Source organism: Colossoma macropomum, unplaced genomic scaffold (genome assembly GCF_904425465.1).
Source record: "Colossoma macropomum unplaced genomic scaffold, Colossoma_macropomum, whole genome shotgun sequence".
In the NCBI taxonomy this organism is placed as follows: Eukaryota; Metazoa; Chordata; class Actinopteri; order Characiformes; family Serrasalmidae; genus Colossoma; species Colossoma macropomum.
Window position 1 is genome coordinate 55,726,405 of NW_023494792.1, and position 62,510 is coordinate 55,788,914.

General features: G+C 38.9%; 4 protein-coding genes across 7 annotated transcripts; 2 read left to right on the forward strand and 2 right to left on the reverse strand.

Annotated features, from left to right (window-relative positions):
* The first annotated feature begins 7,077 nt into the window (after window positions 1-7,077).
* LOC118812542 (thymidine phosphorylase) lies at window positions 7,078-28,127 on the forward strand. Of its 3 annotated transcripts, XM_036577616.1 has the most exons (11): window positions 7,078-7,325; window positions 9,047-9,099; window positions 12,851-13,009; window positions 14,700-14,902; window positions 16,003-16,101; window positions 16,237-16,366; window positions 18,443-18,561; window positions 18,643-18,805; window positions 23,700-23,927; window positions 25,335-25,475; window positions 25,557-28,127. In XM_036577616.1, the coding sequence occupies exons 3-11, from the start codon at window positions 12,874-12,876 to the stop codon at window positions 25,727-25,729; spliced, it is 1,392 nt and encodes a 463-aa protein (XP_036433509.1). In that variant the 5' UTR covers window positions 7,078-7,325; window positions 9,047-9,099; window positions 12,851-12,873; the 3' UTR covers window positions 25,730-28,127. The 3 variants fall into 3 exon arrangements, with proteins under 3 accessions (XP_036433509.1, XP_036433507.1, XP_036433508.1); XM_036577614.1 differs by lacking the exon at window positions 9,047-9,099 and having other exon boundaries at window positions 7,081-7,325; XM_036577615.1 differs by lacking the exons at window positions 7,078-7,325; window positions 9,047-9,099 and adding an exon at window positions 11,826-12,646.
* A 2,035-nt stretch (window positions 28,128-30,162) lies between these two features.
* lsm8 (LSM8 homolog, U6 small nuclear RNA associated) lies at window positions 30,163-35,462 on the reverse strand. The gene is made up of 4 exons (XM_036577617.1): window positions 35,319-35,462; window positions 33,353-33,393; window positions 32,196-32,323; window positions 30,163-30,504 (listed from the first exon to the last, which is right to left on the reverse strand). The coding sequence occupies exons 1-4, from the start codon at window positions 35,347-35,349 to the stop codon at window positions 30,414-30,416; spliced, it is 291 nt and encodes a 96-aa protein (XP_036433510.1). The 5' UTR covers window positions 35,350-35,462; the 3' UTR covers window positions 30,163-30,413.
* A 3,104-nt stretch (window positions 35,463-38,566) lies between these two features.
* On the forward strand, window positions 38,567-47,072 carry si:ch73-139j3.4 (CD82 antigen). The gene is made up of 9 exons (XM_036577618.1): window positions 38,567-38,728; window positions 38,818-38,924; window positions 39,255-39,333; window positions 40,812-40,927; window positions 42,370-42,444; window positions 42,703-42,804; window positions 43,018-43,203; window positions 44,209-44,292; window positions 44,999-47,072. Exons 2-9 carry the CDS (start codon window positions 38,859-38,861, stop codon window positions 45,557-45,559), a joined length of 1,269 nt encoding a protein of 422 aa, XP_036433511.1. The 5' UTR covers window positions 38,567-38,728; window positions 38,818-38,858; the 3' UTR covers window positions 45,560-47,072.
* Window positions 47,073-50,117: 3,045 nt separating this feature from the next.
* kitlgb (kit ligand b) lies at window positions 50,118-59,828 on the reverse strand. Of its 2 annotated transcripts, XM_036577621.1 has the most exons (8): window positions 59,660-59,828; window positions 54,873-54,980; window positions 54,698-54,754; window positions 54,301-54,459; window positions 52,770-52,932; window positions 52,456-52,556; window positions 52,180-52,337; window positions 50,118-52,049 (listed from the first exon to the last, which is right to left on the reverse strand). In XM_036577621.1, exons 1-8 carry the CDS (start codon window positions 59,681-59,683, stop codon window positions 52,007-52,009), a joined length of 813 nt encoding a protein of 270 aa, XP_036433514.1. In that variant the 5' UTR covers window positions 59,684-59,828; the 3' UTR covers window positions 50,118-52,006. The 2 variants fall into 2 exon arrangements, with proteins under 2 accessions (XP_036433514.1, XP_036433512.1); XM_036577619.1 differs by having other exon boundaries at window positions 51,983-52,337.
* Window positions 59,829-62,510: the final 2,682 nt, after the last annotated feature.

Genomic DNA, 62,510 nt, shown 5'->3' on the forward strand with positions numbered 1-62,510 from the left:
TTATCGGCCAGCCCTAAGAAGACGACCAATTTCTTGATTAAGGCGTTCAACTTGACCATTAGCTGGTTATCTGTGACCTGAGATAAGACTGACCGAAACCCCCAATTTATCCATGAATGCCTTCCATACCTGTGATGTAAACTGTGGATTCATAATGGCCCAGAAAAAACTGGGCTGGAAGGGCTTTCAGTGGTGGTGGAAGCTACTCTTAGGAAGGCGTCACGCAAAACAGTCTTTGGCCCAGCTTGTGATGTCCTTTTCCTTCCATGAAACGTTAGGGTTGTGCTTTGTGAGCCATGGCAAACCCAAAATAATTGGGTGTGAAGATAAACAGAGCACATAAAATGATAGGAGCTCACTGTGGATGGACCCAAATGTCACTTTAAGAGGCTCTGTGATGTGTGACTACACCCTCTCCAATGGGTTGCTCATTGAAGGCATGGATCTTTCGCGGAGTGTCTAGTTTGTGGATGGGGAGATCCATTTTCTGAACTATGGCTTGGTCAGTGAAGTTCCCCGCTGCTCCTGAATCCACAAGGGCTGAAACGAAAAAGGCTTAAGGTATTGCAAAGTTGCAGGAACAGTGAACATGTTTAAGGAGACAGGAGGATCAGGCACACTCACCGTGTCAGCACAGGAGTCGGAACTCGTGCGCTGGGTCACGTAGCCTGGCGGTTTACGAGGACGAATGGGACAGCTGATTCTGACACGACCCTCCTTCCCACAGTAAATACACAGCCCTTCATTCAGGCGGCGTCGGCGTTAGACTCGAGCCCTAAAGGGGCGAGAACTGGGGGCGGGAGTCTGTCAATCATTTTTTGCATTAACCAATTAAATAACTACTCTTGGCCGTCAGTCACATTTTGCATTGGCCAACCGCAGATTAGAACCAGCTGTCCGTCATTTCTTGCATTAGTAAAACCTAAGGGTCTGTCTGCAGACCTGCACTCTCAGCCTGACCTGCACCGCCAGCCGTCAGCGCCGCTCTGACACAACAGTGTTTTTGTCGGTTTCATGAGGAAAAATCAACTATTTGTATCTGCAGCCCGGAGAACCAGTGGGCGTAACGAATGGGCGGAGACACTGTCAATCACTTCTTGCATCGGCCAATCATATAACAGATATGGACTGCCAATGAAAACTTGCATTGGCCAATCACAAGTGTGAATTACCTGTCTCTCATTTTATGCATCAGCCAATGGTTTGAAGGAAAGTGCGAAAAGGCGTTACATGCTGTTCAGGCACGCAGAAGTGGGAAGACAGTTTGAAGTTGCCTTAAATGTCACCTAATTTCTTATTTCAGATCAATACATTATTATAACTATTGTTTAAGCAGGACGGAGTTCATGCAAACACTGACTGACCATCACACATAAAAGCATTAGTGAGCTGAGAGAACATGTTCCTCCTGACTTTGTGGGTAAATACATGAACACAATATAGAAGTATGTGCGCACGTGCAACCATCAGGCCAGTTCCCATAGTAAACCATCAGGTTTTATTCCTAACGATTCTAATCGTCTTCAGCACGGCTGTGATGAGTTTGAGCAGTACTGTGTTTGTTTTTCTGCGAATGAACAGCTGGTTCTAATCTGCGGTTGGCCAATGCAAAATGTGACTGACGACCAAGAGTAGTTATTTAATTGGTTGATGCAAAAAATGACTCCCGCCCCTAGTTTCTTCCCCTTTAGGGCTCCGGTCTGCAGCACTCCCCTTCTCGGAAAAACAGTGAAACACGAACTGTTGGGCAACAAGAGCTCCAGTGAAAGTAAAACCACGACGATAAAACATAATGTCGGGTTCATTCGCAGAAAAACAAACACAGTACTGCTCAAACTCATCACAGCCGTGCTAAAGACGATTAGAACCGTTAGGAATAAAACCTGATGGTTTACTACGGGAATTGGCTTGATGGTTGCCATTAGAGACCATTAGGAAACGAACAACTGTATATGGAATCAGTCCCAGAACACCTAATTAAATGATTTCAACCCCTTACACTGTGATATCAACCCAGAACACCATCAGAGACCGCTGAAAACCACCAGGAACCGACAGACAGTTTTAATGGGTTCTATGACTTTTCAGCAGGGAGGAATTAGATGTCTCTCTATCCCTGTTATGGACGGGAAATGGATTCAGTGATGCAGTCACAAAGCAGAAGCAGCCAAACGTTGCTGAGCAATCCGGATGTTGTGAGAAGGGGACATTCTGCAGACCAGAGACCTAAAATGATCATAAGCACGAAACACTGAAAGCAAACAGTTCCCATTAGGAACCAAGTGGCTATGAAATAACTTTTTGAGAACAAGCAAAGTTTAGGTGGAAACAGTGTTTGTATAAATGACACACGCCAGTCAGAACTGCACGTGCGCACATATTTCTATATTGTGTTCATGTATTTACCCACAAAGTCAGGAGGAACATGTTCTCTCAGCTCACTAATGCTTTTATGTGTGATGGTCAGTCAGTGTTTGCATGAACTCCGTCCTGCTTAAACAAAAGTTATAACTAGAAAAGCGCATTTCCTAAAGGAAACGCGGAATGGTTGCGCCGCGGTTACTATGGAATTCTATAGGAGGAATGAGGGATGAAAATAGTACTCATAGAGGAGTGTTGGTCAGTATGGCTGTGGATTAGAGATGGAGACCTGGTCTGAAAGAGTACATGTACGTTGGTGGCTGTTGAGAAAAAGACAGATTAGGACTTTGTTGTGAAAGAAAATAAATGGGACTCTATGGGACGAACGAGGGATGAAAAAACGACAAATAGATGAGTGTGGGTCAGTGTGGCTGTGGATTAGAGCTTGAGAATGTGCCCATGAATTTTAGTGTCTGTTGCACAATGGAAAAAACAGGGCTATGGTTTGGCCAAAAATAAATGGAATTCTAAGGGAGGAACGAGGGATGAAAAAAATCAGAAACAGAGGAGTGCAGGTCAGTATGGCTGTGGATAAGTGCTTGGAGCGATGCCCTGAGTGAGTACATGCATTTTGGTGGGTTTTGGAGAAAGAAGTAATAGAGTTTGAGTGGTGGTAAAATGAATGGGACTCTACGGGAGGAACGAAGGATGAAAAAATGACAAATAGTCAGTATGGCTGTGGATTAGAACTTGGTGATCTTCCCCGAGTGAGTACATGCATTTTGGTGGCTGTCGGGCAAAGAAGTAATACAGTTTGAGTGGTGGCGAAAATGGATGAGACTCAGTGAGAGGAACGAGGGATGAAAAAATGACACAAAGAGGAGTGCGGGTCAGTATGGTGGCGGATTAGACCTTGGGGACCTGCCCTGAGTGAGTATATGCATTTTGGTGACTCTCGGGCAAAGAAGTAATAGAGTTTGAGTGGTGGCAAAATTTATGGGAGGAACGAGGGATGTAAAAACGACAAATAGATGAGTGCAGGTCAGTGTGGCTGTGGATTAGAGTTTGGATTAGAGCTTGGGGACCTGCCCTGAATGAGTACATGCATTTTGGTGGCTGTCGGGCAAAGAAGTGATAGAGTTTGAGTGGTGGCGAAAATTAATGGGACTATATGGGAGGAACAAGGGATGAAAAAATGACAAATAGAGGAGTGCGGGTCATTATGGTTGTGAATTAGAGCTTGGGGACCTGCCCTGAGTGAGTACGTGCATTTTGGTGACTGTGAGGCAAAGAAGTAAGAGTTTGAGTGGTGCCGAAAATTAATGGGACTCTACGGGAGGAACGAGGGATGAAAAAACGACACAAAGAGGAGTGCAGGTCAGTATGGCCATGGATTAGTTCTTGTGCTAGCTAAGTGCAATTCCACCTTAAAAGCAGTTCCGCCTTAAAAAAAATCATTGTGTGCTGCCACTGCTGAGCATTAAGCTGGGAGCGGGTGAGACGTTGGGCTCCGTGCGTGAGTTTGGATGGATGTGTGAGTTAACGGCCCATTGTGACATCATGTCTGGCATGCTGCCAACAGTCCGCTCAATGTAAGTCTATGGGAGATAGGAAAGATGGAATAAAACGACAAACGGATGAGTGCGGGTCAGAACGACAGCGGATTCACGCTTCGGGGCCTGCCCTGAGATTGTGTATGAAAAACGGTGTTGTTCGGACAAGCAGAAGTACCTTCAAACCATTGGCTGATGCATAAAATGAGAGACAGGTCATTCACACTTGTGATTGGCCAATGCAAGTTTTGATTGACAGTGTCTCCGCCCATTCGTTACGCCCACTGGTTCTCCAGGCTGCAGATACAAATAGTTGGTTTTTCCTCATAAAACCGACAAAAACACTGTCGTGTCAGAGGGCGCTGACGGCTGGCGGTTCAGGTCAGGCTGAGAGTGCAGGTCTGCAGACATGTATATGGGAGGCAAATCCAGCCAAAGAAGAAATTAAAATTAAAACCATAAAATGAAAATGCAAACCTCTTTTTGCCATTTCTTTTTCCAAACATCTGCGCAAATATCCTGCCAAAATTGAAAATGAAATGAAATACCTACATTTGCAATTTCATTTTTCACATGAGCACGAGCCATTTGTGACAAAAATAAAAATAAATGCAAAACAGCTATTTTTCATTTCATTTTAGTAGTAATTCTGGTATTCATGGCCAAATCTAAAATGAAAAAGCTAATAGAGAAAAGAAAATCCAAGCTTCACTTTGGCTTCGGCTTTTCTCCATGAAATGCAGAATACGAGTCAAAACCAAAATGCAGTGTTTATGTTCTTATTTCTTTTTCACAGCAATCGGCTGCAGATCTGACAAAATGAAAATGAAAATGCAAAACTGATAAATCAACAGCAAAATGACAGTTTGTGATTCAGTTTTCGGCGCGGACGCGCTTTAGGTGTCAGAATGAAAAGGCAAATGCAAACGAACATCAGCGCCACCTGCTGGACATTTACTTTACATTTTCCACTTTTCGATTTCGTTTTCAAACTGACCAACATGCAAATATATGTTAATTAGCATTGGGTGGGGCTACGAGGTACATATTAGGACATCCTCAGACCTCTGAGTCAGAACGGCATCATTCCTCAAGCTGAACGACTTTGAGTCTCGAGAAAAACCATCGTGATGACTCAGATCTGGTGAAACTGAACGTCAGCACAAATACCGTCAGAAAAAAACGGCCTCAGAGAAAAGGTATCAGACCAAACGCAGGCCTGGTCGAGCACATACTGGTTCGTATAACTTAGAAAACTATTATGTATCTCGATATAAATGCCAGTATAACATTTCCAGTTTAGCCCCGCCTAGTGCTAATTAACATATATTTGCATGTTGGTCAGTTTGAAAGCGAAAAGTGGAAAATGTAAAGTAAATGTCCAGCAGGTGGCGCTGATGTTCGTTTGCATTTGCCTGAAAGCTGAATCACAAACTGTCACTTTGCTGTTGATTTATCAGTTTTGCATTTTCATTTTCATTTTGTCAGATCTGCAGCCGATTGCTGTGAAAAAGAAATAAGAACATAAACACTGCATTTTGGTTTTGACTCGTATTCTGCATTTCATGGAGAAAAGCCAAAGCCAAAGTGAAGCTTGGATTTTCTTTTCTCTATTAGCTTTTTCATTTTAGATTTGGCCATGAAAACCCAGAATTACTACTAAAATGAAATGAAAAATAGCTGTTTTGCATTTATTTTTATTTTTGTCACAAATGGCTCGTGCTCATGTGAAAAATGAAATTGCAATTTTCAATTTTGGCAGGATATTTGCGCAGATGTTTGGAAAAAGAAATGGCAAAAAGAGGTTTGCATTTTCATTTTATGGTTTTAATTTTAATTTCTTTTTTGGCTGGATTTGCCTCCCATACCAGACAGACCCTTAGATTGGCTAATGCAAGAAATGACGGACAGCTGGTTCTAATCTGCGGTTGGCCAATGCAAAATGTGACTGACGACCAAGAGTAGTTATTTAATTGGTTGATGCAAAAAATTATTGACAGACTCCCGCCCCCAGTTTCTTCCCCTTTAGGGCTCCGGTCTGCAGCACTCCCCTTCTCGGAAAAACAGTGAAACACGAACTGTTGGGCAACAAGAGCTCCAGTGAAAGTAAAACCACGACGATAAAACATAATGTCGGGTTCATTCGCAGAAAAACAAACACAGTACTGCTGAAACTCATCACAGCCGTGCTAAAGACGATTAGAACCGTTAGGAATAAAACCTGATGGTTTACTACGGGAATTGGCTTGATGGTTGCCATTAGAGACCATTAGGAAACGGACAACTGTAAATGGAATCAGTCCCAGAACACCTAATTAAATGATTTCAACCCCTTACACTGTGATATCAACCCAGAACACCATCAGAGACCGCTGAAAACCACCAGGAACCGACAGACAGTTTTAATGGGTTCTATGACTTTTTTCAGCAGGGAGGAATTAGATGTCTCTCTATCCCTGTTATGGACGGGAAATGGATTAAGTGATGCAATCACAAAGCAGAAGCAGCCGAACGTTGCTGAGCAATCTAGATGTTGTGAGAAGGGGAAATTCTGCAGACCAGAGACCTAAAATGATCATAAGCACGAAACACTGAAAGCAAACAGTTCCCATTAGGAGCCAAGTGGCTATGAAATAACTTTTTTAAGAACAAGCAAAGTTTAGGTGGAAACAGTGTTTGTATAAAAGACACACGCCAGTCAGAACTGCACGTGCGCACATATTTCTATATTGTGTTCATGTATTTACCCACAAAGTCAGGAGGAACATGTTCTCTCAGCTCACTAATGCTTTTATGTGTGATGGTCAGTCAGTGTTTGCATGAACTCCGTCCTGCTTAAACAATAGTTATAATAATGTATTGATCTGAAATAAGAAATTAGGTGACATTTAAGGCAACTTCAAACTGTCTTCCCACTTCCACGTGCCTGAACAGCATGTAACGCCTTTTCGCACGTTCCTTCATTCTTGCGTGCATAAAATTACTTGATTCATAAAATGAGAGACAGGTCATTCACACCTGTGATTGGCCAATAGTTTTGGTTGACAGTCCATCTCTGTTATATGATTGACCGATGCGAGAAATGATTCACCGTGTCTCCGCCCATTCGTTACGCCCACTGGTTCTCCGGGCTGCAGATAGAAATATTTGGGCGTTCGGCTGTACTGAGTTGGGTGGTTTCAATTTGCGTAGGTTCCTCCTGTGCCAATGGAACGGGGCTTGGAATGATTCGCGGACGTGGGTCATGTGTTGTGTGACGCCGGCTTCGCAGCAAAACGGCCAGGCGAGGACTTCCAAAGACAGTGATCCCGGTGAGCTAGTTCGGTCTGGATATCAGCTGAAAGCCCTTGGCGGAAAGCGGTGATAAGGGAAGCTCCATTCCACCCACTTTGTGCAGCGAAGGTGTGAAAGGTAAGAGCATGATCACTGGCGGTACCACGGCCTCGTGTCAGTCCCGTTAATTGCTCTCCCGCTTCCCTTCTGCCTTAAGGAGGACCAAAAACTGTTCTGACACTTGTTCATAATTGTTACTTATAGCCGGATTTTGAGACCATAGGGCAGTAACCCACTTCAGTGCTCCACCAGTAAGTAGTGAGGTGATAAACATGACTTCAGCATGCTCAGTGGGCGAGGAGGAAGGTGCTGAGAGAAAGATAGATTAGCACATTGAAGTAAAACTCCTCACACACCAGGGTGAAGTTAGTTTTATTTTCGATATTCGTCTGTTCGGCGCTAATAACATTTGATCGGACTACGGTAGTCAGTAAAGACTTACATGTTCATGACAGTCCGACCACAGAGAGTGATGCACACCTGTTCTTTTGCAGTTTGGGTGACATTTAAGGTGCTATTACTTATTAATAATTAATAAGTAATTTTTGCAATGCATTCAAAATTCAAAGGTTGTGTATGATTGCTGACACCTCACTGCACCATACACAATTGTTTGTAGTGTTGGGTGTAATACAGCTGAAATATTATTGAAATTTAAAATACACAAAAATTAATAAAAAGTAGTTACAGCAATATATCTAAAATCCAAAGGCTGTGCATCATTGCTGACACCTCACTGCACCATACACAGCTGTTTTTAATGTTGTAAATAATGCAACTAAAATATTGAAATTCAAAATACACAGAAATTAATAAAAAGTAGTTACAGCAATATATCCAAAATCTAAAAGCTGTGCATCATTGCTGACACCTTGGTGCACCATACACAGCTGTTTTTTGTGTTGTAAATAATGCAGCTGAAATATTATTGAAATTCAAAATACACAAAAATTAATAAAAAGTAGTTACAGCAATATATCCAAAATGTAAAGGATGTGCATCATTGACACCTCACTGCACCATACACAGCTGTTTTAATGTTGTATATAATTTAGCTGAAATAGCTTTATACTTTATATTAATGTTTATGTATTTTGAATTTCAATAGCATTTCAACCACATTACATACATCACTAAAACCATTGTATATGGTTCAGCAAGATGTCAGCAATCATACACAACTTTTGTATTTTGGATTTAATGCAATAAATGCTTTGTATACATTTTTACTTATTTTGAACTTCAATAATATTTTAGCCTCATTACATACAACACCAAAAATAACTGTATATGGTGCAGCTAGGTATCACCAATCATACACATTTTTGGATTTTGGATCTAATGCAACATCTCATTTAAATAATTTTTTATACATTTTGAATTTCAATTAAATTTCAGTCACATTACATACAGCACTACAAAGAATTATGTACAGTGCAGTGAAGTGTCAGCAGTCATACACACCTTTTGGATTTTGGATATAATGCAATAAATACGTTATATATTTTTTAATTTAATTTGAACTTCAATAGTATTTTGCCCATCTTACATACAACAATAAAAACTACTGTGTATGGTGCAGTGAGGTGTCAGCAATGATGCATAGCCTTTAAAGTTTGGACATATTGCTGTAACTACTTTTTATTAATTTTTATGTATTTTGAATTTCAATAATATTTCAGCTGCATTATTTACAACTTTAAAAACAGCTGTGTATGGTGCAGTGAGGTGTCAGCAATGATGCACAGCCTTTGGATTTTGGATATATTGCTTTAACTTTTATCAATTTTGAATTTCAGTAGCATTTCAGCTGTGTTACACCCAACGCTACAAACAATTGTGTATCGTGCAGGTAAGTTTCAGCAATCATACACAACTTTTGAGTTTTGAATGTGCTGCAATAATTACTTTATATTAATATTTGTATTTTAACCTTCAAAAGCATTTCAGCTGCATTAATTGCAGTGAATGCTGCATTTTGAAAATAAGCAGTATTTTAGCTACATTATATCCTCAGGTAAAATTCAAAGTTTGTGTCATTACTGAAACGTATCTGCACCAAACACTGCTGATTTAAATGTTCAATGTCTAAAATGTTATCGAAATTCAAAATGAAAAAATTGTACAATATTTAAAACTTATATCTGACTCACTTAGTGTTTGATGGATTTTAAAAACTTTTGATTTGCAATTTGATCCACTAAGACGTTTTTCTTCTACACTCATTTTTTAAACTAATATTTTAGATGGTTAAGCATCTATTGAACCTTCAGGACTGCTAATGTCTGACGATTACTGAACCTCTGTCATCAAGCTAACTAGCTATATCAGTATACAGGTAATATCAGTTTTTACAGGTAAGGTATGCTCAGTACTGTTAGGACAAGTATTGGCAAGTACATTTTAGTTACAGGTTAATTCAAAGTCCTTTTTCTAAATTAAAGTGGTGTGTATTTCTAACCATAATTTAGAGCAAATAACACAAATAATCGAATGTGCATGGCCACAGTGTTTATGGAGCTATTGATGGGAGAAGCTGATCTGGAGAAGCTGATCTCTGAATGAAGGAACGGCCAGTAGGTGTGACAAATAATGCACAATTATAATCTTTCATGTCTTCGTTGTGTGCACCAACGCACAATACACATAAGCAAAAACATTCGCAGTGCTGGTGAAAAAAGGAAGTGAATCCTTGGATTGAATAATGAGTCGAACCTCCTTTAGCAGCGATAACCTCAAGCTGTGGATCAGACCTGAGGAATATATAAGAGGAATATCGGACTATTCTTCTTCAGCTCATTCATGTTCTTTGGATGTCTGGTGTGCAGCTCTCTTGAGGTCATTCCCTAGCATCTCTATAGGGTTATGGTCTGCGTTCAGACTAGGCCACTCCAAAAGGTAGATTTTGTTTATTTGAAGCCATTCTGTGGAAGATTTACTTCAATGTTTAGGGTCATTGTCCCGCTTAGTGACATACTGAGCTTCATCGAGCACACAGCCACCCTGACATGATCCTGTATAATACCTTGATAAAAATGGGGAATTTATTTTTCCCTTGATGAGGCAGTCAGTCCAGGCCCAGAGGCAGCAAATCAGTCCCAATTATGATGCTCCCTCCATCATACTTCACCATTGGGATTTTGTTTTTTTAATGTTGGATTGCATTGTCCTTTTTTACCCCATATATAGTGCTGTGTCCACCAAACACAGAGCGGCAGCTTCCTCCATGGTGTCCTGCTGTCCTGCCATGGACACCATGCTTGTTTTTCGTATGGTAGACTCGAAATAACAACTTCCAATGATTCCTTTGAGCCTTTAGCTGTTCCTTGGGATCTTTTTCACTTAATTGTGTGTTCTGCACTGCACCTTTGGAGTGATCTTGGCTGGGCACCCACTTCTAGTAGGGGGAAGAAACAACACCAAATCATCACCATTTATCATCAGCAGATGCTTTTTGTGACTAGCGAACTCAAAATACTTGTAGTTAAAAGAGCTCTAATCCATTTCGCCAATCTCATTTCATTGATCTCCATTTAACAGGTTTAAGTCCTGATTCCAAATAGCTTTTGTTGACTCATTAGCCTAGAGCAGGGGTCGGCAACCCAAATGTTAAGAAGAGCCATTTTGTTCTTTCCATAAAAATCAAACCACCTTGGGAGCCACAACATTTTATGTCCGTTTTACCATCTTGGCTGTAAATATGTCTCAGTATGTACAAATGTACTAGTATACTATTGTACTAGTATAATATAAACGAAAAACACAGACTTACTTTGCTCTGCTTTAAGCTTTAGCTCAGCTATAGCTGCTTTTCTCACATCTCCAGCAGGAACCCTTTCCTCTAAAGTAGAATAGTTTCTTGTAAAATGTCTCTCAACATTTGATTTTTATGAGGCTGAAGTCGCTTCTCATTCGCTGGTTAGTTAGTTGTTAGCTAGTTGTTAAAATTTTCCCGTTCCACCTTAAGTGATGCCTGAGGTGCCGGAATGTAACTGCTGCACCATTTAAGTTGGAACTGGAAAGTTTGAACGAGAAGCTGAGCTTCGTGACTTTTTAGCGATTGACAGTTTCTGGCTGCAGATTCAACATATAAGCAAACCAGCTGGAGTGATTATAAAGGTCCATTCATCATCAAATTATCCATGTTCATCTTAAATCTTTCTCTTTGCCTTTTTGTTAGCTACTAACCAGGTGAGATTGTTATCTGCGTTGCTATGGTGACCAACAGTCTGCGTGCCAACCTTCAGGGTTAAAGGGTGAATTAGCAGTTATACATTAACTCCAGTGTTTCAGACCGTTTAATGTTAAACTGTGTTGAACGACCAGCTGAGCTTTATTTTACTGCAAAGGAGGATTATTTTATTATTACCTACAAATCTAATTCTGCTGTGAAGCCACAACAGGACAGTAAAAGAACCGTATGTTGCCGACCCCTGGCCTAGGGGTTCACATGCTTTTTCCAGCCTACACTGTGAATGTTTGAATAATGTATTCAATACGGACAAGAAAAAAACATTATTTTTTTGTGTAATTAGTCTAAACTGATTGTGTTTGTTCTTTATTGTATCTTGATGAAGATGAAGACTAGACCATATTTTAAGATGACTGTACATAAAAGGAGTTAATACTGTTTTTGCCCTCTCCTGTAAGCTTACCACTTTGGAGATATCTCAATGATATCTGAGATACTTTAACTATTAGTCACTAAAAGTTAGGCTACATATCACATTCAAGTCTGTTTATAACTGCTATAGTGCCAACTTGCTTGACCAATGTTGCATATTTATGATCGCTGGCAAGTCAGCAAGGTTGTGATTATTTGAAAATAATTGCCTTCAGGGCGGGGCCGCATCACGCCACCCTGTCGTGGATTAGTATCCAATAATCATACACAGTCCTGCTTCAGCCCTTACTTGATTTCATTACGTTGAGGAAACAGTGACCCCTGAAAAGCTAATAGCAACATGGATGAAGTCCTTATTCCAAAATAAGCACCATGTATTTTGGAAGATTTACATTTTAATCGTGAAATATTACTATTTGGTCTGAATTTTTTAGCCTTACATGGATGTTTGGGTCCAAAGTTCAGTGACTGCAGAAAGCATGGTACATGTAAATGTCTACACATCAGTTAGGTCATAACAGGAAGCCCGTAACTGTGATCGATCGAGCCATGCATGTGACCTCAGAGAGCAGAGCAGTGGTTGTTATGGTTAATGTGTGACTGACAGGTGGACCTGAGAGCGACAAGTGATTGGATGACAAGCCACTAGGGTTAGCCTATGGTCCTGAACTTGACATTTTACAATACCGTAGTACACATTTCTTGCTGCCTCTCAACACATCTAAAGCTCTTTTGGGTTACTCACTAAGTCCTGGTTCCCCTCAAGAAATCTAAGGTAAGTCTTCCTGCCTTTCAATAAATCTGAAGCTCTTCTAAATTAGCCTAATGTTCCTGACCAGCTTAAATACTGCAGCTGTCACAGCTTTGGTGTTGAGACCTAAGCACATGCTTATTTACTGCTCCTGATTGGTCCTGTAGTCAATATGTAAAATGTTTGGACTGTTTGGGAATACTGAATCTTGCTCTGTGTCATGCACAGCTGACCGATTCGTAAGTGTAAGCATGTCTCGGATGGAGAGTGCCGTCAACTTCCAGGAGATGATCAGGCAGAAACGGGATGGTGGTCAGCTCAGCTCAGAAGAGATCTGTGCTTTCATACAAGGAGTCAAGTCGGCCAACATACAGGAATGTCAAATAGGTGAGTTCATGCTGGGTAGTGTTTTACTTTTACACCTTCCTAGTCTCATTGCAACAGAAACTGCATGGTAAAAGAGCATGATCAGTACTGTGCAAAACTCTTAGGACACCTAATAAAATAAACAAAGTAGTTCAGGGTGGTTTGATGTGAAATGCTCCATTCTAGAAAAACTTGCCAGGAAAAGAATATTTACAGTAGTGTTCATGGGAACCAGACGTCTGAAGAGTTTATTACCTCTGAAATCTCCCTCACAGAAAGTTATTACACAAAATGGTTATGAATACATTGCCTGATGCCCGAGACACTGTTTTACAATAATTTTGAGATAAGATTTTTTGAAAAAAAAACATTTTTTAAATCCATTAATGGCAGAGAGGTATAGTAGGTATAGTCAGGGCATTGTAAGGAAAAATACTACACAAAGAAAACTTATTTTTACAGATTTACCACTATTTCAACCTTTCAACAATATATATATATATATATATATATATATATATATATATATATATATATATATATATATATATATAAACTCAGAAGACGTGTAGGTTTTGGATAGTAAATAAATTGGCTATATTTGCATTGTAGACATCGCAATCCCTGGTTCACCATCACTGTCAGGGCCAATTCAAGCCTTCTGGGGGCCTTAAGCAGGGGTCCCTCATCTTGCTAGCTGACGTATTGTAAGATTGAAGGCTAACTAATAGCACTGACTACCACAGTCTGTCTAAATTATGTACATCTAAACTGGCTAATTTGTGTATTGCTGATGATTGGATGCTTGTTTGGAATTTGATAAGTAACAGTTGGATTTACAGATAACCTCCTCAGCATTCTGGATCCACGGCTCTGTCTCATATTGCAGTATTTCTTGCTTACTCAGCTAACTTTAAGCTTAGTGAGCTCTAACCCTGGTGGTGACAGGTTGTTTTACCACTATAAATGCTTTACTGTCTACATATTTAGGTTATATGATTTCTTTCATGTGCAGGTGAGCTAGGATTAATCACGGTCTGACTATCTAAACCTGAGTTAACAGAAGTTTGGAAGGCAAACCCCAGATCCACTACTTCTATTTGCCTAATTATAAACCAAAACAAATGGCATAATGATAACATCACAACAAAAACTAAACATTCTTTTAGAGTCAAGCTTCTATTTTTCTTTTCTGTTTTTTGGCTCCAGATGTGTAAAATTGTTTTTGAGACATGATTAACCAATAAACCAGAAGTTGTTAGGGCGCCCCCTGGAGGCCCTGGGGCCCTAAGCAGCTGCTTATGTCGCTTATTAGTTAGAGCCAGCACTGACCATTGTAAATAAACCATTTCACATTAAACCACTCTGAATTACGCAGAACATTTTTTAACATTTGGTGGAATTCCCATTTCAAGCTTTTATCTGGGCTGAAAATGTCAGAATGATATCTCTGTGAGGCACTCCAGAGTTTGTAGTGTCCTAAGAGAGTGACCTAAGAGACAGATACGGTGGAATCACACATGAAGGACACAAAGAGATATGATAGGAGACAAGGCTGTGATAAAAGAGAATAGAAAGACCAAGATGGAAAAGAAATGGAGTAAGAAGTCTTGAAGGAAGACGATTGAGGTGGTTGTGCTGTAGAATCGTGAGTATGAAGTGCGTACCATGTTTTCCTGTGAGGGAAGGTGTTCTATGCTGTATTTTATAGGTGCCATGCTCATGGCCATCTGGCAGAAAGGTATGGTGGACGAGGAAACTATGGCATTAACAAAGGAAATGATGATATCAGGGGATGTTTTCCACTGGCCTGAGGAGTGGGCAGAGCTTGTGGTGGACAAACATTCTACTGGTGGAGTTGGAGACAAGATCAGCCTGCCATTAACTCCTGCTTTGGCTGCCTGTGGGTGCAAAGTGAGTAGAGTGGTTTCTTATAAATGTATTGTAGGAAATATCATACCTGGCTTACGAAGGGGCGCAACTGTCTGAGCGACTTCAGTCCCCGGCGATGCCACAGTCATCTGTGGTTGGGAGTCCAAGTTGGTAGGATGGTCCTCCCTTTCCCTCCATTACTCAGCACAATGCAGGTGTTTGTTAGCTGACCCAACAAAACTGGCAGTAATGGCAGAGAACTTGTAGAGAGGAGAATTAGCACTCTGCAGTCTCTTCCGGGGTTCTCTAACGCTAGAGGGCGCTCCCAAGCGATTCCAAAATGAATGGGTTACAATGAGGCATTTGAGCAAAATCATAAAGTTTTAAAATGCTTATACATTTACAATATATTACATTCATTTCCAGAACACTGAACAGCATAAAACATTTTAACACTGCTGTTATATTTTTAAGAGCTTTTGAATTCGAGTTCATGATGTCAGTGAGCATGAACAGCCAATGAGCTGCTTTGCTCGCCAACCAATCAGCACACAGAAAACAAAAAATGTGCCTGCACAGAACTTTTTTTTCTAACAGTGTACTGTGTATAGGGTCTTGTCAGCCTCCATATGATTCAAATTTGTCAGGTAAAAAAGCTGATTCATTTGAATGGTAAAGGATGCAGAATACACACACACACACACACACACACACACGCACAAACATCTTCTAAGCCGCTTTTCCATCTGGGTCGCCGGGGGGAGCTGGAGCCTATCCCAGCAGTCATCGGGTGGAAGGCAGGACACACCCTGGACAGGTCACCAGTCCATCGCGGGGCAGAGAGACGGATGGACATATACCTTCACACACACACTCACAAGGATGCAGAATATGAAAAAAGCAAATTGCTTCTGGCAGCATTTAATTTTGCTTTGCATCAAGTTCATCAAGATTTGTGAATATTTGTTAGAATAAAATATACGGGAGCAACTGCATAAGTTTACTCCTCCTCTAATAAAAGTGGGGGTGCATGTGGCACGACAAAGCACTATTTTACTCCATTTACTTACAGCATCTATAGAAAGTCACATTATATTGAATAGAAAAGTTTACTGTTTCTAATCACTTTCTGGATACTTCAGGTCCCCATGATAAGTGGACATGGACTGGCACACACTGGAGGGACACTGGACAAGCTGGAGTCCATCCCTGGGTTTAACATCCACCAGTCTGTAGAGCAGGTACAAAACAGACACCTCGCAAGAGACTGTTATTGTTAGTTAATGTGTTACTGACTTTAACTGGTGCTGCTGGTGAGCAGTACTGGATATAAAATCTCACTCATTCTGACCTAGCCAGTGTTTGTGTGTGGGTAGGTGAGGCAGATTCTGCAGGATGTGGGCTGTTGCATTGTGGGTCAGACGGAGACTCTGGTGCCTGCGGACAGAGTTCTGTATGCTCTCAGGGACGCCACAGCTACTGTGGACAGTATCCCCCTGATCACAGGTGAGATCAGCTGTGAAGCTTGTGTTAAAGAAAAGGATGTATATTAGAGAACTGAAAACCTCTTGACTTGAAATTTAATAGATTTTTTATTAAATTTAATAGAAGCTAATGGGCGGTTTTGTGAATATACATTTGAAATATATGACTATCAGGTCAAAAACTTGATGTCAAGCTGGGGGGCATGGACGGGCTTTGCATGTCCTGAGAAAACCCCAATTCCCCCCATCCAAACCTGCTTGTTGGTAATTTTAATAGAAATAGTGGTAACACTTTCTACGATTGTCGCATTTGTAAGCATCTATAAACACATTTATAACATGTTATAATGTATTCATAAGGCATTATAAACATGGTTATAAATATTTATAATAAAGAATTACACTGAATTACACTTTATAGCCATGTTTATTATACATTATGAATTGTTTATATGATGCATTATAAGTAGTGTTAATAACATGTTATAATGTCAGTGCCAAAGAAGTCAGTCCCAGCTTGGAGAGCATAAAGTAAAGACAAATACCAAGCTAACGGTGGTGCACATTACCTTTCCCACATTGGGTTAAGCACTGATGGCAGCACTAGTTTAAACTCTGACATTTGAAGCCTGTAATGTGCTTTATTGTGTATGTTTTAGTGTTTCAGTAAATCCTTCAGTAATACTACAACTTGAAGCCTCACTCTTAACACTGGAGGAGGTTTTAGTACAGTATGCTTCACTTTACTTAGAGCGGACAAATACAACCTATGAGCTCTTATAATTTGTTATGATCAGTACTTATAATGTATTATGTTAACAATTCATAATGCATAATAAACATGGCTATAACGTATAATGCGTTTTTATAAATATTTCTAGCTATGTTTATAATGTCTTATGAATGCATTATAACATGTTATGAATGTGTTTATAGATGCTTACAAAGGTGACATTCATAGAAAGTGCTACCGAAATATTTTATATCAGTATGCTTTGTTTGTCTGATTACTACTACAATAATTATAATTCCACTTGCTAACTCTGGAATTTACAGTGTTATACACAGTGCAACACATTTACTCTCAACACTGGGTGCAATGTGTACTTAAGGAAGATCTACCTTAAATAGGAATAGTCCTGTCTGGCCATTTTCAGTGACAGAATGGGCTGCATCGTGTCAGACGTTTGAAAAAAAAAATCGGTTTTGCCATTAAAGCCATTTCAGAATGAAAAAACATACCATTCTGAAGTGACCATAAAACTGTATAATTTATAACGTCTTTGTTGGAAGTGATAGAAGAGAAATGAGCTGCAGTACGAGAAGGAAACGTAAACAGCGAAGTCTATGAAGGCAGTTTATGAATGAAAAACAAATTCACCTCTGTGTTTTTCAGGTAATTTTGCTGCAATGTCAGTGCAGCACTCTTTCCAGCAGGTAAAGCAGTGTTAGCTCAGTTATTATACACAGCCCAGCTCGGGCTTTCTGTTTTGGCACGGTGGCGCAGTGGGTAGCGCTGTCGCCTCACAGCAAGAATGGCCTGGGTTCGATTCCCGGCCGGGTGACCAGGGTCATTTCTGTGTGGAGTTTGCATGTTCTCCCTGTGTCTGCGTGGGTTTCCTCCGGGTACTCCAGTTTCCTCCCACAGTCCAAAAACATGCAGTCAGGCTGATTGGAAATGCTGAATTGCCCCTAGGTGTGAGTGTGTGTGTGATTGTGTATGTCTGTCTGCGCTGCGATGGACTGGTGACCTGTCCAGGGTGTATCCTGCCTTCCGCCCAATGACAGCTGGGATAGGCTCCAGCACCCCACCGTGACCCAGAAGGATAAGTGGTTTAGATGATGGATGGATGGATGGATATATATGTGTATGTATATATGTATGTGTGTGTGTGTGTGTGTGTGTGTGTATATATATATATATATATATATATATATACACACACATATATATATATATATATATATATATATATATATATATATATATATAATTATATATAAGAGAGAGAGAGAGAGATATTTTGGACTGCAAATGCACACTTGTTGGCTGGTGTACAGACTCAAGTCGAAAATGTTTGCTTTTTTGTCTGCACAGGCTCGATCATCTCAAAGAAGGGCGCTGAGAGTCTGCATGCACTTTTGTTAGATGTGAAGTTTGGTAAAGCTGCTCTGTATAAAGACCTGGACAGTGCTCGGACCCTCGCCCAGTCACTGGTGAGACCTAGTTCGGTATGAGTATGTGTGTGAGCAGGTACTGTAAACAGTGTTGTTACAGTTCTGGGCCTCTATCTGCAGGTTAACGTGGGAAACAGCTTGGGTATGAGGTCAGGTGCGGTGCTTAGCCGAATGGACGCTCCCATTGGCCGTTGTGTGGGGAATACTTTGGAGGTATATGAAGCCTTGGAATGCCTCAAAGGACGGGGCCCTGATGACCTGAAAGAGCTGGTCACGTTTTTAGGTAAGGTCCTCTTAGTAAAAGCATGCAAGTGATCCAAAAGAAGCCATACCTACTCAGTGAGTGTCTTTCGATTCCAATACAAAAGTTGTTCCAATACAAATAGACCAGTTTCATTTTCTGGCAAGTCAGTAAAATAGCTGTACAGCTGGTTAAGCTCCTTTATGTGAAGTAGACACAGACCAAGTTCAGCGAGGACTTGTGTGTTCATCACCATGTTATCATGTTAAGCAGACAATAACTCCCTCCACAGTTGGTAGCTTTATTAGAAACCTTCCACAATTATCAGCTTCTGTCAGCTGTCCATCTGACCCTACCGAGTTAGATATTATGACCAAGCTCTTAGAGGAAAATTTTCGATCAGTTAGAATCTACAAACCTGCTTCCCCATAATGCCAGCCTCAACCTTGAGAATATTATGATCCCTGCAGAGGGGCTGGAATCATTTACCTTACTTCAAGAAAATGATATAGTTAAAATCGTTTCTTCCGCAAAATCATCTACTTGTATGTTAGATCCGATTCCTACAGGTTTACTCAAGGAAAGTTTAATAATATTAAGTTTAATAAACTCTTCTCTTAGCCTTGGATACATAAAATCTCTTAAACTAGCAGTAATTAGACCACTAATTAAGAAAGCCAACCTCGATCCCTGTGAACTATCAAATTATAGACCCATAACAAACATCAGTTTGTTAATTTAAACGGGGAATCATCTGCCCTCGCAAAAGTAAAGTATGGTGTTCCACAAGGCTCTGTTTTAGGATCTGTATTTTTCACACTATATATGCTACCACTGGGCACCATTATCAGTAAACACAGCATAAATTTCCACTGCTATGCCGATGACACTCAGTTATATTTAGCAAGCGAACTGGATGATAAAATTAAACTTGGCAAGATTGAGGACTGTATAAAAGACGTAAAAGACTGGATGTCAAGTAATCTTCTCCTTCTTAACTCGGATAAAACAGAGGTTCTGCTTCTTGGTCCAAAAGCAGCTAAAAACAAACTGTCTAATTTTACACTTAAACTTAACAATTTCTCAGTTGCATCAAGCTCATCTGTAAAAAACCTTGGTGTCATGATAGACCCTGATCTGTCCTTCGACGCACATATAACTGATATTACTAGAATAGCCTTCCTGCATCTCCGCAATATTGCTAAATTGAGAAATGCATTTTCTCTACAGGATGCAGAAAAGTTAGTTCATGCATTTATTACTTCAAGGCTAGATTACTGTAATGCCCTGCTGGCTGGATGTCCAAGTAAAAGCCTTAACAAGCTTCAGTTAGTCCAGAACGCTGCAGCCAGAGTTCTTACTAGAACAAGAAAATTTGACCATATCAGCCCAGTTTTATCAACCCTACACTGGTTACCCGTTAAATTTAGCGTTGATTATAAAATTCTCTTACTGACTTATAAAGCACTAAACGGACTCGCCCCTCAGTACCTGAGTGAACTTCTCTCCCACTATGAACCATCACGCCTACTTAGATCACAAGGTGCTGCTTCCTATTAGTACCTAGAATTAATAAAGTTACATCAGGGGGGAGAGCTTTCTCATACAAAGCCCCCCAGCTTTGGAATAATCTTCCTGTTAATGTTCGGGACTCAGTGTTTAAGTCTAGGCTAAAAACTTACTTGTATAGTCAAGCCTTTGGTAATTAGTTTTCCCTGTCAGTTCTATACCTGCCAGAGTCTCCGCTGCTCTGCTAACACTGTAATCTGTGATCAGTCACCCATTACAGAACTGACTCTCTGTGTTTTTCCTTTCTTTCTTTTCTTTGCCGAGTTGAACAGCTGCCCATCCTGTGCGTTCTGATGCTGCTGCCTCTTCTGCCTTGATCGGGTGCCACTGCTGCCAGCCCTCTGGACCGGCTTGACCACCATTGAGCTTCATTCTGTACAACGCCGTGCAAACCTCACCCTCACAACCTGACCCCACTGATGCTGCCGCTGCTGCTGCTGCATAAACTAATCAAATTAATCATTTGCTCCACCTTTTTTACCCGTTTTTGTACTAACAATGTTTACTGTCCGGTGTCGACCAGAGGAGGATGGGTTCCCCTTCTGAGTCTTGGTTCCTCCCAAGGTTTCTTCCTGTTTCTCTTAGGGAGTTTTTCCTTGCCACTGTCGCCACTGGCGACGCTCATGGGGGCTCGGACCCGGATTTCTTTCTGTAATGCTGATTTTTTTGTAAAGTTTTGTAAAGCTGCTTTACAACACCTGTTGTAAAAAGCACTATATAAATAAACTTTGCTTGCTTGCTTGCTAAACAAATAATGTCTACCAATACCTCACACACTGTAGCATTACATTTGAGAGCTCCTTCTCAGCTACAGCAATGAATGAATCAAATAAGCCACCATTTTTTTTTATTTCTGAACAGCTCAGTCCTTGAGATGTAAAAAGTGCTGTTTAGAGTGGTTTGATGTGAAGTGGTTTGTTGTAGAGAAACTTACAGACTCTGGTGTCTTTACAGTGGTGATGATAAGAACCAGGGGTTGACCTTGAACATGGTCTATATGTCTATTTTATTTACCATCCAGGATCACCAGTGAACCTACACATCTATTTTGCCTTATAACACCCTGCATGTATCCCTCCACCATGAATACTTGACAATAAATGGATTAAAATACATTTTAAACTTTAAATATCTGTGTTATATGCTCCGAACTGTAGTGACACTGACATGGTGGTGGTGTTTTAGTGTGTGTTGTGCTGGTACGAGTGGATCAGAGACAGTATGTCTCCAGTGAGGTTTTTAAACACCTGAGTGTCACTGTTGGACTGAGAATAGTTCACCAACCAAAAATATCCAGCCAACAGTGTCCTGTGGGCAGCGTCCTGCGACCACTGATGAAGGACTAGAGGATGACCAACACAAACTGTGCAGCAGCAGATGAGCTATCGTCTCTGACTTTACATCTACAAGGTGGATCGACAATGTAGGAGTGTCTAATAGAGTGGACAGTGAGTGGACACAGTGTTTAAAACTCCAGCAGCACTGCTGTGTCTGATCCACTCGTACCAGCACAACACACACTAACACACCACCACCACGTCAGTGTTACTGCAGTGCTGAGAATGATCCACCACCCAAATAATACCTGCTCTGTGGTGGTCCTGTGGGGGTCCTGACCACTGAAGAACAGGGTAAAAGGGGGCCAACAAAGTATGTAGAGAAACAGATGGACTACAGTCTGTAACTGTAGAACTACAAAGTGCACCTATATAGTAAATGGAGCTGATTAAATGGACACTGAGTGTAGAAAGTGTATGTCACAAAACATTTGACACAGAATCACAGATTGGCTGATTGAATCTTGATCTAGGTGTAAATCGGCCTAATCTTGGGAAATTCGTATTTTACAACCTTCCAGTGGTGCTGTTGCCCTCACAAGTCCAAAATAATCAGCTTTGAATCAATTATTAACAGCATGTAAAACATTGTAGGTTACTGGTTGCCCTTGTTTCTACTTATTATTCAGATTGCATATTGTACACATAAGTTGCACAACAACAAATGGAAACCTCATAAAACTGGCCATAAAAAAATCCCAGATTTTTTCAAACATCATAGAATCTCTGTCAGTTTGCTCGATGATACCTCCTGGTTCATGTCTGTAGCCCGAGGGCTGAGAAGAACCTGGGAGAAAGAGTTGTCTCTAATAATCAGAGAAACACCGGTAGATGTCTGGAGATTTGTTGAATCTATTTCAGCTTGTAATCGTACCAAGGCAAACCAGATAAAGATACAGATATCTCCAGACGTCAGACAAGAATTCTCATAGTGCAGAGACAGGTCTGGTACAGGGCCTGTGGTTGTGCTTTAAGATACAGAGGCTCTGATACAGGATCCCTAACGAAACGGAAAAGACTTACCGTCGGATTTTGTATCTTTAATAGAAATATTTCTTCTGTGACTAATCAAAGGTTGTATAACATCCTTGGCAGCAGGGAAAAATATATTATTAGAGAAGATTAGCAATAAGACACCCTCTGGAAACGGAAGGCGTAAAGTACTGTATAACTGCACACCTTCAGTCTCACATGTGGTCATTTAAAGACCAGTTTAAACAGTGTGGAGACCCTTTCTGAACTGTGTGGATACTTTTCAGTCAGATATTATGTTGGAGAGATTTGCTTAACAAGGATAGAGCACATTATTCTCAGTGTGGTGATCTTAGACTGAGCTGTTTTGCTTCCTTTGTTGTTGTTGTTTGTTGTTGTTAACTTGTTTGTGTATTTTTTTTTTCTTAAAGGACCCATATCCTACATTTTTCATGCATTTTATTTTTTAGATATGAGGTTTTGTTTTATATATATATTTGTTTGTTTATTTGTGTATTTTCTTGTTCTCTTTTTCTTCAGTACATCACTGTATGTAGTACCCACTTAAAAAAAACAAAGCGTTCTTGAGCTGGATGTATGGTTCTAGGAAAAACATGAAGTAGTGTGGAGCCTTTCTATTATGAAGAGGTTCTTTACATTTTAACAAGGTTTTTCACTCAGAAATCTCATTTACTAAAGCAGTTTTTTAAAGAACAACTCAACAGATATGCTGTTGATAAAAACACAAAGATTTCAGTCATGGACGCCCAAAGAAAGCCTGCTTTTAGGAGTAGCTTTTCAAAGCTGCCCAACATTTTTTTGCCCATCTGCGAACAAAAAGTCACTATTGAGTAAAAAATGGTCCCAAACAATAGTCAGTATAAAACATCACCAGCAGTGAGCACTGGTATACTCACTGGCCTCTAATGTCACTTTCAGCAGCTTTTGAAAAACGTCCACAACTCCTTAGCTCCATCTTCTGGACAAAAAAAACCTCTTTATACAAGTTGCAGAACGGAATGCAGGAGCGGTCACTCACATTGTGTGGTTGCATGTAGGTGGCTGTTTGCTGTGGATGAGCCATCGATCACCTAGTCTAGAGAGTGGACAGAGGATGATCGCTGAGGTCCTGACAAACGGCGCAGCCCTGCGCAAGTTCCAGGCCATGATGGAGGCCCAAGGGGTCTCCACACAGGTTGCCCACTCCCTCTGCTCACAAACGACTGATTACTTCGAACACCTAAGACGGGCAAAGTATCAGACAGAGCTTCAGGCTTCAGAGGATGGTAATATATACAGAATGTCTGTTATTATGTGGTATAAATGTCTATATCAGCAACCAGCATAATAATGCTAGCACAGAAGCACAAGAACTGTGATGTCACAACCATGAACACCATTATATTTGACCGTCCATTCTGTCAAGAGTAGTGCAGCTTGCCTATTCACAAAGAAGTGATAAAGGTGCGGAAGATGTGGGAAAACGATTACACATTCAGATGGTTCTTCAAGGGTTCTTTAGTAAAAGGAATGGTTCCAATGAGAACGAAGAGGTCTGTATAGAACCATTTCATGCTTTAAAGGTTTTTTGCATGGTGAAATGGTTATATATAGCACCAAAAAGGGTTCTGCTGTTGTTACCTTGTCAAGCCTGTAACAACTGAGGAACCAATGGAAGAATTTTAAAAAGACTCTATATAGAACCATTTATAACACATTCTCTATCCATCTGAAGAGCCATTTCACCCTGCAAGGAAGCATATAAGCATGAAGTGGTTCTATGTAGGACTTGTGATTCTAAATAGAGCCACTGCCTTTACTAAAGAACCCTTGAAGAACCGACTTTTTTAAGGATGTTGTGATCCTGGCTGACCAGAAGCAAAGGTATGACCACAGCTTACCAAAGATCCACACATCCGATACATGTGTCTCTAATCTATTTGTCCCTGATATTTCAGCCCAGACAGCTGAGGCACAATACAGGGCAGCCAATCAGAACAGATCTAAGGAATTCCACTGATTTCATTAATTAAATTAATAAGATTCAACAACTAGGGTTCACCTCTCACTCTGTTCACCCCCCACACATTTATATTACACATGTGGTGTTGGGTGAACCTGCGGGGAATAAAAGTGTGGAGGTGCTGTGTCCTTCACTCTGTTCTCCTCCTACATGGCCTGCTGTCAGTGTGTGTGTCTGTGTGTGTGTGTGTGTGTGTATGTGTTTGTATATGTGTCTGTGTGTGTGTGTTGGTGGACAACATGGACAGGCTGCTGACTGGCTACAGCTGCTAAAGGAGAACCCTACACTGGGCACTTGTGATATTTTAAACATCTGGTATTTTTACATAAATTGTTATGGCTGTGTTGATTTAAAAAAAACAATAATGAGGTGGGTCTCCAGACCACTGAGTAACAAATTCATTGAGAGTGGTTTGATGCAAAACATGCCATTCTAGTGAAACATACTGCGCCAGAATTGTTCACAGTGGTGGTGATAGGAACCAGATGTCTGAAGAGTTTAATGCCTTCAGTTATAAACAAAAATTATTACTTAGAGAAAAGGAATTATGATATTTTACAATGTTATGAGTGGAATTTTGAGGGAAAAATAAAACACCAGAAAAATCTGGAAAACTGTGCAAACACAAATGATTTTCTCAGAGGTCAGAATGGCACTGTATGATTTTCAGGGACGGTTCTGGACATAGATGGCATGGTCATAGCCACTGTGCTGCATAAATTAGGAGCTGGACGCACCAAGGCTGGGCAGTCAATCAACCACAGTGTGGGAGTGGAGCTTCTAGTAGACTTGGGACAGCAGATACAGAGAGGTGAGTAGTAAGGCCTGTGTTCATGCTTGTGTTTGTGTGTTTACTGCAGGACAGAATGACAAATGTTGACTTGATTGGCAGGTCAGTCCTGGATCAGGATCCATCATGATTGTCCAGTACTGAGCCCAGAGCAGCGCTCTGACCTTCAGGGAAGTTTGCTTGTCGGTGGCAGAGACACTTACCAACCCAGACCCCGAGTGGCAGAGTTCATTCAACCGCCTGACATCAGACCCACCCAACACGGCCTCTCTTAAGCTGACGGAAGCACATAAGAATGACCGTCAGCTTTCTGTGTTTTACTGATCATTTAAAGGTGCCTGTACAGAACAGAATACAGTACTTTGTATGAAATGACCATAAATACTACACCAAGTAAATGCTGATGAGTGAAAATGGAGAACAATGAAAGCGGTACCCTCTTAAAAAAGATGTTCTTCAAGGGTTCTTTAGTGAAGGGAATGGTTCTATTTAGAACCATTTATGCTTAAAAGGTTCTTTGCATGGTGAAATGGTTCTTCAGATTGATGGAGAAGTTGCACATGGTTCTGTGTAGCACCAAAAAGGGTTCTTCTGTTGTTATGATGTGAATTGTAACAATAGAAGATCCCCTTTTGGTGCAATATAGAACTATTTTCATAAATGTAGACAAGACAGTCTTCACCTATCTGAAGAGCCATTTTACCATGCAAAGAACCTTTTAAGCATGAAATGGTTCTATCTAGAACTCATGGTTACACATCCTTCTGGGTCGTGGAGGGAGCTAGAGGCTATCTCAGCAGTTATCAGGCGGAAGGCAGGAAACACCCTGGACAGGTCGCCAGTCCATCGCAGGGCAACTCAGGGTTATAAATAGAAACATTCCCTTTACTAAAGAACCCTTAAAGAACCATCTTTTTAGAGAGATTCTTTTTTGTAGAGACAAAAGTAAAAAAAACAATAAACACAAAACATGTATACTTTGAACTTTTACTGGCGAGGAAATCAAAGAAGAATTCCACTAATTTTTCAAAGTTTTCACATAATTTAGTTGAGATGTGAACAAAGTCATTTCAGGGAGGTTTGATCTGAAATGCATCATTCTAGAGAAACTTGCCAACTCTGATTTTCCTTTCAGTGGTGATGATAGGAACCAGGAGTTGAACCAGGTAATAAAGTGATGTCTACAATGCAATTATAGCCATTTTAATCACTATCAAAAGATGATGATAGTGAAATACGGGTAAATCTTTATTAAGGGGTGAAATAGGGGTAAATCATTATTCCTGGGGACTATTTTGCCTTGCATGTATCTATTCACCATGATTTAAAAATATGTTTTACTCTAAAACCTTCTCAAAACAATTGTAAAACAATGTATCAGGTATCAGACAATATAGAAACTTAGTCATATTCATTTAATTATACAGGAATTTTGAAAAATCGGTGGAACTCCCCTTTGAGAATTGTTGCATGCTGCCTGTTGGTAATAATATTATTCATCTATTCAAGTGCAGACTATATTTTTAGGGGTCCAAGCACCTTTAGGTGGCTTTTGCTATGATTTTTCTTCTTCTTCTTCTTCTTAGTATTCTTTTTCTTCCCTAACGCAGTTTGCGGAGAAGACACCGTAAGTCATCCAAAGACCAAACTTAGAGGGTGGGCGTAGATTCCCCCTCAACTACTCAGGCAACTGAAATGACCCCAGTTGGCCTGATGGTGGTGCTATAGTGTATTTTACGTTTTTGCCCATATCTCCTGAACCATGGGGGCTACACTTATAATTCCTGCTTCTACATAATCCTTGCTTTATTCTACACCAACGCTCCACTGCATGTTTTTAGCTCCGTCCCCACATTTATCATCATAATTGGCAAAATATGTGACATCTACATTTTTATACTAGTCTGAGGTTTTTTTAAATTTGAATATTTATAAACAGTATGGCTGCCACGTGCCAATTAAGCCCCTCTGGGTTCACATAAATGGCTACAGATCGAGATTGCTGTGGCCAATTCTCATCAAACTTACCTGTCCTGTACCCCACATGATTCTGCGGTCAGGAAATCATATAACTTGGAAATCATATAATTTGATTTCAAGAAATTTTAATTAGCACCAGAGGTGTTTTATATTTCTCTGGCCACCAGAGGGAGCCAAATCAGCAACTGCAAATGTCAATGCTGAACTAATTAATAAAAAATATACAGAAAGTGGAAAGCTTTACTGTATGTGTTTAGGTCAAGACCATTTCGGTATTTTATGCCTTCCACCGTGCCTGACAATTTTGCAAATACAAGTCTTTTAAAAAAACTCTATTGTTTTTCTAGCATTGTCTTAAACTTTAAACAAGGGTTTCAGAACAACCACTGAAGTCTCAAGATCAATAATTGTTTAAAAAATCTTGCCTTTTAAGCACAATGTTATTGCAAGTTATAGAATAATCAGTTCGGTACAGTCTATTCTGAAACAAGTGACCACAAATCTGTCACTTATGCTCTGATTGTGACCAAAATCGATTTGTATATTGATAATAATCTGTTGAGGAAATGTATGACATTTGTTTTGATTCTGCTTATGTTAGCTCTTACAATGTTCAATTTACTGCCAAAAATCTAAAATGTAATTACTCCTGTCTAAGAATAAAAACAATAAAAACATGACAATTGTTTCAAATTATGCATCTTGATGAGAATTGTCACTTTGCAAATATGTGTAGGTTGTACTGTGCAGGAAATCCTATTATGTGATTTCAGCAAATTTTGTTCAGAGCAAGTTTTTCTCTGGCCACCAGAGGGAGCCACATCAGTAACTGCACATCATTGTCGACATATACATGGGAAGCTTTACTGTTTGTCTTTAAGCAAAGAGCATTTCTGAATGTTATGTTTTCCACTAAGCCTAACAATTTTGCAAATACAGGTCTTAAAAAACTTTCAGTAATATCACAGTTGAAAAAAGACGGAGAATAGACGTTTCTTCCAAATTCTTGAGTTTAAATCAAATTTAATTTTTCTTAAAACAATCATATTGAAAATATCATGACTTAAGCACAGTGTGGCTGAAGATTTGAATAAATTGGTGTGAATTGGCTTATTCTGCCATAAAAGGCTAAAAATACACCAATAATTGTCTGAATATAACCAAATTTGACACAAATATACAAAATGACCCCCAACCGCTCCCTGGGCGCTGTAGATAAGGCTACCCACCACTCCGGGCAAGTGTGCTCACTGCCCACTAGTGTGTGTGCATTCGCCAGTGTGTATGCTGTGTTTCACTGTACGGATCGTTTAAATGTGGAGGTGAAATTTCCCTGTTGTGGGACTAATAAGGGTCACTTAATCTAATCTATAAACTATGGCAAGACAATGCATCGCTCATGAACAGACCACCACTCAATTTTCCCTAAACCCTGCTGTACAAATCGCGTTTTAACCTTGCCTTGTCAAATAAAACTCAATAGCTTTGCAACACAGAATCTTTTATTATTTTAGAAACAGATGGACAGCCATCCAAATCCAGATTTGAGCAGTTTCCTTTGTGTTCCCACCATGCAGCCCCTTCTCTGAGCTTTCATGATGTCTCGCTTACTTTTTTTTTTGCCTTTCACTGTCTATTTATACTTTTCTATAGCAGCTGAGAATCTTTGTTGTGGGCTGGCATGCACTGTAAGTGGATCCTGAAAAATCCCTGCTCAGTTTTGTATCTTCTTGGCAAACGTTCCCTTCACGGCCTTTAGAGCAAGTGCAGCAAAGAGATCAAGGCAATTTTCTCTTCTGTGCAGAGCTATATTGCCTGAATGTCATTAATCAGAGCACTGATCTCCAAATGTAGCTCAGGGCTAAAAGCATATTCAACAAATTGTAGAGCAGACTTAGCCACTTACTGACGTTCTACACTGTAAGATAAGATTTCATGCATTTAAAAAGTTTTGCATTACAGTAATGGAGGGGATTCATTGAAAGAGACCCTGCAAACAGGTGCAAACCTGTTTATGTCACACCCATGCTCAAAATACAGGTGCTAAACTGAAACCAGGTGTGAAAGATATAGATAGCTCTCTCATATATATATATATATATATATATATATATATATATATATATATATATATATGCATACATATATATACACACACTCCGATCAGGCATAACATTATGACCACCTCCTTATTTCTACACTCATTGTCCATTTTTATATATATATATATATAGGTGCACTTTGTAGTTCTACAGTTACAGACTGTAGTCCATCTGTTTCTCTGCGTATTTTGTTAGCCCCCTTTTACCCTGTTCTTTAGTGGTCAAGACCCCCATGGACCCTCACAGAGCAGGTACTATTTGGGTGGTGGATCATTCTGTAGTAACACTGACGTGGTGGTGGTGTGTTAGTGTGTGTTGTGCTGGTACGAGTAGATCAGACAGCAGTGCTGCGGAGTTTTTATATACAGACACTGTATGTGTGTGTGTGTGTGTGTGTGTGTGTGTGTGTGTGTGTGTGTGTATATATATATATATATATATATATATATATATATATATATATATATATATATATATATATATATATACACACACACACACACACACACACACACACACACAATATATATATATACATATACATATACACACACGTCTCAAAAGCTGGCTAAAATTCTCCACAGCACACCCTTAATGCTGCAAAAAAAACTAGCATTATTACACCAAAGGCTTTCACACTTTATTTTCTCTATTTCCAGACACATAAAAAAGCTAAGCATTAAATCTATTCTCTACAGATTAAAAAAGAAAAAAAAAAAGCAAAAGCAAAACGAAAACGCTTCTGCTCCACCAGGTGATCCATGGGTATGGTGTTCAGTCGAGATGAAGGAGGGCCCACTTTGGATACATTTCTTGGTTAACCTCAATGGAAAGAGTCTTTTCCTTTGCACACTCTACTTGTGTGCCTGGGGGAAAGTTAGTGCACCACAGAGTTAAGTGGTTCTGCCCGTATGTTGCCAAGGTCCAGAGCGGAGTCTGTTTCCTCATCGATTTCACCAATCACAGCTCTGAAACACAAACACAAGACCCCTCACTCTCAGCATCACTTTCTGACAGACAAGCTAAACATCAAGAAAGATCAAGTGAAATTAAAATAGCCTGTTTTCATTAACTGTGCATTATCATTAGCTTTCAGGCCAGCTTAATGAGCTGCTTTTCATGCACACTTCTAAAAACTGAAATGGGACACTATGCCAAAGTATCCCGACAGCATTTTTAATCAGTGACTTCAGCTTATTTATGGTGCACCCACTGCTGACAACAGGCACCCAAAGGCATGCACACAGCTTGTAAAATCTCCTTAGAAAAGCTTTGACCAACAGAATTGGACTCTCTGGAGCAGCATGAACCCAAAGTCAAATTGCCCAAAACCAAGCATTGACAGCATCGGGCTCTAAGACCTCCAGCACTGGGCTGTGGAGCAGTGGAACTGTGTTCTCTGGAGTGATGGAGTTTCATCCAATACCTCTAGAATAAGTTGGAGAGGCATTTGTGATCTGGAATTTATCATCCAACATCAGTTGCTGACCTCAGTAAGGCCAGAAACATACTAAACCCAAGTGCATGAATGAAAACGACAGTGTCCGGCCAACACATTGTAAACGCGCAGTCTTCCTGTACAAACTCAATGGGCATTCTTACATTACTGTGTGCGTGAAAACAATCAGTACTCAAGGGGGCGACAGAGGACAAATCTGAGCATCTTTGGATCTACTGTCACTCCAACAGCCACAACAGCTAAACATGCTGAAAACAGAGAAATGTGTGCTGCTCTGCTTGTTCCATTGGAATGAAGACGCAGTCCTGTATTAAATGTATGTTTAGACAAGCAAACTAGTTACGCGAGCGACTCGCCCAACTGCTGGTCAGCTCGTGTTGGATCACTACTCAATTTGGAATGCAGCAACATGCAAAATCATGTTTGTGCAGCTTGAAGTGTTGACTTAGGGCTGGGCAATATGACACAATATATATCGTTATTGTGATAAATTATGTCACAATACAACATGCTTTTCTGAACATTTTGTGTGTATCGTCAGTACTTGTAGACACTGACCATCTACATGTTTCATTATAAAGAGAACATAATTAGTGCCGTTTAACTGAGTTTGTGCAGCCCAGTATGCCAAACAGTGATTTAAAAGTCAGTGTATTCAGTTATTTTTGATAGTATTTTTATAATGTAGCACTACTGTTTTTTCTTCTCTGTTCCAACTGATCAGATGTCTGAAAAAATAAATATTGTGACAAACTGTGCATCGCAATAGTATATGTTTGCAGTATCGCCCACTTCTACATTAACAGATCGATTTTATTTAACCATTTCATGTTTGTAAAACAAACTGCATCAGCACAGCACCTTAAAAAGGGATGTGCCATAATATAAAAAACAGTCAGGGAGACACCACAAAAAAGCCAAAGGCTCATTTCCATTGTGGAAATTGGCATTTTCGCATTTGTGTACATGAAATATGTTCCTGGCCTAATGCTCTACTGATTGAATGCCACTAAATCTCACAGCAATGGTACAGTTAGAATAGCTTTAGAGAAATGACACTCATTTCCTTTGAGTCACAGCTGCTCTTTATCACCACCTTCTGGGCGGCTTTATGGAAATCTCCGTTTAGCCATTTCATGCCTGCAGATTTTACGAACTGTGTAAACATACAGCAGAGACCTTTTGTTGTGCATGACTTACACATTATCTCCTCTAACAATGTACAGTCCCAGCACGACCTGCTCCACTCCCTGGGAGGAGCTGAATACACGCTCGTGGCTTTCATCAAGGATGAGGTTGATTGTCTGGTCAAATCCCTTTAACGTTCCCTACAAAGGAAAAAGAGACTAATGAGTCGTTCAGCATCTGACATTATCAAAACACACAGCTGAGCATTTACATGCACTCAGCACCTGAAGTATAAATGCAGATAAAATGAGTGGCTGTTCAAGTGTTCAACATTACAACAGTGGAAGATGCTGTAGGATAGCAGATTTCCAGAGGGGTGAGGGATGCAGGGTGAACTTTAGGATGGATGTTAACATGCGTCGATGCACTGAGCTTCAAAATCAAGTCCCAAAATGAAAGACTAATTGTGTGATAAATGTGATGAAGTTAAGAAAAAGGTGATAAAGTGAAGAAAAAATGTCCAAACAAAATTCTTACTGACCAAGGACAACATGCACTTAGATGCCCATAATGGTTTTAATAAAGGTTAGATTGCTGGCCGTGCCACAGTCACGTTAAAATCGCTGCAGAGACTTTTCAACTCCTTGAGACCACCGGTGGTTCCAAAATGTCAAAATTCCAATGTTCTTCATAACTTTCATATTTCATAAGCTACATTTAAAAAGGTGGGTGTCATATCAGAGCTGTAACTGTCTTCTTTCCAGTCAAACAGATGGGTGATGTAATTTTAAACCCTTATAATAAAAGAAGCTGAACTCACAATTTTTTTTTTCTACTGAAAGTCGACCCATTTTTCCACAAATCTGGGGTATAAACTATAAACAGATGGCGTCTCTTCAGTGATCTGATCTGTAAAAATTATTTTTATGAAATAATACAAAGAGCGTCTAAGATTTTTGGCTTTCAGCAGTAAATTGTAAGTATATAGCAATATGTGTGATCATAAAACACATGTTCTGTTAATTTGAGGGAACTTAATAAATATAAATAAATAAAAAAAACAAAATATACCAAAAAAACAAAATATACCCTGGTCAATAAGAGGTTAATGCAGTTATTTGGGTGCCCTTGCAGAGAGTAATCTTTAGTAAAGACATGTTTGCACTGACTACCTCGTAGGGTAGGATAGCAGATGCTAACATTTGAGTGAGGAAATGAACAATACCCACCACAATCATTCGTCCATCCGATGTAATGATGGCCACAGTCCCTTTAGAGAGGAGTTAAGGATGTTTTAACAACTTTTCATCAATACACACATACATTAATCACACACTTGACAACCAAGGCATTTAAATTCTTTCTTGTCCATAGACTGCTTGTGAGTAAAGAGCACCTGGAAGGAAGCAACCTGGCAATATAACTGGACAAAAGTCTCTATAAAAGACAGCCTTGAAGACAGAAGTTTGGCTTGAGAGCCGTCAGTCTGCCAACTTTTAAGGTGCTAACTAAACTAGCTGGCTATGTAAACACTTAGTCTAGCATCTGGATTATACGCGTACTGTCCAAGTGTAATTTTACAGAAGAATAGATAAAGCTGGCTAAAACTCTAGGTAGTACTCCAGCTTGCTATATAAACTAGATGGTTAGGGGTGGGCAATATGATTAATTAGGATAATAATAAAATATGTCACAATACAATACTTTTCTGAGCATATCAATTTATATCATTATCAAATGATATCATTATGTCTCTTTAATTAAATACAGTGCAAAGCAATTTTTAAAACATTAAATTAAAACTGTTGTAAGTTTATTATTATTATTATTATTATTACTAGTATTATTATTATTATGTGCATCATTACAGTTTCTATTGGTCTGTTCCAAGTTAAGTCTCAGAAAAACAAAATATTGTGATGTACATCGTGTATCGTGAAAATGTGTTGAAGTATTGCGATATAAGATTTTGGCCATATTGCCCACCCATATATATGTCACACCAAAGGTATCTGAGTGCAAATTACTAAATGCTCTAGTAAGTAGGCTGTGGAGCAACTTAGTGGAACTGCGATCCAGAACTAACGATCCAACATCAGTATCTGACCTCACTGATGCTCTTGTGGCTGAACGCAATCAGATCCTCACAGCAATGCTCCAACATATAGTATAAAGCCTTTCCGTAAGAACAGAGGCTGTTCCTGCAGCAAAGGAAGGACAAACCAACTGTTCATAGCTCTGATTTCAAAATAAATGCTGGAGAAGCGGGTGTCCACAAACTTTTGGACATGTAAGTTAGGCACTTACAAAAGAAGGTTCTTCAAGGGTTCTTTAGTAAAGGCAGTAGTTCTATTCAGAACCAGAACCAGAACTATTAACTGGTTCTTTGCATGGTAAAGTTGTTGATGGAGAATGTGCTGTATATGGTTCTCTTTGAAACTGGTTCTACACAGCACCAAAAAGGGTTCTGCTACTGTTACGTTGGCACGCTTTTCACAACAGCCGGACCCTTTTTGGTGCTATAAAGAACCATTTTCATAGTAAGTCCTACACAGAAGTGTATACAACGCGTTCTCCGTCAGTCTGAAGAACCGCTTCACCATGCAAAGAACCATTTAAGCATTAAATGGTCGTATACAGTATTCGTGGTTCTAAACAGACCCCCTCCCTTTACTAAAGAACCTTTGAAAAACCATCATTTGAAAGTTTTTCGTGTCGCGTTTTCAACACAACTAACGTACGTACACTTGACGTAACCGGCTGGCTAGCTAGGTTAGCTATCTCGCTAACTCAAACGTAGAAAACCAGTGGAGTCACAACCAAAACAGTGTTGCTCAAATATTTAACACCCAAACTGCCAAATAAACACCGCAATATCGCGGATATTTCCAAACATATGAGCAGAGAAATGTAGCAAGACAGCCGCAGCTGGGCTAACATTAGCACGCTAGCTAGCAGTGCGCTGGAGAAGTTAGCTTCTTATTCGAATTGTCCCGTTCCACCTTAAATACTGCAAAAGTTCTATTGTGGCGAACGAGGCGCCGGTATGTAACCGCAGCGCCATTTAAGGTGGAACGGGACAATTCGAATAAGAAGCTAACGTTAGCAAACAGGAAGCCGACTTCAGCTTGGTTTAATGTCAGCTGGAGACTCAAACAAGCATTTCTGAGCCCTCTACTTTCACAAAAAGGATGCGGTTGATGTAGCTCTCGAGGGCGGTAGACATCTCCGGCGTCGCTTCTAACTCTCCGCGGCTTGTATCTCTCTCTCACACAGCGCCAACGCTTCAGGAGCGGACGATGAAGAGACCCCACTAATGGATCATCGAGCAGTTGTGGACGATGGAGAGCAGTGCTGCTAGATACCAGCAGGGGGCGCTCTGTACACGCTGCCCATATGTAGCTCTACAAAAGCTGATCTTGGCCCTCCTCTCATGGTCACAGCTCCGGTGAACAGAACTGCACTCCTGGGTATATTTGGGGTTTTACATACCTAAATCGTAAGGCAGATTAATGATATAAGGGTCATTCTACAGTAACGTCCACTGTTCTATCTGTCAATAGGAGTCACTGGTGTTACTATTCGTCATTGGTGTTACACATAAGAAAGGTAACACCAGAGACATTTTTAATGAAAAATGCATTTTACAAATTAGGTGCTACAGAGCATCAAACCACATGTTGTCAATCACTGAATATCAAATTGAATCCATTTGTATTCTATTTTTTCATAGTTACCTTAGAATAAAGCTAAATAGATAGGTTAGATAGATAAATAAATAGGTAGAACTTTATTGATCCCTAAGAGAAATTGCAGTGTTTCAGTAGCAAGACATATAATTGCACATAAATTTACATATACTATGCAGAACAATAAAAAAAAAATAGAAATAAATCTAGACATAAGTTGAATTACAAGAATAAAGTAGGTCACACCAGTGACTTCAACTAAAAGCTTCATGTGAAATCATGAGCTAAATGGGAAAATGTCTGATAACTGAAAGACACAGTGGACGTACCATGTGCTTTTCTTCATAGATCCTCAGAAAACAGGTAAAAGGAAGTCGAGTGATGTCATCGGTGTGATTTTTATTTCAAAATAAGAGATTTTTTGTTGTGCTTTGACACCAGTGACACGACTCCTGGGGACAACTTTCATTATATATTTTATAATATTTATTTGGCCTTTGTTTTCTTTATGTCATTTAATTCATATATTATATAGTCATGTATAGATTATTGCTGTTAAAATTGCAGAAAAACATATTTTTTGCTTCAATTATGGCCTCACCCTTTATGCATGTGGGGACAAGCACTTCTGTGGTGCTTGGAATTCTATATGATCGATTTAAAATTCAATATTGCTAAATTGAGGCTCAAGAAGGTGTAATTTCTAAAATAACATATTGGTTTATTTTAAAATATAAATAAATAATAAGCCTAACATGTTTTTCAAGTGTAATATATCTGTAAACGCGAGGGACTCAAAAATGGACGTTTGTGTAGAATGACCCATATATACTTGAAATAAATGTAAAGTGTTGATGGTTTTTGGAAAGACTGCCTTCAAATGAACAGAAATTATCATAAACATAATGCCACAGGCTTGCAATTTACTGCTGAAAGCCAGAAATATTTTCTGTACTTTTTCTAGAAATATTTTTACACTGCAAATCATTTAAAGAGGCACCATCTGAGATCCAATCTGTAGCCCCAGATTTGCGGACAAATGGGCCATCTTTCAGTAGAAAAACACTCAGTTTAAGAGAAGTGTTTTTAACTCTGTTAAACTCCTGCTGAAAAGACACACTGTTTAATTATGAATGTTGCTGTTGCCCTTACAAAAAGACCTACAGTGAGCTTTACATAACGCTGTATACCTCTGTAATAATCTATATGTTCGCCTCTGTGAAGACATTTATGTTTGCAACACTTGATCATAAAATTGAAAGAGGAAAAATATGGATGGAGACAACCAGAGGAATCATGAATAAGCATTTAAAGGGCAATTCCACCAAATTTTCAAAATGCCTGCATAATTCAAAGCTTAGGAACACTCATTCATAGTAGTTTGGGTTGAAATGGTTCATTATAGACAATCTTACAGATTCTGATTTCTCTACAGCGGTGGTGATAGGAACCAGGGGTCGCCATGACTACAACACAAATATAGCTATTTTATTTACAGTCTGAAACCACCATGTAATGTTGATTAATAAGTTTTCTCTGGGGGCTATTTTGCCCTGCATTTACCTCTTAAATAAACATGTTTTAGACTAGAAGCTGATCTCAAGTGATCATAAAACAATGTCTGAGGCATCAGGCTGTGTATTCATAACCATCTCATGTAATTACTTTCTGTGAAGGAGCTTTTAGAGGCTTCAGACGTCTGGTTCCTGTCACCACCACTGTGAACAATTCTGACTCAGTAAAGTTCTCTAGAACAGACTATTTCACACCAAACCACTCTGAATGACTCTGTTTACATCTTGACCATTTAATTATGCAGACATTTTGAAAAATAAGTGGAATTTCCACTTTAAGAAGAATAACAGAAGAGAGGATATTGTGGAGAAATACATAGGGTTGTCAGGAGACTTGATGGCACTTAACCCTTGTGTGGTGTTCAGGTCTGTGGGATTCATTTTCAATGTTTACCAAAAGAAAAAATGATGCGATTTATTATTATTTCAACCTCAGATTCCTTGGTCTTTGCTCATTTTCTGTGAAGAACATATAAAATAACCCCTTTTCAGTGTCTTCACTCTGTTCACCCCCCACACATTTATATTACACATGTGGTGTTGGGTGAACCCACAGGGAATAAAAGTGTGGAGGTGCTGTGTCCTTCACTCTGTTCTCCTACATGGCCTGCTGTTAGTGTGTGTGTGTTTGTACATGTATGTGTGTGTGTGTGTGTGTGTGTGTGTGTGTGTGTGTGTGTTTGTGTGTGTGCGTGAGGGTGGACAACATGGACAGGCTGCTGACTGGCTACAGCTGCTAAAGGAGAACCCTACACTGGACACTTATGATATTTTAAGCATCTGGTATTTGTACATAAATTGTTATGGCTGTTTTGATTAAAAAAAAAACAATTATGCAGTGGATTACCAGACCACTGAGAAACAAAAACATCAACACCGCACAAGGGTTAATAATAATAATAATAATAATAATAACAATAATAATAATAACAATAATAATAATAATAATAATAATAATAATAATAATAATAATAAATATACTATTGTGAACTATACTATAGTAATGGTCTGAATATAAGAATCTTAGAGGAATCTTTATGAATGTTTTTTCTTAAGAGTGATGAGTTCAGCCAAGATGAACAACCTTTCAAGTCAAGTGATTCAAGTCCACACTCACACGCTCGCACACACTGAGTGATGAGAAAAGGTTAATGATTGGTGTTGTTAAGAGGAAGTGAACTTCAGTCTGAAGTTAGACTTGAATGCTTCTGGTAAACTGATCCAGACTGACCAGTGAAGACTTGATAAGGAGAATGAAGAGAATGACAGTTAGGAATACATAAACTTTTGCCTCAGGAAAATTTTGTTTTACATGAAAAGGAGCCACCGCCAACCAACTCAGGTAAAATAAAATAAAATAAATGATAAAACCTTTTATTTGTAGTTTAATCCTTTGAGTAGACATTGTTCACATTCACTGCTTTGGTTTAGTCTTAGTTACCAGCCATTGTCCTCTCTCGGTCTCCAACAACATGAAGGCAGAGGACAAACTTCAGATCCTGAAATTCCTGTTAATTCTGGTCAACTCCTTGTTTGTGGTGAGATAAAATGAGTAATCAGTTTAAATCTGCATCTTTTACTAAAATTATACTAATAATGAGGCCCTTAAGGCTGAAATAGTTTTGCTCACATGCTTCTTTCTAGTTACGCACAGATAAGCAAACTAAAAAAGCCAGTGGAGGAATTTAAAGTGAGATCTGTTTAATGTTAGAAACGTTTACACGGATTGTGTTTCACAATGTCGGGCTGATTTACCTTTTACTAGTTTTATGTTTTATGGTTCTGCCATCTAGACATCTATTTAAAAACATATTGCACACATTTTTCCTACTTACTGGACACATAACATACATTAATGTTCTTCACAGATCATCAGTATCAGCCTTTTTGGATGTTCTACGTGGATCTTATTTGACAAAAGCAGCTTTATAACTGTTTTAAACGATGGTAAGCTTGTTTTTTCTACTTTGTGATAAAGGAATCTGGTAGCACTGAAGGTATTTCCACTGATTTTTCAAATTTTCTGGATAATTATGCGGTTAAGCTCAAAATAAAGTCTTTTAGAGTGCTTTGGTGTGAAATGCTCCACTCTAGAGAAACTTGGTGAGTCAGAATTGTTCACAGTGGTGGTGATTGGAACCAGATGTCTGAGGAGTTTATTGCCTATAAAAGCTAATCACAAAGTTTTTACACAATAAATGGTTATAAATATGATGCCTTATATCTGAGACATTGTTTTATGGTACTTTTGAGACAAGATTTTGGCCTAAAATATATATATATCATATACATGTATATATATATATATATATATATATATATATATATATATATATATATACATAGATATATATAGATATATATAGATATATATGAAGTCCATTCATGGTGGACATGCAGGGCAAAATAGTCCTCAAACAAAACTTATTTATTCATATCTACCACTATTTTATCTTTATCAGTATTACATATAAAACTCAGAAGTCCAGTAGGTTCATAGGTCATTTTGGATAGTAAGTATAGTTAATTGTAGACATTGTGACCTCTGAGGCTGAATTCACGAAAACTTTCTTAAGAAAAAGCCTTCAGAGATTCTTAAGACCAACACTAAGGAGCTCATATGAATGTTCTTAAATGCAATTCTTGAGTTCTCAAATAATCTCTTAAGATAATCTTAATTATTTTGTTTAGAAAGTCTTCATTGCTTTCTTATGTAGGCTACATTGCATTTTATCCCGTACCATAAATGATGGAACATACATTTTGAATTTGTTACTGTTACTCATGTTATTCAGTTTCATCTGCTCAGAGGAGCAAAATGGAGGAAAAACATCAAACCCAGTGTTTAAACAATTTTAGCAAACAAGAACCAGAGGTGATGGTGGAGGAAACAGCCGACAGGAAAAATCCTCATTGGAAAACACAATAATCGTGGGGTGACAACAGAAAGCAAGAGAGATTTAGATGCTCACCTTGTCAACGAGTGTGAGGCTATTGTGAGGTTAAGGAAACCTTTAAGTACATAACAACATTTTTGCATAAGTTTTTTCTTAAGAATGGAAACTTTAAGAAAATGTAAGAAAATTTCCTTTCTTAAGACGCTTTCATGAATCCGGCCCACCGCTGTAAGGTAATCAGAGTCGGGCAGTTTCTCTACAATGAATCATTTCACATCAAACCACTCTGAATGACTGTTTACATCTCAACCACTGAATTATGCAGAAATTCTTAAAAATCGGTGGAATTGTCCTTTAAGTGTTGCTTTTCTCTTCCAATGCACAACATTAAATGAGTGAATAAAGAGCCTGAATTAGTGTAAGTTGAGCTGGGAAAGTGTCTTTGTGTCCCTCTGAAGTTGTGAGGGTCTGAACAGGTCAGCTGAATGCTGACTGTATGATGCTGGTGTTTTTGTGTGGTTCTCACAGAAGAAGAGATCAAGGTGGTTGCTGGAGGGCTCTTTGTTATCGGCCTGGTGGTGCTGGGCGTCTCCATGTTGGGCTGCTTTGGTGTTTACTTAGAAAACAGATGTTTAATGGCTTTGGTAAGTTCTGATACGCAAAAACTCACGATAATAGAACAAACTTTATAAATCAGACATAATTAAGATCACGTTATGTACACGTTATAAGGCACACATACAGACAGTGTCTTGAGTAGAACCGGGTAAGAAAATACAGTATCTTTATGGTATCAGCTGAATTAACTCTACTACTGCCAAGTATCAAAAAGCAGCGTCATTCAATACAAATTTCAATAACAATCCTACACTCTTAAAAATGATGGTTCTTCCAGGGTTCTGTAGTAAAGAAAATGGTTCTATATAGAACCATGAACACTCAAAGAACACTTTGCATGATTAAACGGTTCTTTGCATCATTAGGGTTCTTCAGATTGACAGAGAATGCGCTGTGGATGGTCCTATATAGAAACATTTTGAAAAAGGTTCTATACAGCACCTTAAAGGTACTTCTGTTGTCACAATGTCGCTTGTAACAATAGAAGAACCCTTGTTGGTGCTATATAGAACCCTTCTCAAAAAGGCTTCATATAGAACTATAAAAAACACAATCCGAAGAATGCAAAGAACACTTTAGTCATGCAAAGGGTTCTTTGAGTGTGCTATATAGAACCATTTTCTTTACTAAAGAACCCTTGAAAAACGTTTTTAAGTGTGTAGAAGTAGTTAGTCTTAGTATCCATGAGCCAATAGACACACTTGTTCTATAATTCTGATTGGCTGTCTAAATGTGTAAGCCCATGTGTAACCATGTGTAAGCATGCTATTAATGTCTACAGTTACAGTAAATACATCCACTTCCAGCATATTTCTGCTGTAAGCCACGCTCACTTTCATTTTATTATTTAAGAGAAGGTATTAAAGGTGTTCCTTTTTATGATTTTATGATTTTTAGAATGCATCAGTGGCCCACATAATCCACTGAAATGATATTTTCTAAGCTGTACTGACTCCACACACCCCGTCTCGTCTCCAGGACTTTTATTTTATTGTTCTGTTTAAAACATTAGGTTATGAAAAGGTACAAATACGAACTTTTCACCTGGAAAAACTTATTTAAGGTTCACAATCGGACCTTAAAACCACTGTTGTACCTTTGAGGGAACATTTATATTGTTTGAATGAAAAATGTACCCGCAAAGAACCTTTATTTCTAACAGTGTATGAGTCATGGATGTAAAATTGTGTAGTGATATAAGTGGTCCAATAGGATTTTAGGGGCCTGGTCACCAAGGCCCACTTGTGCTATAGGCACTGAGATTGCCACGCCTACCCTGCCTGCAGACATGCAACTGGTTTTCAGTATTTCTACTACTGCTGTCTAAATTAATAAGGAATGTGTTGGAAGTATTCTTCTATTTACAGATTTTTCCAGCTCTAATGCCAAACCTCGCTGTCCTACCTTCAAGATAATGTTTTTTTCCTCTGTTGAGGCTCAGCTTATCTTCTCTTCTGCTCTTTTCCAGTACATGGGCTTCTTAATTGCCATTATTTTGGGTCAACTTTTCATCACCGTCCTTCTGTTGTTAAAAATGAATCGGGTAAGTTTTTTAACCAGCTTCACTTTTGATACACTGCTGTAGACTTTTAATGAATATTTAACTACCACTGAATGGCAGGGGTGAACATGAAAGTGGAGTATTAAGCCATGAATGCCGTCAGCCAGATTTGGTGCAGTCGTGTCACCGCATTCCCTTACTGATGCTCCTCACCCACCATACAACACGTTCCCATTTCTTCATGTTTAAACCAGTCTGAACCAAAAGAGCCAAAAGCTAAAAGCGTTTTCATTTTAACAGATTGAAGTGGTTTTGAATGAGACTATAGATGGCTGGATCACTGAGTATGGCGGAAACAGTACACAAACAATATGGAGGCTTCTGGACAGTGTGCAGCAGTCTGTATGTATGACATAACAGTGTCACTGACCATCAGAACGATAATGGAGGCACAAGATATACTGCGGATGATACGCAGCATTGATTATAGTATAATAATTAACCACAATTGTTAATAAACTGATCCAAATAATAAATACATTTAGTGGTAATTAAAAGTGCTGCTGGGTTTATCATCTGCATGAACTGGTTTGTTATGAGTGTGTTTTTCTGCAGGTGAAATGCTGTGGCAGACAGAACTACAGCGACTGGCAGACAAACATACTTATTCAGACTTATTCAGACCTGAGCACAGAACAGATTTACCCCTGCTCCTGCTTCAACGGTAGCTGCCCCGTTTTCCCGACCAATGAGATGTACCTGTTTGGAAACAGTTCAGAATCTACCGACATCTACGTAACGGTATTAAAACATAGCATAATGATATTATAACACTATTTTGCAGCTTTAACCTCTTAAACTGTAAGGGTATCTATGTGTCTTCTGTTCCCCACTCTCACAACTACAGAACTGACACATCAGGTTTCATAACGGTCACTGTGTAATTCATAGTGATTACTAAAAAATTCATAATAGATACTAAAAAATACAGAATAATTCAGTTACTGAATAATTCATACTGGTTACAGAGTAATTCAAAGTTACTAATAAATTCATAGTTGTTACTGAATAATTTATAGTAGTTACTGAATAATTCATAGTGGTTATAGAATAATTCATAGTGGTTACTGACTAATTCATAGTGGTTATAGAATAATGCATAGTAGTTACTAAAAATTCATAGTAGTTACTGTATAATTGAAAATAAATACTAAATAAATTATAATATGTACTGAATACTGCATTTCCTGAATAATTCATAGTAGATAATGGATTATACATAGTGATAGTGATAATTCATAGTTGATATTTCATTGTAGTTACTGCATAATTCATAGTAGGTAATGAATAATTCATAGTGGTTATAGAATAATTCATAGTGGTTACTGACTAATTCATAGTGGTTATAGAATAATCCATAGAGGTTATAGAATAATCCATAGTGGTTATAGAATAATTCATAGTGGTTACCGACTAATTCATAGTAGTTGCCAAATAATTCATAGTGGTTACTGAATAATTCATAGTGGTTATAGAATAATTCATACTGGTTAGTAACTTATTCATAGTAGTTGCCAAACAATTTGTAGTGGCTGCAGAATAATCCATAGTAGTTACTGAATAGTACACTTTACAATTATTAACTCAGTTTAAGAGGTTATTATGTGCTCACCTGTCTACAGTACAAGTAATACATTTTGAGATTCTAAATTGAAATGTATGGTGTGTAAACTGACATCATATGTGGTCTCTGGAAACTCTGAACTATGTGATCTAATGTGGCTGTGCTATTGTTTCTTGGTGTAGGGCTGTGGACAGAAAATAGAACACTGGTTCCGGATTAATATCCTTGTGATAGTGGGCATGGAACTTGGGCTCTTGGTCATTCAGGTATCTACACAACCCAGAAAGAGAACTTTTAATACAAGAGGAGTGAAAATGCATCTGAACTGTTCAACTGCATAGATTTGGGACTGTTAGATCAATTATAATCAATTACAATCTATGACGTTGCTTGTCTTGTCCATATATTTCACTGTGTAAATCATTCCTCTAGTCACATTTGTGCATTTTAAAACATAATTCTGAATCACAGCAAAATATTTATATTTTATCACTGTGATATTTGAGATTCCATAATGTACAGCTTTATGCCAAAGTTTGAAAACCCCTGGTCAAATGAAATCAAAATGTTTTGTTGACTTTCTCTACAAGGAACAACCTTAAATATGGCATTTATCTGCAAATTGTAGTGACAATTTCTATTTATCTGAAAAAAAAAATGGCATGAAATCTAAAACGTCCCAGGACACATTTTATGTTTTACTTTCCCCCAGAGTGTTAAATCCAGCAAATAAACAGTAAACAAACAGTTTTTTAAAAAATCTACAAAACATATAACTTGAACAAACTTTTGCACAAGACTGTCTTGAACTAGAGTCTGGAAATTGAATCTGATGAGGGAGGTCAGAGATTTACACCCCTACCAAGCAAAATCACTTAAAGCATGAACTCACAGCTGATAAGAATATGTAAAAGTCCTTTGAGAAACTTTATCTGTACACCACAGACCTCTTGCTTTTGCTTCCTTGTGCAGATTCTGCAGTTTGCCTTGGGATTTCACATCTACCGGAACATTGAAATAAAGATTAAAGATCAACACTCCAAGAAGCTCCTCAATGCAGCGGAGGAGAACGCTGCACCAGAACCTGACCTTCATCAGAGTGATCAGGAGTACCGACAGCCTGATAGTCACACTTATGACCAGCAGCATCAGAATGCTTACAATCAGGAATACGCTGGACAGAGTTATCCATATGATCAAGATACCCAGCACTATCATGACCGCCAGGCCAGTGGTCACCCCTATGACCAGCAACATAATGTGTATGCTCGAGTTGATTCTGGACAAGCTTATGATCAGCATCAGTACCAACATTACCAACACCACTTTGACCCAGAACCCACCAGTCACATCTATGACCACAGACAGGACAATGCTTACGACCAAGAATACGCTGGTGAGAGTTCTGACCGGTATGGAGATCAGTATTACCAAAGCAGCAATGATCAGCACTCCCCACATGCCTATAGCGGCAATTATAACCAAGGTTACGTTCAGGATTATGACTCCAGGGATAACTATGACTGTTACTAGTCATAAACCCCAAGGCTTATTTTATAGGTTCTGATCAAGTTGTTCATTTGAGAAATGCCAAATTGATTACTTTATTGTTTTATGACATTTTGCGCTCAGTCACCATAAACCATCAGCTCATGACGTTTTATTTAACTTGGAGATGTCCAGGATCGAGACTTTCATTTCAGTTAAGTCTGGTCTCTCCTACGTATCTTCTAAAGGAGATCCTTCAGAAGCACACATGTAGAACCGCCTGAAACAGGTTCATTCATTAAGGTAATGAATACAAAAATAACAGGAGAAATCTTCTTTAACTCGTTACTTTATTTACTCTATATAATAACAAGTCATTAGTTTGCAAATACTGTAATAGCTTGACATAGAAAGTACATGAATCTGGTAATTAATGGGGTGAAAAAACATTTCAGGTAGCACTTTGGGTCCAGCTCGGTCCAGCAAGGGGAACTGCGCTGATTTTTTTACATTTCTGCATTATTAAATAGTTAAGATGTAAACAAAGTCATTCAGAGTGGACTGATGTGAAATACTCTGTTGTAGACTAACTTACAGAGTCAGAATTGTTCACACTGGTGGTGAACTAGACACCGTTCTTTACAAGCACCCTCACAGCAAGTTATTACATTAAAATAGTTATTAATATTTTGCCTGATATCTGAGACATTGTTTTACAGAGGTTTTGTGAAGGTTTTTCAGCATTACATACATATTTACTACAATGAACCATTTAAACCACTCTGAAAGACTTTATTTACATCTCAGTGACTGATTCATGTAGAAATTTTGGTGGAATTGCCCTTTTAAAGGAAAGCAGGTAGCTTGCTAAGTAATGAATAAAGCTTTAAAGAATAACCTTCTATGGATGCACAGCTATGGATATTATAATGTATTTTACAGTAAAACACATGATCGGTAAGATAAATACTGTAGAAAGTCAAGTTTCACAGAAAATAAATACTGTCCATCATGAAAGTTAAAGTTGAGAAGTATATACAGTGGATAATGGTTGATACAAAAAAGTAAAATGTGCCACACAACTGTCAAGTTTACACCTTCTCCACTTCCACTGGGAGTGAATAAATAAACGGAATTTCAGCCACCGAATATTTGGGTCCAAACATGGTCATTTTCTCCTGCGCTGGTCAGGACAGATGCGTTCAAACAGTCTGAGCTGCAGCAGATCAACAGTGAAATACAAACATGGTCCACTGCAGCTGTGTTCAGTACAGTCTTTAACTTACATGCTATTTGTTTATTCTTTAAATCACACAAATAATACTGAGTAAAGGCAGGTTTACACTGTATGATTCTCCATATTGCTGTTGCAGACAAAAATCACAAACCGTGAAAGGATTCCATGATCGTGAGCTAAAATCTATGGTCACTGATTGTTTAAGGGTGGACGACCAAACAGTGCCTGCGATACAGTTCTGGCAGTGTCAGAAATGTGGTCTAAAATCTCAGTGTGACTGCTGCTACAACACACATCAAAAAAAAAAACAAAACATGGAGCTGCATGAAATGACATGGATGTGTGAGCGAGAAGACGACCAGGGTTTGATCCCCCACCTGGGTAAGCACCCTGCACTATACCAATAAGAGTCCTTGGGCAAGACTCCTAACACTATCTTCGCCTACCTGTGTAACATGAACACACTGTAAGTCACTCTGGATAAGAGCATCTGCCAAATGCTGTAAATGTAAGATGATAAATTAAGGTACAACCTTAATTACTCACAAGTTATATGATAGCCTGGCCCAGTGTTCAGTTCACACATAGAGCAACCTGCCTTTAAATGGTAGAGCTAAGTCCATAACTACCATGTAATAAACAGAAAAACAAGCCTATTTCTTTTAAGATCACTTTGGAGAAACGACACTCCATGTTGTCCTCTTATCTCCAGCCATAAACTGCTAAAATGTGTTCCTTTTCACTCTTTAACGCATGTTTTTTCAGTCAAAACCTAATGCAGAGGGCTTTTCTTGGTTGCACTGCTTTATTTTTTTTTTTAAAAGTGGAGAATTTTCTTGCATTGCAGCTCTGTCTCCAGAAAATCTTAATCATATAATCTGACCTGCAGCACAGTCCGCCATGGAATTTGGCTGAGATTTTGCTTGTGCAGTAAATTCAACCTGAGATACCTTTGGGAAACGATGGAGTATTATAATTTCATAATTTTACACCTTTTAATGTTTAATACAATTTATCCTGTTTAGGCCTCTAGTTTTGTCGGTTCTTGTTCCCAAAAGGCGATGTGCTTTACCACCTATTAAGCATCGTCAGTATTATGTTCATTCAAAAGCATAAATAAAATGGCAAATTATCAGTTTTCTTCTGAGCTTGTCCTGAATTTTGGTTTCGGTCAAGAATTTTAATTTCGGTGCATCACTAAAATCAATTATGCTCTAAAGCATATGTCCATTTGCCCTTCATCTATTTAGTTCTGGCTCTCTTGGACCTTACACATGAGCTTTGATGCTGCAGTCATGTCAGATGGATATCTTTATGAATCACTGAGTTATTTCTCTACTCAGCACTACAGTCTGACTCAGGAGATACTTGGATGATGTTAGCATCATACGGTTTTGCTTGTTAGTGTCTGGAGAGAGAGGGTGCGAGCTCTGTATGTGAGTCTTCCTGCTGTGTAGCCTCGCTGTTCAGAGCTGAGTTGGTGTGTGGAGAGTGGGCTTAGCCTAAAGTATGACTAATGACACTCTCTCCACCATAAAAAGCGGCAAGTCTGTGTGGATAAGAAGACTCTTTGTTAAAGTCTTGCTGCGGTTGATGATAGCCAGTCTGCCATTACTGACCTCATATATCGTGAGCAGGAGGTCATGCTTTACGACAATAGTGGACAGCGCTCGCATTGATCGCTTGAGAGAGAATGCTGATGAGTTATTGGGGAAAAAAACATCTTTAGACTTACTCCACCTAAACCTGAATGACTCTTAGGCAGAAAATGCAGCTGTCTAATACCAGGACTCGGTGAGCAATTGCTCAGCACAGCTTTGGCATGTGTGCATGTGTGCTGGGGGTCTTTACAAACATAAAAGAAAAGCTCTGTTGGAGGTGCTTTTGATGGTGATGGAGAAAACATCACCATTATATGACAGCCTACAGTTTTCCAGGCACAGAATAAGCCTAGTCATGGACTATGAAGCATTTTCAATACAGAATCACTGACTAATTTTAACCAGTACTGTGTTCTTAAAGAGGAATTCCACTGATTGAACTTTTCAAAGCTTCAGCAGTTGAGATGTAGACAAGGTCATTCAGAGTGGTTTGGTTTGAAGTGGTTCATCACTTACTGAGTTAGACTTCTTTACAGTGGTGGTGATGGGAACCAGGGGTCTCAATGTCTACAACACATTTTATTTACTATACAAAACCACCAGTGGACCTACATGCGTCTGAGTTTTTATATATGTAACATAATTAAATCGCTGCTGTCAGAAGAAAACCTCATATCTCCATTTTTGGCGTTTTTCAGTTTTTTACGTAATTTGAACATGCCTGTGGCCCTTTATATTTTGTATAAATTTCATGATGTCTGGATCGAAAGAAATTGCCAAAAATGACTTGGAAAAAGGCTGGTTCCATAGACTTACATTAAAAGAAAAGAAGGTTTTTTCCTTCTCCTGTAAGGTTACCATTTTGGAGATATGAGTATTTCTTCTGACAACAGCAAAATATAAATATAAATATTAAAATAGAAGAAACTCTGAAAAAAGTCTTACTGGGCACTATATTGCCTTAGAATGCCCTGCATGTAACTCAAGCCAAAAGCTTATATCCAAACTATCGGAAAACGATGATAGCATATTCATAGCCATTTTACATAATAACTTTTTTGTGAGGGAGCTTTTAGAGGCATTAAACTCTTTAAACGTCTGGTTCCTATCACCACCAGTGTGAACAATTCTGATTCAGTTAGTTACTCTAAAATAGGGCATTTCACACCAAACCACTGTGAATGAATCTGTTTACATCTTAACCATTTAACTAAGCAGAATTTCTAAAAATTTCATGTAATTCCCCTTTAATGTCCTCTACTATTCACGTCAGCCCCTGCATACTGTTGAGAGTAAAGCCATCATCAGAGGCAGAGTACAGATGCACAAAGTGAGAATCAAATTATGGGATATGACTCATGTTGGTATGACATCTTTACCATGTGACCTCAATTCTCATGCTCTCTGACTCTCCGCTTATTGTCATGAAAACAAGCAGCTCTTTCTCCTCCCGCCACAGATGTCTGTGGGATTGTTTCTGGACAGTTAAGTGTGTTTGTTAGCTACAGAGTTAATCAGATGTAGGCTGGGGCAGTGGCTACCAGGCCGCTTCACTGACACTCAACCAATGACAGAGAGTTCTAACCTCAATTTCCCCTTTGCCTAATTGTGAGTTACACACAATGTATATGCGGGTGTTTTGAGTAATAGTGTTTTTCAGGTTTATGGACAAATGTTGAGCCTGTAAATGAATGACGGGGAAGCTGGGCCGTTCACTGATGATCTCAGATGTCCCCACAAAACACTAGCAGTGCACTAAAGACTAAGAACACATCAGGTATTTAAAACTGACAATTTCTTTAAAAACACTAACCCCCTTCGACTTATTATTCAGATATTAGTCTTAAAGGGCCCATGAGTGCTTTCTAAATGTGGCACAATACAGAGTAACCAATCAGAACAGAGCTCATTTACATACATCAGTCTTGAAGACACAATAACAAAACCAGCCTGTTTAATTCTAAGGAATAGAGATGTTTCAAAGTCGTCATGTAATAATGAATTATGTCTATTTTTACCCACACAAATGTTATAAGTTGACCTCATGGGAAAATATAATGTAGGATATACTAAAAAATGTAGGACATGGACCCTTTAAAGCTCATTATCCAATAACTATTATGAATAATTTGGTAAGTACTATGAAACTAATATTTATGTCTTGTAGTTATGAGTCAGGAACTTCAGTGTGGATCTAAACTTCACATATGGCTTTACACAGTGAAACTTTCATGCAACTAGTTGCATGTTGTGAGTTGCATGCAATATAATTTCTGTGCAACCTAACAATTACAAAAAGCAATTAAAAAACAACCAAAGTTTAACACAACTCATTTAATCACTCCACTAGGTAGGTGAATCAGTGAAATTTGTGATACGCCGTGTCACGTTTGTTGTCATGGCTCAGGAAACTGGGGAAATGAAAAGATTTCATGCTTGATAAACGCTTGATAAATCTTCTGTTTTATTTCCTTGTCCACTGATCTGGTAAAATCAATAATTTAAAATTATGTAGTTTAATATGATCATGTGATTTCTGTGTTTCCTGTGTTTTGATTGGCTGCTCCATGAAACTTGCTTCACCAATTTGAGACGATTGCAGCTGTTGCGGCTGAGTTTCAAATGAATTGCGGGACAATTTACATTATGCAACTCAAATTTAGTTTCATAAAGGTTTCAAGCAACTCAAGTTGCATGAAAGTTTCATTGTGTAAAGCCAGCCTAAAAGGCTAACCTTCACTCTAACGCACTACATCCTCCACACAGGGTAACGCTACCTTTACTATATTGAGTGTAATACATTTTACCACATCTCTACCTCACAAAAACATCCAAAACCCACTGTAAAGGACAACATAACCATCGACATACTCCATCACTCAAACCAACGACAGTCCATCAGCCCTGTCGCTCCAGAAATCATATATAAAACTCAATGAATGAGCTGAAATCCCCCAGCAGATCTTCGAGCTGCTGTCCAGTGGGCCCGACCGCACATACCTCAGGACAAGCATGTTCTCTGTTCTGCAGCAGTGTTTTGCTGCAACACGGAGTGAGCCCCGAGCCACCATGCCCAAGAGGGACGGCACTGCACACAAAAAAGCCATTTATCCTGTGAGCCGTGGCCTGCAGCTCCAGCGGCTGGCCTCAAAGGGACAGACCTGCCGCGGGCATCGCAGCGGATGTGCCTCTTCCACCAGCAGCGTCTTCAAAAAGACCCGCGCTTCCTGTCCTGAAGAAGCCGCTGGATCACCAAAGCGTTCCACCAGGCTGAACCAGTCTGTTTTCAAAGATGCCATCCTGTGTGTGCATACTTCAGAAACACAGAATCATTTATCACTCACTGGATGGTCACACAGTCCAGTGCTGGGGGCTCCAGATGTTAGGATTTCTTGCAAGCGAGGTTATGCACTGTGTAACTTGCGTTACTGCTTTAGCTCAAATGGTAAATAAGTATGTGTAATTGTTTCAGCCAAGAAAGTTCTCACTTGATAAGAGCACTTGGTCCTGTGCATCTGCCCATGTTGCTGTCTTGGCTCTGACAAAAACACAGAGCCATGTACTATTGAGTCCCTTCTTTATGCACTTTATACATCCAGCCAGAGGCTGCCAACAAATGCTTCAGCTCTGTTCCTCTCTTGCAGGTGTGCTGGATTAAACTGCCGTGTCTTCCGACCCCAAAGTATCCTGCTGCACCCTGAGGGGAAGCAACCGGAATCAAAAGGAGGCATCTGTCAGGTCTTGCTTACAACACATAAAACAAACACTTAGTTTGTTGTTACTGAAAGCATTTGCTTCTGTGGTGATTTGTCGAAAAGAGACCATACCTGCATTGTTTGTTTAGGGAAGAAGATTCAGGGTCATTGTGTGCAGCACTACTACCGTCCTCAGGGTCACTTTGCGTCTCTGGGCTGTCAGCTCCAGGAAACGTGCACGTGTCTGTTTCACGTCTCCTCCTCGCACAGCACACTTTTCGACAAAGCACCTACAAGAATGAGAAAACTGGTGTTAAAGTTCGAGGAGCAAATACGGAGTATGTTAAACTCCAACTTCCACCAAACAATATACCAAAATGCTGCATAGCGCAGAGAGGGAGGCTTAACTGTTCTGAGGAAGAGTGCCAACGTGGCACCACAGGGGATGATGAGCAAAGCCAAAAGACCGGGAATCGCTCTGTCAATCACATGCTTCTGGCTATCCTGTCCTGTCAAGACACAACAGCATACCACCCCTTTAGTCAGTGTGAAGTCATGTATGGGCATGAGGTACAACACGCAAATTACAGTGATGGTTTTTGTGCTGTGTCATTGTCACTCAAGCCACAATTTATAACTGGGTGTGTTTGCTATGAAGTTGGCTTGGTGTACTCTGCAAATGATTTCAGAAAAGTGTGTGAATGTGTACATACAGGACTCACCTGTTGTGATGGGCGGGACCGTAGGACATGGGGGAGGGGTACAGTGAAACTGGAGAGGTGCCGAGGCAAACGCCACAAGAACCTCTTTAACATGGCCAAAGTAGCGTCTGGTGGACCATCTCACACTCCGGTAATGGCACTTGAAGGCCTGCATTGTTGCCTCCTGGGAAGGACATAAAGAAGCTTATTCTAGAGCTTTGTCTTTTGAAGTTGAGCATATCACTGCTGTCGGAACAAAACCTCCAAAATCATAACTTTACAGGAGAAGAAAAACACATACTTTACTTTTATTGTAAGTCAATAGACCCAGACTTTTTTCCGATTAATTTTGGGCTGTTTCTTTTAGTCCATTCATCATGGACTTCACCCATAATGTAAAGGACAACAGGTATTTTCAAATTATGTCAAAAACTGAAAAACAATACAAATGGAGATATGAGGTTTTGTTCCGACAGCAGCAATATATATATATATATATATATATATATATATATATATACATATATATATATATATATATATACACACCATCTGATCATAAGATGCGCAGGAATTTAATGGCTCAAGAAAGTATTTAGACACTTTACAGTAGCCATAAAACACGATTTCTGCCTGTTTTGGAGGTCCCTCTTCAATAACGTGGGTGAAACATATCTCAGTGGCAATATATATGATTTACAAACCCAAAACAGTTTTTTCGACTACATAAGTAAGCAAGAAAGTCAACATTTATAAAAGTGTTTTTATTGATATTAAGAAAGCTGCATTTGCACGCCTATATCATATCTGCATGGCCGTCTTCATGGAGGTGTATATCATTTTCATTCCTCCCCTTTTACTCCTTATTGCTCACTAGCAGCTCAACACAGAGTCACAACATTTCACACACTGACAGCCAACAGTGTCCTAGTTAATCTGAGTTACAAGCAATAAATATCTTACTTCATTATATTAATTTTAATAATCTGAGTTGATTTCCATTCCACCTGTGGAATGGCTACTAGGGGGCCATCATAAAGAGGATAAAAAGAGCATTTTAATATACTTTAATTTAAGTCTTTAGGTTTTTAAATAAAATGTTTTACAAAATAATATCAAACTGGACTCTTTATGTAGAGAAAGAGTGGAGAAATATTCCAACTGGACTGCACTAAGGTGGAAACGTGCCAACAAAGAAACTTCTCAAACCATAATAATCAACACAACAGCCACTTTAATAGATATATAGTAATAGAACACTTTGCCGAAGCACAACAAACTTAATATTTTTAAGTATGCACAAGTGTCCAAATACTTTTTGAGGCCATTATAATGTATGAAGTGCAAATAAAAAAAAAAATGTTGGTAATGTTGGGATGATAAAACTGCATGTGACGTTGTTCTAGAATAAATTACTAAATACATAAATAACTGCATAACTGTAGCAACTATATTCCAAATATACACCACTGGCCATCAGAAAGGGTAACATCAGAGCACAGTGAGTCCACAGTGAGGTAGTAGGATGTGGGAAATGATAAATGTACATTACCAGCTCTTCGTTGTCAACGGTGAAGCGAAGCCCTTGCAGCATGGTGATAAATATGGTGATATTTTCTCTGTTGGAGGAGAGGTTGCCAAACTTGAGAGCTAAGGTCTTTAAACTGATCTCTAGCGGGTACAGGTTCAGATGAAGCCAGCATGCACCTCCCTTAAACAGCAGAGGAGGAGAATCCATGTAAAGAAATCTGAAGAGCACCATAAAAAGCCAATTTTGTGGTAGCACTGGCATGTAGCTAAGATGATATCTGATGGGAAATACAGTACTGTCATTGTTACTACTTTCTGGCCCAGCAAACAAGCCTGTGATTATAACTGCAAGCAAAAATTGTGGCTAGCATCTTCATATACTATACTTCAGTACATGTCAGTGTGGCTGTCAGACTCACCACGTCTTTGGAAATGTAACGAACGGGAATTTTGTAATCCTTTGGAAGATTTTCTCTCTGTCAAATGATGCAAGAGACAAAAAATGGAGACAAAAGTTTGTAAAATAAAAGATTTTTTTTCCAGATCTTCATTTTCTAATGTCAGCGAAAAAGTGGTAGGAAAGCTATGACTTACCAGCGTGTCTAAAGTGGCCACATCGTCTGTCAGAGGGCTCCCAAACACACCAGAACAGGTTACAAGGCCAGAAAACAGCAGGACTAACACACATGCACTTCCACCGATCTGGCAAAATGTGAAGAAATAGTTGTTAATGTCACCTAAAAAAGCAAAAAGCAATGTAAAAATACCACCTAGACCAGGGGTCGGCAACATGAGGCTCTTTTACTGCCCTGTTGCAGCTTCACAGCAGAATTAGATTTTTAGGTAAAAATAAAATAATCCTCCTTTGTGGTAAAATAAGGCTCTGCTGATCATTTTAACAGAGTTTTAACATAAAATGGTCACTGGAGTTAACATAGCCTATAACTGCTAATTCACCCTGAAGGTTGACACACAGACTGCTGGTCACCTGTAGCAACGCAGACAACAGTCTTGCCTAGCTAGTAGCTAACGGAGAGACAACGAGAAAGATTTAAGAGACACATCGATCATTTAAAGAAGAATGGACTTCGTTGCATTTATAATCACTCAGCTGGTTTCCTGATATGTTTATTCTGCAAAGAGAGACTGTAAAACACTAAAAAGTGACTAAAAGTCAGCTGCTTGTTCCACCTTAAATGGTGCAGCAGTTATATTCTGGTGGAATGTAACTGAATTTAAGGTGGAATGGGAGAATTCAAACAAGAAGCTGGCGAATCAGAAGCGACTTCCGCTTTGTAAAACGTCGAATGTTGAGAGACATTTTTAAAAGAAACTTTACTACTTTTGCGGAAAAGTTTCCTGCCGGAGATGCGAGAAAAGCATCTATAGCTGAGCACCTATAGCTGAGCTAAAGCTTAAAGCAGAGCACAGTAAGTCTGTGTTTTTTATCCTACACTAGTACATTAGCACACACTGAGACATATTTACTGCAAAGATGGTAAAATGGACATAAAATGTTGTGGCTCCCAACGTGGTTTGATTTTTATTACAAGGACAAAATGGCTCTTCTTAACATTTGGGTTGCCGACCCCTGACCCTGACATAAAAGTACCATATCCTACATTGTTCTTGCATTTAATTTTTTTTTTTCCTTGGGGTCCACTTGTAATGTTTGTGTGGCTTTATGTACCAACCACAGTCATAAATCATTTTACACAACCATTTTCCAACCTCTTTTTATCTTTTGGAATTAAACAGGCTGTTTTTTGTTATTGTGCCTCATTCAAAAAGCAGTAAAACACACCTTAAAGCAGATTAAAACACCCATTTAAAACTACAGCATGAATATGCAGGGCTAAACTGCTGCTGGCTGAATAGGTAGATATATGTAAATGGTTGTTTTCTGTGACATCACAAAAACAGTCAATTCAAAATGGGCTGTTTTTGCAGCTTAGCTTTTATATATGGACTGTGAGGTGACCAGTGAGTTTTAAAACTAAGTATTTACAATCTATATCAAGCTCTTTTACTTAAAAATGAGTGAAAATACAGGCTTTTTAAAGGGGAATTCAAAGTTTTTGCATCATTCAGTTGTTCAGATGTAAACAAAGTCAATAAGAGTGGTTTGATATGAAACACGCTGTTCTAGAGGAACTTACCAAGTCAGAACTGTTCACAGTGGTGGTGATAGAAACCAGACGCCTGAAGCATTTAACGTCTCTAAAAATCTGGTCCTGGATAGCCAGAGTCCAGAACAGTTTGGTGATTTCCACACCTGTTTTGACTCATCTGTTAATTGCCAGGTGTAGCAGGTGTGTTTGAGCAGAGAAACCTCCAAACTGCACTGGACTCCAGCCCTCCATGACCTGAGCTGAATAACCCTGCTCTAAAAGCTACCTCACAGAAAGATATTACACAATAGGTGTCCAGTCTTTCAACAAAGGAGCAGTGTGCTGTAGGTTTCCATTCCAAACAAGCAGGAGCACACCTGATTCTACTCACTTAACACCTTACATGGCATACACTGGCAGGCCCAAAGTTCTATTACACACTTCTATAACCTAAGAACAGTTAGGTAGTTACTAAATAATAAGCCTTAATATGTAATATGCATAGGATTTTAAGGGTTAATCAGTTTGGCTGGTCTCAGTCAAACAAGTGCTCATGTGAGCTCCTGCAATGTTGCAATGAAAGTGTGCAGCCACACTGGCCCTTTTCGGATAAGATCGGACACCAATGAATTACAAAATAGTTATAAATGCACTGCCTGATCCCAGAGCAGAGGTGGGTAGAGTAGCCTAAATCCATACTCAAGTAAAAATATTAATATTTGGATAAAATAATGACTCAAGTAAAAGTAAACGTACCCTCCTGGAAAACAGAGTACAAAACTATCAAGTCAAAAAACTGCAGTGGAACCTCTTACTACATTCAGCACCTATCAGCATAAAAGCTTAAGATTGTTAGGTTCTGTTCTTTTTTTTGGGATTATTATTATTATTATTTTGGTCTAAAATAAAATGCTAAAGCTCCAAAGAGGTGTGACCAATCACAAAGCAGTACAGATAATGAAAAAGGGATTGGTAACTAAATATGAATAGCTAAAATGTAACTGAGTAAAAGGTAGATTCCTTTACTCATTAATATAATTGAGCAGAAGTAAAAATATTATGATTTGAAAAGAAGATCAGTAAGTACAAATTCACTCATTGCTTAAGGACATGTAAATCAATAAATGTAACTAGGTACCTCATCTCTACGCCAGAGACGTGATTCTATGGTAGTTGTATCTTCTTTATTTCTCCCAGTAACTCTGATATCAGATTAACTAGGACTCTGTTGTCTCTCTGCAGCTTTCTTCATAATGAACAACCCTGAACCCAGTAAAAAACACTTTTATAAATGCTGGCTTTACAAATGCATAGTTCAACTGAGGAACCTCCACAACAGGTGAAAATATCTATCTATCTATCTATCTATCTATCTATCTATCTATCTATCTATCTGTCTGTCTGTCTGTCTGTCTACGCTGGCTGTACTTTGAAATTTATTGAAATATGCTTTTGATCTGAACTGATAATGGCGCAGTGTGATGACTGGTGGCTCTACTGTTGTTGCTATGTGCAAAGATTAAATAATAAAAAATGATGGAAATTGCATTTTGTGGCTGCTGTGAGGATTTACGATAAAGTTTTGATTCAAAACAGATTTTTATAATACATTCCAAACAGAGACATAGCTGCAGGCCATCGTACCTCAAGAACCTCACTTTTTTAAATTTTTTTTAGATTTTCCACTGTTTTACCACCATCATCACATATAAAAACTCAGAAGACACGTGTACGTTCACTGCTCATTTTGCATAGTGAACAAAATGGCTATATTTTAGACACTGTAGACATTGTGACCCCTGGTTCCTATCACCCACCACTGTAAGGAATCTCTTCATATCAAACCACAGTGAATGAATTTGTTTACATGTGAATGGCAGCAGAAATTTTGAAAGACTGGTTGAATTCACCTTCAAATACCAGAGCTAGTAACAATTTCTCAGTTCCATGTACATAAGAACTGAGCCCCTAAGGTGATATGTTCATTATTGTTTAATAAGGCGTGGCCACAAATTGATATACTGAGGCCACTATTACTATATTGAGGCCACAAATTGATATACTGAGGCCACAAATTACTATACTGAAGCCATATATTGATATATTGAGGCCATAAATTACTAAATTTAAGCCATATATTGATATATTGAGGCCACAAATTACAAAATTGAAGCCATGAATTGATATATTGAGGCCACAAATTACAATATTGAAGCCATGAATGATATATTGAGGCCACAAATTACTACATTGAAGCCATACATTGATATAGTGAGGCAACAAATTACAAAATTGAAGCCATGAATTGATATATTGAGGTCAAAAATTACTATACTGAGGCAATGAAATGATATATTGAGGCCCCAGGTTATGAGAAGCTTAACGTGTGGCCTCAATGTATTAATTCATGGCCACGCCTTATTAAAAAAATGACCATGTCACCTTAGGGTCTCTGTACACAAGTGACATTTGGGTGGCTTTGTACATTTCAAATAATAATACTTGAGCATATTTATGATGAATGTCTGCTGTTTCTTCAGTTCCTCTCTAGTCCTTCACAGCTGCTCAAACTTTAGCAATGTATTTTGAGCAAAAAAATCCCCAAAAGAGAAGAACAGCACTTCACAAACTCCACAGTAATTCTAGTCCCACTTCAGCTCTGTACTCAACTCAGGACTTCAGTATTTGCCCTGATACTCACGTTGGTTTTCAGTACACACTTAAAAAAGATGGTTCTTCAGTAAAGGGAATGGTTCGGTTTAGAACCATGAGTTCAATATAAAACCATTTCATGCTAAAACATTTCTTTGTACAGTGAAACGGTTCTTCAGACTGTCGGAGAGTGTGTTGTATATGAGTGTATATAGAACCTTTTGAAAATGGTTCTATATAACACCAAAAGGGGCTCTTCTATTGTCTATGCTTTTTTGGTGCTATATAAAACAATTTCCAAAAAGGTTCTACATAGCACCATCTTCAACAGTCTCCATCCATCTGAAGAACCGTTTCACCATGAAAAAAAGAAACATTTAAGCTTTGAAATGGTTCTATGTTTCCTTTTACTAAAGAACCCTTGAAGAACCAACGTTTTAAAGCGTGTATTTTAACTTCTATTCCAGTCAAAGTACCTTTTACCTCAGTGAGTTTCACGCTCCTCTATCACACGCCTGAAGTAGCTACTCTCCTCAGCACAAACACAGACAACACGGTTAATTCATTTAGCTGGCGAGAGAACCGCGGTTCTCGCGCGCTCTCCGGTGCTCTCCTTACCTTAGCCTCCTTCATGTGGAACATGGGATATCAGGCTGAACTTCGGCGAGCTCTTACTTTCCTCTCTTCCTCTGGCGGCGGAATGCAGGCATGATTCCACTTGCACATGTGAAAAGCGGCGATAACAAGCCAAGCAGCCCGAACGCGGCGCGAGCGCAGCGCGAGCTCCGCCGAGTTTCTCCCCCCGCGGGGGCGCTTCAAACGTCAGTCACACTGTGTTTGCTGAGAGTGATGGACACGGCTAAACAGGGAGGTTCGATTCGGCTCAGAGAACCGACTCATTCAAACTGTTTGTTTCGGTGATTCAATGAATCGAACTAGTCATTCTAATTTAAGGGGAACCCCGCCGAGTTTTCAAAAATTCGGCATAATTACATGAAAAAATCAAAATCTAAAGTGATTTAGAGTGGTTTTGTGCGAAATGCTCCGTTCTAGAGAAACGTGCCGAGTCAGAATTGTTCACAGTGGTGGTGATAGGAACCAGACGTCCACCTCTAAAAGCTCCCTCACAGAAAATCATTACATGAGATGGTTATTTCAGATTTATGACTATTTTACCATCATAAACATTATATATAAAAACTCAGAAGGCAAAGGTGTTAGGTTCGTTGGTGGTTCTGAATAGGGGTGGGTGATGTGGCAAAAATATTATATCGTGATACTTCAAGACGATACACGATAGGCATCACAATATTTAGTTTTTCTAAGATTTAGTAAGTTGGAACAAACAAATTAGAAACTCTAATGCCTCAATTAAAACTACAACAACAAAACAACACAATAATAATAATAATAATAACAATAATAATAATAATAATAATAATAATAATAATAACAATGATTTTTATTCATTGTTTAACAAACTGCATTCCACTAAATCCAATAAAGCAGGACTAATTTGTAATGAAACATGTAGGTAGTCAGTGTTCTTTAAGCACTGACAATATCCACAATATGCTCAGAAAAGCATATTGGGACATAATTTGTAACGATAACGATAAAACATTGTCATAAAGCCCACCTCTAGTTTTTAATCCTAAAAATGGCTACATTAACAGCTGGTTTCTATCCTGACCCTGGTTCCTATCACCACCACTGTAAAAAAAAATCTGTGAAATCTGCATCGGTAAGTTTCCCCACAATTCACCATCTCACATTAAACCACTCTTAATTACCTTGTGCATATCTCAAATCTTGAGTATATGTGGAATTTTTTAAAATTTGGTGGAGTTCCCCTTTAAATACAGTTTAAATCATTGCGACTTGTGAATCGGTTCTACCGGTTTATTGAAAGGAATCGTTTCGACAGTATGAATCACTGATGAGTCAAGCGCCGAGTAACATTTCTATGAGAAACTGGGGAGCAGAGCGTCTGACAGTTTAAACCCCTTAAATAATCATAAAATGAGTTGATATCGAGGTTTTATTAATTAAATCATCAGATCAAATGTGTATTAAATACATAGCGGCCTAATCAGAAAAGAAACACCCTGACGGAGCTGCAGAGCTCTAGCTTGCCCTGTGGTTACATTTTTGTAGCCTATTAAAACTGACGTCTTTCTGTCCAGTTTACACGAATCTAACCCCAGGGAACGAGTCTTTTCCCTAAATAGGAAATTCACTACAAGAGCAATTACAGTCTTATCGCAGTGACAGGTGGGCTTTAGTTTCACTGCCTCGATTTATGGCAAAGTTAGTTTCCTCCCTTCCAGTTACAGCTTTCACAGCTATTCAACACGTTACAGCTCTGATCGCTTATCATAAACAAAGGGATTAAAAATCTCTGTGTTGCTCCATTAATGACTAAAAGATCCCCTGCTAACGAATGAAAATTAACAGTATGGATTAAACTAATACCTAAAAATTCACCTCAAAGTAAGAGTTGGATGCACTACTGTGTTGGTGTGTTAGTGTGTGTTGTGCTGGTACAAGTGGATCAGACACAGCAGTGCTGCTGGAGGTTTTAAACACTGTGTCCACTCACTGTCCACTCTATTAGACACTCCTACCTTGTCAGTCCACCTTGTAGATGTAAAGTCAGAGACGATAGCGCATCTGCTGCTGCACGGTTTGTGTTGGTCATCCTCTAGTCCTTCACTGTCGGCTGGATATTTTTGGTTGGTGGACTATTCTCAGTCCAGCAGGGACACTGAGGTGTTTAAAAACTACAGAACTACAAAGTGCACCTATATAGTAAGTGGAGCTGATAAAATGGACAGTGAGCGTAGAAACAAGGTGGTCATAATGTTATGCCTGATCAGGGTGTGTGTGTATTTATATATATATATATATATATATATATATATATATATATATATATATATATATATATATATATATATATATAAATATATACACACACACATATATATATATATATACATACATATACATACACACACACATACATATATATATATATATTGTTGTGTTACACATTTATGTTTAAATGCTTATACATGTCCCATATTTGAAAACTGCCATTTTTAAATAAGTTGGTATTTATATCCATATGTGACAAATATAAACTGGGCATAAGGGAAAGCCACATATGCCAACATGTCATATATTTAAAATCCATATACTGCCATATACCAGAATTCCATATGGGTCTTTTGTGTGGATTTAAGCCCTCTACTGTTACACTGCCACCTAATGGCGATTAAAATATTAATTATCTGTAGTTAAAAGAGGGAGGGGTTAAAGGGGAATTCCACCGATTTTCCAACCATTATAATATGGCATGCATAAATTAATCATTAAGATGTAAACCAAGTCATTTAGACTGGTTTGATGTAAAATTCTTCATTTTAGAGAAACTTACCAAGTCAGAACTGTTCACAGTAGCAGT

Bases quoted from the DNA above. Each gene is read 5' to 3' on its own strand.
- LOC118812542 (XM_036577616.1), top strand. From the start codon at position 12,874: ATGTCTCGGATGGAGAGTGCCGTCAACTTCCAGGAGATGATCAGGCAG. The intron at 18,562-18,642 runs GTGAGACCTAGT...CTCTATCTGCAG, and splicing joins GGACCCTCGCCCAGTCACTG to GTTAACGTGGGAAACAGCTT. The intron at 25,476-25,556 runs GTGAGTAGTAAG...CTTGATTGGCAG, and splicing joins GGGACAGCAGATACAGAGAG to GTCAGTCCTGGATCAGGATC.
- kitlgb (XM_036577619.1), bottom strand. From the start codon at position 59,683: ATGTTCCACATGAAGGAGGCTAAG. The intron at 54,981-59,659 runs GTAAGGAGAGCA...ACATTTTGCCAG, and splicing joins TCCACATGAAGGAGGCTAAG to ATCGGTGGAAGTGCATGTGT. The intron at 52,557-52,769 runs GTGAGTCCTGTA...GTGTCTTGACAG, and splicing joins GGTCCCGCCCATCACAACAG to GACAGGATAGCCAGAAGCAT.
- si:ch73-139j3.4 (XM_036577618.1), top strand. From the start codon at position 38,859: ATGAAGGCAGAGGACAAACTTCAGATCCTGAAATTCCTGTTAATTCTG. The intron at 39,334-40,811 runs GTAAGCTTGTTT...TGGTTCTCACAG, and splicing joins TATAACTGTTTTAAACGATG to AAGAAGAGATCAAGGTGGTT. The intron at 42,445-42,702 runs GTAAGTTTTTTA...TCATTTTAACAG, and splicing joins TGTTGTTAAAAATGAATCGG to ATTGAAGTGGTTTTGAATGA.
- lsm8 (XM_036577617.1), bottom strand. From the start codon at position 35,349: ATGTCTACCGCCCTCGAGAGCTACATCAACC. The intron at 32,324-33,352 runs GTGGGTATTGTT...TTTCCTTTGTAG, and splicing joins CGGATGGACGAATGATTGTG to GGAACGTTAAAGGGATTTGA. The intron at 30,505-32,195 runs GTAAGTCATGCA...TTTGTGTTTCAG, and splicing joins ATTGTTAGAGGAGATAATGT to AGCTGTGATTGGTGAAATCG.